This window comes from Rutidosis leptorrhynchoides, chromosome 4 (genome assembly GCF_046630445.1).
Source record: "Rutidosis leptorrhynchoides isolate AG116_Rl617_1_P2 chromosome 4, CSIRO_AGI_Rlap_v1, whole genome shotgun sequence".
Lineage (NCBI taxonomy): Eukaryota > Viridiplantae > Streptophyta > Magnoliopsida > Asterales > Asteraceae > Rutidosis > Rutidosis leptorrhynchoides.
The window spans coordinates 594,110,640-594,182,728 of record NC_092336.1 but is presented as its reverse complement, the minus strand read 5'-3'; the positions used below and the strand labels follow the sequence as shown (position 1 = coordinate 594,182,728).

Sequence of the window (72,089 nt, the reverse complement as noted above, 5' to 3'; positions counted from 1 at the left end):
CTCACCATTAACAACTCATTGCCAGTATTACATAAATTCAATAGAATATTCATAAGTTGACGGGTCAAAGTGGCTACTTCTACTATTTCTTATGATGCATTTTCTGAATGTAAAATTGAATCCAACATTTAAATCATACGGATCCTAATAGTACCAATGTAGTTGTAAGCAAATATGTAGTATGAATGGTCATCTACAGTAGCAATTTATTTAACCTGAGTAACATTTTTGTTAATTACAGGTACTGTTATTACTGTCTTAGGACACGGTGTGCTGCAACTCCATCATTCCGGTGCTCCCGGTGCAGCGAACCTGTCGTTGCAATGCAACGCTATGGTGGTTCAATCAACACCAAAAAGAACGAATAGTTTACTAGGAAATGAGATAAAAAATAGAGGTCAATAGATGGGCTTTATATGTTCAACTAACGAGGAAGGAATATTCATCTAACATATAAAGCGATTAGTTCTGCTTCGTGTACCTTAATCATTCTTACACAAGTGCTTATCAACTTTATTACCATATTTATATGTTTTCTGAAAGCTTTACGTCCTAAACTGTTGTATGATCAATTGGTTTTTGAGCTGGATGCAACTGCATGGACGATGGTCAGACAAATGTAAGACTGAGACGTGTAAATACACTAAACTTACGCATTAAAAGGTTATACTTTACATATAAATGATTCAACTATTTTATGTATAAAGATATAGATATTGAAATTTGATGGATTAAATATTACTGACCAAACGGCTTTTGAATTTGACCTAGCGGTATCGAGGAATCCCTATGACCTTGAGGTCATGGGTTTTAGTTACGTTTAGGACATTATATGTGTATAATTATGTAGGGTGCGTGAGTTTGACATTCTAAAAAAATATATTAATGTTTGGTTTAAATTGGCGTCTGATTTTAAAAAATATTATTATTGTTTGGTTTAAATTGGTATCTGATTTTATTTTACCGACAGCTTGGCGAACTTGAGTACTAAAACCTTTTTGAAAGGCTGGAAACTGTGGGAGTAAAAACTCGAAATAGGTTGCCAAAAAATGTTTCATGGTTCTAGTTGAGCTAAAAAAGGATTGTGAAATAATGGCTTTGATGATGATGATAAGCTCTATAAAGTTAATAAAAAAGTGTTTAGGCACTGTTGGAGTAATAGATTAGATTGGGGCCAAGTCGTTATTCATTTATTCTTATAGAAGATATAATGTCCTAATCGTCGCCTGTAATCTCATCGTTAGTTCATTACCAATAATACATCTGAAATTAACCTTTAAGCATCTTTCCACACTTGCACATGTTACATTTTATCTCCTTATGATCATTTGTACAGATTGTTACTTATATTTCTAGAGTTTGAACCAGCCAATCTTTATGACGTGAAGAATATTTGAGTAGAAACTCTCACGCTATCAATATCATTGTGTTACTGGTCCAGTGGTAAATTGGTAATGGCCCATACCTCTTTGTCACACAATGATATCTCCTTCATCTTAAAATCCACCAGCAGGGAGCAGGGGAAGACGGTTTTTGTAAGGATATTAGGACCCAAAACAACGCAAGTGATTCAACAAGATCACTCACCGATATTAATTTTACAAGATTACTAACCCACTTAATAAACGAAAGATTATAAATGCAAGAAATATAAATCGACACAAGAGATAACGTGGTTATATGCAATCGTTGTGATTGCTTTAGTCCACGGACCAACTAGAGAATGTATTTACTGAATATTTGTGGTGTGTTTACAATGAGTTACAAGAGGGTCTATTTATAGAATGATTTAAGGAGTAAGCTAAAAACAATTCCTTGAAGCTTCATGTGAGTTTCCTGACAGCTTCGTGGAAGCTACATGTGAATTTCCTCACAACTTCGTGGAAGCTACATGTGAGTTTCCTAACAACTTCGTAGAAGCTACATGTGAGTTTCCTAACAACTTCGTGGAAGCTTCGTGTGAGTTTCCTGGAATCTTCCCTCTAATTGTTTAAAGTTCTCCATATCTCCAACAATCTCCCACTTGAAGACTTTGAACAAACCCAACCTTCGTCAACCCAAAAAATATCAACGATCTAACCAAGAACGTTAAACCACCATTATACCGCCAAACTCCATTTGGGACACGCACACTCAACACATACTTCGGATGAGCAGACTTTCGATACAAGGTGTTCAACACTACTTGTTAGAATTGAAACATTAACTCTCTAATTCTCTAATTGGGGTCTTCTCTCATCAATTCATTAGAAGACCAATTGAGGTAATGCAAAACCTCAATTTCTCTGTCGTAACAACCTTAGTAAACATATCAGCAGGATTCTTCGTACCAAGGATTTTCTCCAATAATAAAGTACCATCATTTATATGTTGTCGAATAAAATGATACCTTATATTGATGTGTTTCGTACGACTATGAAACACCGGATTCTTCCCAAGATGTATTGCACTTTGATTATCACAATACAAGACGCAATAGTCTTGTCTTTTACCCAACTCACCTAAGAAGTTTTTCAACCAAACAAGCTCTTTAGAAGCTTCTGCAATAGCCATATATTCGGCTTCGGTGGTTGATAAAGCAACACTCTTTTGTAGTCGAGACATCCAACTAACCTCCGTCTTCCCTATTGTGAAAACATAACCCGTAGTGCTTTTCCCCGAATCATCACATCCACCCAAATTAGCATCCGCATAACCTCTAAGTATGACATTGCTTTTAGAGAAGCACAATCTCATATTAGAAGTACCTTTCAAATAACGAAGTAACCATTTAACCGCTTCCCAATGCTCTTTCCCCGGATTAGACATATAACGACTTACAACTACCACTGCGTGATCAATATCGGGTCTTGTACAAACCATGGCATACATAACACTACCCACGGCCGATGCATATGGAACCTTTTCCATCTCCATTTTGTCTTCTTCCGTTTTAGGTGATTGACTTTTCGATAGCTTTATCGTGCTACCCAAAGACATCGAACGAGCCTTTGAATTTTTCATGTTAAACCTCTCTACAACTTTCTCAATATATTTGGATTGAGACAAGTATAGAGTACCCTTCACACGATCACGCACAATACTCATGCCAAGTATTTGCCTAGCACCACCAAGATCTTTCATCTCGAACTCATGGAAAAGTAATCCTTTCAACTTGTTGATTTCGGACATGTTGGAACCTGCAAGTAACATGTCATCAACATACAACAATAAGATTATGTCAGAAGACTTGAATTTCTTCAAGTAGCAACAGTGATCCGCTTCACATCTTAAGAAACCAATCTTCTTCATAAACTCATCAAACTTCAAGTACCATTGCCGAGGTGCTTGCTTCAATCCATACAAACTTTTCTTTAGCTTACAAACCCACTTCTCTTTACCCTTTACCTCAAAGCCCTCGGGTTGCCTCATATAGATCTCTTCATCAAGGTTACCATGTAAGAATGCGGTCTTCACATCTAGTTACTCTAGATGTAAGTCCTCAGATGCAACCATAGAAATTACCAAACGAATAGTAGTCATCTTCACCACCGGTGAAAATATCTCTTGGTAGTCAACTCCTTTCTTTTGTTGAAAGCCTTTAACCACCAAACGAGCCTTGTACCTTTTCTTGCCATCCAACTCATTCTTGATTCGATACACCCATTTACTTTGCAATGCCCTTTTATCATGAGGTAACTTCACTAGTGACCAAGTTTTATTTTTCTCAAGTGACCCCATCTCTTCTTTCATGGCAAGCTCCCATTGTATGGATTCTTTTGTCTTCCTTGCCTCAAAGTAACTTTCGGGTTCACCATTCTCGGTATAGAGCAAGTAGTTTGATGTTGGAGAATACCTAGGATTAGGTTTGGGCACTCTAGTCGAGCGTCTTAGTGTAGGAGCAACCGAAATGGTTGGACCGGTTTCATTTGTGTCCTCCTCATCACTAGAACTCGCACTATGTTCGGAATCATCACCGCTTTTCGAATCATTTCCATCATTAGCATTTTCTGATGCCTCACCGTTAATTGGCAATTCATTGTTACCCGTTCTCCCACTAGAACCTGTAAGATCATCAATAGAAACATCGTCAAAAGTAACATGACCCGGTTTAGGACTCCCCGTTTCCGGTTTGCCATAAACCGAATCTTCATCAAAGGTAACATCACGAGAACGAATCACTTTTCTAGCCTCGTTATCCCAACAACGATAACCCATTTCATCCGACCCGTAACCTATGAAAGTACACTTCTTTGACTTAGCTTCAAGCTTGTCTCTATCCGCATCTTTGGTCTTCACATAAGCATTACACCCAAAGATCCTAAGGTGATCATAACTCACCTTCTTACCTTGCCATTCTTCCTCGGGAATTCAAAAACCCAACGGTGTTGAGGGTCCCCTATTTATCAAATAAGCCGCCGTATTTACCGCATCCGCCCAAAACATCTTAGGCAAACCGGCATGTAGTCTCATACTCTTAGCCCTTTCATTTAACGTACGATTCATACGTTCGGCGACCCCATTGTGTTGCGGTGTCTCCGGTACCGTTTTCAACATTCTAATACCAAACTTTGCACAATGGTCTTTAAACTCAAGACTACCATATTCCTCTCTATTATCCGACTTCAAACACTTAACTTTCAAATTAGTCTCATTTTCTACCATAGCTTTCCACTTCACAAATGTATTAAACACATCAGATTCAGCTTTAAGAAAATAAACCCATACCTTTCAAGTGGAGTCGTCAATGAAGGTGACATAATAGTGAGAACCTCCATGTGATTCTACATTGGTTGGACCAAACACATCCGTATGAACGAGCTCCAATTTCTCCAACTTAAGTGCATTCCCTGATTTCCCAAAAGTCACCTTCTTTTGCTTCCCATATACACATGGTTCGCAAAACCCAAGTTCTACCTTTTTCAAATCCGGAATTCTCCCACTCGAAACAAGCATCTTCATACCCTTCTCACTCATATGCCCGAGTCTTCGGTGCCATAGAGTTGATTCGGACTCAACATTAACTGTAGCAACCACCGTGTCTTCATCAAACACTTCAACCATATAAAGAGTTCCCCTTTTATGTCCACGAGCCACGACACAACTACCCTTAACCACCTTCCATTGGCGGTTTTCAAAAGTAACCGCGTTACCTTCATCATCTAATTGACCAACCGAAATAAGTTTCCTTTTTAATTTAGGAATGTACCTTACGTTTTTCAAGGTCCAATTAGAGCCAAGAGTAGTCTTCAATACAACATCTCCAATGCCCTCTATATTGAGTTGTTTGTCATCCGCCAATCTCACCTTGCCTTGATATAGACGAAAATTCTTCATCATGCTTTTGACATGAGTAACATGAAACGAAGCTCCCGAATCCAAAATCCAAGACTCCATAGAATTTTCAACACTACATAAAAATGCATCATCACTTTCTTCCTCGGTCAAGTTCACACCTTTCGCCGGACCATTTTTATAATTCCTTTGAAAGTGTCCTTTTTGATTGCAACCCCAACAAACAGCTTCACTTCTATCTTTCGATGGATACCTCTTCTTAGACTTCTTTCTACCCTTCTTCTCACCGCAATCAAATTTTCTACCACGGTTGTCGGTACTTAACAAAGAACCGGATGTCGATTCCCCCGAGTTTCTCCTATGTGGCGTCCCGACCAAATCGTCATTGACGGCGCCGACTACTTAGGTCCCGTTGCGTGGTCGTAGTCCCTATATGAGACTCGTTTGACCAAAATTATGTCGCTTTCATTTGAAAGGTACAAGACTTGCAAGTTTAGTTTACAAAACCGTTCGACAACAAGTCTAAGTTTACAAAAGTCATAAGGTATAAATGAAATAACTTGCGACATAATATAAGTTGAAAAACACAGTTGCTATAAATAGCGTAAGTATGTAAACAAAAGTTTGAATCCAAAAGTGCTATCCCTAGCGTATGTATGTATGCTTGACCCCAAGCAAGAAATCAGAGTGTATGCATGTATGCTCGACTCCAAGCAAGTATGAGTGTACGCGGAAGCATGTATCAATTAGCCAAGTATGAACCTGAGAAACATATAGAAAACTGTCAACGAAAAACGTTGGTGAAATCATAGGTGTTTGTAATAACCGTTGTTTTTGAACCACAAGATTTAGTATTCCCATAGTTGATTATCAAAATCGTTTGCATTCCAAAAGTATTGTTCGCGAGCACCCAATTATCAAGACTTAACGTTTCCTTCCATAGAACCCCATCACAATAGTGTTAGAACATACACTGTTTCCCGAAAATATATTTCATCCGTAGACGGTAGCGAACCGTCCGTAATGAGGGTTTGTCAAACCCGTATGGCCACACAATATAAGTTCTCGCTTACACCCTGCAAGTGTAACTAATGATAATCGAATTGAGGATTTTTGTTCTAACTCACTGTGGAATGTTTGTTTTCCTTGTACTTGTGTTCAAAGTATAAAAGTAAGTAGTACAAAATGTAACAAAGTATATGTTTCTCAGCCCACAATTTAAAGTATAAAAAGTTGTTGAAAAGGGTGGGACTATGATCTCACCTCGAGTGCACGAGTATAAAAGTACTTCATAAAGTAACGTATGCATGAAAGTTGCTTAGCCTTGACCTAAACAAGTAAGTTGTGTCAATTAACCGGTTACGACACAAAGTCGGGTGAAATGTGTTCAATTAGTCCTATGGCTCGTTACGACTCGATTAAGTATAGCATGTGAATCACGTTGTCAAGTTTCATACAAGAAACAAGTATAAAAGCATGTTAGAATGATTGTATAAAAGTTTGGTTAAGTTTGACTAAAAGTCAAACTTGGTCAAAGTCAACGAAAAAGTCAACACGTTCGGGTTCGGTCCCGAACTATTTTTCTGAGGTTTTTATTCATATATAAGCATATTAGAACAAGTTTCATGTGAATCGGAGGTCGGTAGCTAGTCAAACATTTCGCGTGAAATGTGACAAAGTGAGCAGAATCTGGCCAGGCGATTCTGCGCGCCGCGCGGGGATGTGGCGCGCCGCGCCACTACCTGGCCAGAGAATTCTGGTCAGTTTTTCCAAGTGTGCACGAACCAAAACCTTTTCCAACCCAATTCTTGACCCGCAAACACTTATAATGCCTATCATATATCGTCGAAAAGGTATTTTGACGAGGAATACAACTAACCATATATCATCAATCAAAAACATCATTTACAATAACCGAAAACTCGTCAATTGATCAAGAAAGGTTTATTTTCAAAGTTTCAAGTTCGTAAAACATATTTTATGATTCGGGAATCCAATTTACACATACGATATGCCGTTTTGAAGGTAATGAAGCATGTAATACAACCAAGCACTTATCAATAACATTAACAAGCATTCAACGCATCAAAATTTCGCTTTAAGGCTATCAAACCCTAACCAAAAGTTCACAAAATCAATAATCGCGTTTATGAAGTTTCTTTGATCAATCTATACATCAACATGAAGCTAATGATGCTAGTAACACTTTTAAAACATGAACTTTAACAATCTAACAACATTTAATCATCCAAAATCAAAGATTAAGCATACGATTTTCATTTTCAAGCTAGTCACACCAAAATCAACAAATCAAGCAAACAAATCATATATTCATGTTATACACGAGCCATAGACACTAACTAACACAATTTTCAAGTCAAAAACACGAATTTATAGAAATCTAGAGTTTTTAGAAAGTTACCCAAAATCAATGAAGTTAGTATCAAATCGTAGAGGATGATGAGAGGATCAAGAATATGTAGTCGGATTTGTTGTGAGCTTCCAAGATTGAATTTAGATGATGAATGAATGGAATGGGTTTGTGTGTGTGTTCTTGAGATGGAGAGAAAAGGGATGAGGGAGATGATGGAATGGATGAAATGGGTTGACTAGTTGACCTAGTCAACTAGTTTGCCCATTTGGCAACTCCGGTCCCTCGAGTTTCAAAGCGGGTGCGGGATTTAACCGATCGAATATTTTTAAAACGCAAGTTAACGAGAGATGTTATAATTAAATGACGGAATTATTATGAACGTTAGTCAACGGAAACTACGAATTTAAATAACGAAAGGTATTATTTAAAAGAAAAAGACGGTGTTAAAAATAAATTTAACGGAAAAAGGCGGGATGTTACATTACCTACACCTTAAAAGAAATTTCGTCCCGAAATTTAGTTGGAAGTAGTAGTCGTTGTTTCTTCCCCGAGATCTTGCGTTGTCGGTTCTACGAATAAGTGAAGGTACGTCCTTGAGTATTTCCACGAATTTTGACGGTCGGGATCATATGTTGTTTTAAGGTTTGGCTTCCATGATTCATGGTTTCAACCGGTCCTCCTAGGAAGTGAGGTTTATCGTCGATAGTAAGCTTATCGAAAAGGAATAACAAGTTCTTGTTTCGCAAAACACGTCTTTGAGTTGATACATCGAATGTAGGATAAACGGAGACCCAAAATGAGTCGGAAAAGTCTAAACGGCTAGCGACGGGTCCAAAACGCCCCAAGAATTTAAAGGATCAAAATATCGCGGATTTAGCTTCCTACGTTTCCCGAAACGGATTGCACCTTTCCAAGGCGCGACTCTTAACGTGACGCGGTTTCCCACATGGAACTCGAAAGGTTCACGTGTAACATCGGCATAGCTCCTGGTGATTACGAGTCGCGTTGGGTCTTGCTTGAATATGAATAAATTTTCTCGGTTGCTCTTGAATAACCTCGGTCCCGGTGAATTGGTCATCGTTTACTTGGTTCGACAAAAGGAGAATGACGTTTCCGGTCATATAAGGTTTCGAAGGCGTGGCGTCAATACTCGAATGAAATTTTTGTAGTAAGAGAGTTTGATTAAAGGCAAAGACGTTTCTCAAGAAAATTTGAAGTTGGTAATACAAATTCGTATTATGGTTTTCATGACTTAAATCGTATGTTTGTTCGGTCCGTCGGGTTGTGGATGGTACGCGGTACTCATGTCTAAACGCGGTCCCGAGGCTTTTTGTAAGGTACTCCAAAATCTAGAAGTGAAACGAGGATCTCAATCCGAAACGGGGTACATTTCCCTAAGGCATAGTGAACAAGTTTGCTAGGAATTGAAAACGTTAGCTAGGAAAAGTTTCTCAAGACATTCGCGTCGCGAAAGATTTATCAGTTTCCAAAAACGTTCGTCGGGGCAAGTTCTCATCGGTTTCTAAAAGAAAAACGTTCGTCGGAACTATTCACCCTCGAGGTGAATACTAGTATAACGTGGAGAGTCTCTTCCCCCATTGAGAGTTTAGAGTAAAGATTTCCTGAACCGGAAGTACGAGTGTGATGAGAGAGAAGTTTCCGCCTCGGTGCGAGCATAACGAGTAAATCGTAATTAGTCAATAAGACTGTGCGAGGACGAGATAGTATACACGTGTAACATACGGTTGAAGTCGAGAGGAATCGGTAATTCATTCGGAAGCATAAGTATAGTTCGACAAAAGTCGAAGGGGTGTCCCCGGTATGGTTGTTATCAATTTTCTCGGGGTTTTCGGATGTCCAAACATGAAAGGATGAAGTCATGTACATGGCACATGGTGGTGTTTAGGTTGATCGAGTCTAACCACCATCACGCGTCACTAGAACTTTGGTATGTCTTACCGTAATATAACTACGTTGATCGAGTGTAGTTATATTATGCTAACTCATACCTCCATTCCCACATCACTCCATAGATTCAAGTTCGTGTCATCGCGAAAATCTAGAATAAACAAAATGTAACGACGTCTCAAACGTGACTCGTATTAAATCGAAAGAATTGGTGCAACTCTGAAGATGCGTTCCCCCGCGGGAAGTGTATAAATGATTGTTAACGTCAAATCGGTTCGATTCAAACAATAATGTATTTAGGTATGAAAAGAGTAACGAGTCATGATAACGAGTAGCACGCAACCGTAGTGATAAATGTTGATGACGATACTCACCTAGAGTAGTGATGGTAGTAACACCAAAAAGTAGATAGTAAGAAGCACCAGTGGAAAACCGATAGTAAGTTGAAACGGTGGCAAATAACAATCCGGAAGACAGAGTTCCCGAACAAGTGTGACTAATGAAGTCGTCGTCATCCATACGTGTATGAATCATGAATTTACGTGTGTTACCAAAAAGTGGCGGAATACGAGTTCGTATGATGAAGGTTGGGTACCATTAAAAAAGTTTGCCTAAGAATGATTCAAGTATAATGCACAAGTAGTCAAGTAAGTGCTATCTATAGCAAATGTATGTCAGAATGCAATGGCTAACTATCCGGTTGTAGTCTAGACTCACTAATGCGTCCTAACGACTCTGTTAGACACACTAATGCACGTCCTAGTTCCCTACAACCAACGCTCTGATACCATCTGTGGCGTCCCGACCAAATCGTCATTGACGGCGCCGACTACTTAGGTCCCGTTGCGTGGTCGTAGTCCCTATATGAGACTCGTTTGACCAAAATTATGTCGCTTTCATTTGAAAGGTACAAGACTTGCAAGTTTAGTTTACAAAACCGTTCGACAACAAGTCTAAGTTTACAAAAGTCATAAGGTATAAATGAAATAACTTGCGACATAATATAAGTTGAAAAACACAGTTGCTATAAATAGCGTAAGTATGTAAACAAAAGTTTGAATCCAAAAGTGCTATCCCTAGCGTATGTATGTATGCTTGACCCCAAGCAAGAAATCAGAGTGTATGCATGTATGCTCGACTCCAAGCAAGTATGAGTGTACGCGGAAGCATGTATCAATTAGCCAAGTATGAACCTGAGAAACATATAGAAAACTGTCAACGAAAAACGTTGGTGAAATCATAGGTGTTTGTAATAACCGTTGTTTTTGAACCACAAGATTTAGTATTCCCATAGTTGATTATCAAAATCGTTTGCATTCCAAAAGTATTGTTCGCGAGCACCCAATTATCAAGACTTAACGTTTCCTTCCATAGAACCCCATCACAATAGTGTTAGAACATACACTGTTTCCCGAAAATATATTTCATCCGTAGACGGTAGCGAACCGTCCGTAATGAGGGTTTGTCAAACCCGTATGGCCACACAATATAAGTTCTCGCTTACACCCTGCAAGTGTAACTAATGATAATCGAATTGAGGATTTTTGTTCTAACTCGCTGTGGAATGTTTGTTTTCCTTGTACTTGTGTTCAAAGTATAAAAGTAAGTAGTACAAAATGTAACAAAGTATATGTTTCTCAGCCCACAATTTAAAGTATAAAAAGTTGTTGAAAAGGGTGGGACTATGATCTCACCTCGAGTGCACGAGTATAAAAGTACTTCACAAAGTAACGTATGCATGAAAGTTGCTTAGCCTTGACCTAAACAAGTAAGTTGTGTCAATTAACCGGTTACGACACAAAGTCGGGTGAAATGTGTTCAATTAGTCCTATGGCTCGTTACGACTCGATTAAGTATAGCATGTGAATCACGTTGTCAAGTTTCATACAAGAAACAAGTATAAAAGCATGTTAGAATGATTGTATAAAAGTTTGGTTAAGTTTGACTAAAAGTCAAACTTGGTCAAAGTCAACGAAAAAGTCAACACGTTCGGGTTCGGTCCCGAACTATTTTTCTGAGGTTTTTATTCATATATAAGCATATTAGAACAAGTTTCATGTGAATCGGAGGTCGGTAGCTAGTCAAACATTTCGCGTGAAATGTGACAAAGTGAGCAGAATCTGGCCAGGCGATTCTGCGCGCCGCGCGGGGATGTGGCGCGCCGCGCCACTACCTGGCCAGAGAATTCTGGTCAGTTTTTCCAAGTGTGCACGAACCAAAACCTTTTCCAACCCAATTCTTGACCCGCAAACACTTATAATGCCTATCATATATCGTCGAAAAGGTATTTTGACGAGGAATACAACTAACCATATATCATCAATCAAAAACATCATTTACAATAACCGAAAACTCGTCAATTGATCAAGAAAGGTTTATTTTCAAAGTTTCAAGTTCGTAAAACGTATTTTATGATTCGGGAATCCAATTTACACATACGATATGCCGTTTTGAAGGTAATGAAGCATGTAATACAACCAAGCACTTATCAATAACATTAACAAGCATTCAACGCATCAAAATTTCGCTTTAAGGCTATCAAACCCTAACCAAAAGTTCACAAAATCAATAATCGCGTTTATGAAGTTTCTTTGATCAATCTATACATCAACATGAAGCTAATGATGCTAGTAACACTTTTAAAACATGAACTTTAACAATCTAACAACATTTAATCATCCAAAATCAAAGATTAAGCATACGATTTTCATTTTCAAGCTAGTCACACCAAAATCAACAAATCAAGCAAACAAATCATATATTCATGTTATACACGAGCCATAGACACTAACTAACACAATTTTCAAGTCAAAAACACGAATTTATAGAAATCTAGAGTTTTTAGAAAGTTACCCAAAATCAATGAAGTTAGTATCAAATCGTAGAGGATGATGAGAGGATCAAGAATATGTAGTCGGATTTGTTGTGAGCTTCCAAGATTGAATTTAGATGATGAATGAATGGAATGGGTTTGTGTGTGTGTTCTTGAGATGGAGAGAAAAGGGATGAGGGAGATGATGGAATGGATGAAATGGGTTGACTAGTTGACCTAGTCAACTAGTTTGCCCATTTGGCAACTCCGGTCCCTCGAGTTTCAAAGCGGGTGCGGGATTTAACCGATCGAATATTTTTAAAACGCAAGTTAACGAGAGATGTTATAATTAAATGACGGAATTATTATGAACGTTAGTCAACGGAAACTACGAATTTAAATAACGAAAGGTATTATTTAAAAGAAAAAGACGGTGTTAAAAATAAATTTAACGGAAAAAGGCGGGATGTTACATCCTACGAGTATCTTCACCAAGAATCAAATCCCTTATTCCTTCAAACGCTAGCTTAGTAGTTCCCGTAGAGCTACTAACTGCAGTAACCGTACCCGACCAACTTTCCGGTAATGATGAAAGCAAGATTAATGCCTTTAACTCATCATCAAACACAATATCTACCGATGCTAACCTCGATATGATGTTGTTGAACTCGTTGATACGATCCGTTGCACTCGTACCTTCCTTCATCTTCGTATTGAACAACTGTCGCATGATAAAAACCTTATTAGAAGCGGTAGGTTTCTCATACATGTTAGAGAGTGCTTTCAAGCAAGCAAACGTCGTCTTCTCATTCACAAAGTTGTATGCAACGTTCTTAGCAAGTGAAAGACGAATCGCACCCAAAGCTTGACGATCCAAAAGCGTTCAATCGGCATCGCTCATGCTTTCGGGCTTGGTCTCTAACAGAGGTTGATGTAGCTTCTTTTGATACAAGTAATCTTCAATTTGTGTCTTCCAAAAGCCAAAGTCTCTCCCATCGAATCGGTCGATTCTAAACTTTCCGTCTTCCGCCATCGTACCCAAAGTCGAAACCTTGAGCTCTGATACCAGTTGTAAGGATATTAGGACCCAAAACAATGCAAGTGATTCAACAAGATCACTCACCGATAGTAATTCTACAAGATTACTAACCCACTTAATGAACGAAAGATTATAAATGCAAGAAATAAAAATCGACACAAGAGATAACGTGGTTATATGCAATCGTTGTGATTGCTTTAGTTCACGGACCAACTAGAGAATGTATTTACTGAATATTTGTGGTGTGTTTACAATAAGTTACAAGAGGGTCTATTTATAGAATGATTTAAGGAGTAAGCTAAAAACAATTCCTTGAAGCTTCATGTGAGTTTCCTGACAGCTTCGTGGAAGCTACATGTGAATTTCCTCACAACTTCGTGGAAGCTACATGTGAGTTTCCTAACAACTTCGTAGAAGCTACATGTGAGTTTCCTAACAACTTCGTGGAAGCTTCGTGTGAGTTTCCTGGAATCTTCCCTCTAATTGTTTAAAGTTCTCCATATCTCCAACAGTTTTACTGGCCATGTCCTCGGATTGGTCTAGGTTTTTTTCAGGGCAGCAGTTGGGGGTGTGCAACTGAGGGAGATGATCACATGGGTGGTTTAGTCCCCCTGGGTGATCCAAACCGATGTTAAAAAAAGAAAAAAAGGAAAAGAAACTCTCAGGCTTGTAGAATTCTGCAAGTCCAGTAGCTAAGTTATCGAGTTGTCTGCTCAAAATCTCTTATGCTTTCGAGTTGTTGTACATCAAAATGTGTAATATAATCAGCTTGTGCACGAATAGTAAAAATGAATAGATTTCTCCGTTAGGATGTCTGGGAGAGCGAGTATCTTTATTCAAATTTACACGGCCTAATAGGGTATCTCTCGTGACCGTTTTTTACTTTATTTACGTCATCACCTCAATATATGCCGCTAGTGAGGTTGAATTCGAGACTTTTTTTTTGAGAATATTAGAACTTTAATCACTAGAGTGAATGACTATTTTGGGATGGTTTATATGAATATTCATATTGTAAGTGGTAATGTAGTTAGCGTGATAATGATGTTGGTAATGATAATTATGATTACGACGATATGGTAGTTATGATTGTGATAGTGAGGTGCGTAATATGCATGTGCAGAAGGGTAGTATTTACTATTTAGGCCCAACCCCATTCTCAAACATATTATCATTTGAACTTTTCCTTTTGTCCGATTGTTAAGAAAAATGAATTGGTTGGTTGATCAATAATTATGTAAGAAGATTAAGTAATGTTTCATAAGACAATCTAACCATAAAAGGTCAGATTCAAAAATCCAACTCTACTTGGAATTTACAACTTTAAACACATTTTACCATTATATATTGGAACTTTGGAGGTAGGAATGACAATGAATCGGATATGGATCGAATGATGTCATATCTACATTCATATCCATTTAGTTTTTGCTCAATCATATTCATATCCATTTAATTTCACTTCATCCGTCTATATCCATATCCGATAAATTAAGCGGGTTAATGGATATCCATTGGATATCAAAGAAAATGTTAATCTAACGACGATTTTATCAATTTAATAGAGATTATAACAAATGTAAATATCTAATCTTCATGTTTTTGATTTGTTACACATGTTATGATTGTAATTTATCGTCGATTGTGAATTTAGTTGAGCAACATACGTTATAATATAAGTAAATATACGTTTAAATTAATCCAAATATGTAGCTTTGAATATTGTTAGTAACTTTTAAACTAATCCAAATACGTAATTTGTCGTCGATTATGACTATCATAAATGTGTAGATGTATATGCATATATTTTAGTACATCTATATGTATATATAGCGGGTGATAATAGATTTATCCGTGGATGATAAAATTGTCATCCATATCCGATTCACGAAATATTTAGATCATTTATATTTATACCCATATCTGTTAAACGTCCATTTACACTATCCATATTCATTATAAATGAATCGAATCGGATAGATGCCCAAAGATAGAACATCCATCGCCATTGAAGGTATGATCGTAAATAAATGGGAGGTGATACTCACACACTGTTTTTTGATCCATACACACTTTTTGTCATAAAACTTACAATTATATCCCTAAGTTTATCTAAGTTTTTGAGCCTACATTATTGTAAATAAGGGTATAATAGTAAGTTAGTGTGTATGGATCAAAAATGAGTGTCTGAGTATCACCTCTTTAAATATATAGCAACAATTACAAAATAAAATCTTAAAAAACAAAAAATGTAAGATAATAATGAAATGAAACTAGAAAAGTGTAATTATGAGTGGTGGTGTTAACTTCTGATACAGACCCGCACGTGTGTCCTATTGCTTTCCAGCTCTCCGTAAAGTCTCCTTCCTCTTGCGTTTGCTCAGGTTTTCCCCTTACATTATTACACTACAGTATCTTTTATCTTTTTAACTATTTCTTGTTAAATTTAAATTGATTGGAAAAAAAAAATAATTCACTTATAAAATATGCTTGTATAACACGAAAGTGATATTAATGAAGGTGAGAGACGGGATAGGTGAATATGATCCGAGTGCAAAACAAAAATAAAAATGAGTTTGTGTGTTTTTAAAAAAGAGCAAAATCTACCAACGAAGCATTGCTTCAATGGTACCGCGGTTACACTTGTGTACTAGCAGGGCTAGAGGTCTCGGGTTCGAGCCTCGTCACCCGCTCTATGAATTGAAATATATTCCTTGAAGGTGGCCCAAAGGGAAGGTTTTACCGACCCGCTCCGGGACTAAGATCCGGCCCGCCTGCCCCTCGGGATGGTTAAAGGGTCGGATCCTCAGAGTGTGGTTCGGGTTTCCTGCCCGAAAGCGCGCGTGTGTGTGTGCAAATGATGACTAGGCTTCGGTCCGGACTGATGCAAGCTTGCCTTTCAAAAAAAAAAAAAAAAAAAAAAAAAGAGCAAAATCTATGTTTTTCAGTTTAATTAAAATTCTTTGAAACCCAACGAATTATAAAATGTTAGGAGTAATTTTATTTTGGTGCGTAAATGTTAGTAGTAATTAACCTCGTTAGACTATTCCTAACCCTGACTGTGACGTCAGAGTCGGATTGCACATTTTTGGTGAAAAAATGAGTTTTTGGCTGTGACTGTATCTGACTCCCGTTAACCCAAAATGTCAAGTTTTTGTGTCAAATATTTGAAGGGTGAGGTGGTAAAACCTGATTGAAATTGGGTGGGAAAAAAATAAATTAAATAATAAATATAAATAGTGAACGGCTGTGATTGGCTAAAAACAATGTCAAATGGACATTCACTTTCGTCAAAATTTCAACATACGCCCCCGTCTGTCACTTTTTGACGCTGCATCACCGTTTCCAGCTCAGTTGACGGACTCAATTTAACGCCGTGATTGAACAAGCCTTATGAATACCATCTACGAATAATAAACCTAAAAGAAGTTTTGTTATATCTGATATCGAGTTTAGGAAACATTTTTCAAATTGAGTACTCGAATTGGTATATCATCATTTTTAGATTTCGCTGAATAAAAGTTAGTGATACACAATACCCTAGCTCTTCTAGTAATAAACCGTAAACATTTTTCAAAGTGAGTAATTGATATATCATCATTTTTAGATTTCGCTGAATAAAAGTTAGTGATACACAATACCGTAGCTCATCTAGTAATAAAACCATAAATTCGACTCCTTTACTATGAAAATCACATATGTTGTCGTATTTAGTTTGGTGGTAATTAAAAGTAAAAATTAGAAGGTTTTTCCTTATAAAATATTCATCTTATACAGGATTTGAACTCAAGACCTCTTGTAGGAAAACAGGGTCCCAACTATTGAAAACCTTTTTATTGTTAGTTTAGTGGTACGTACGGTCTCCGTCACATATTAATTGTCCTTAGACAAAAAATAAACATTTTAAAAAATGTAACTACTGTACTTTCTGTTTATTTTCAGTTTTACCTTTATTTTTTCTTTCTCTTTTAATTCCATCGACATACATTAAGGATATATATAACTTAAGCTTCTTATTCTTTTCTATTTATGGAAGTGGACACTTAATTTAGAACATCTCAAAATGAAATACCGGACTATAAATTAGGGACGGAAGGAGTAATTGATATCCTGATATCTTCACAAGAGATATTTGGTTTATACATCACTAGCATCAAATCTTTAAGTAATCACGGGTCAAAAACGGTTACGAGATAGTCTAATTAAGTTGCGTACATTCGTGTAACAATATGCGTTATCCTCGGATAGTCCATCCTCGGATAGTCCGAATAGACAAAAACTTATTTGTTTACTGTATCTTCACCTTTGCTATCAAAACTCCAGTTTTACGAATATAAATATAGTTTCTATATAGATCTTTTTTCTTTCCACTTTTTTAGTTGTATTATGTGTTTGTCTATTTTCGTTTCACACTAAATTCTATTAGCCAATAATTTTAAATAATTCATATTGGTTGGGTTCGACACATTATTTATTTTGATGTACAATTAAATTCAAATTTATATTAAAACCCCACCCAACTAAGGTCCAAATTTATTTCAGGTCGATCGTGAAACTATAAATTAAAGATTTAAAAATTTCAACTAAAAGGGAAGGACTTTGAGGCCGTCAAATTTTGGATGGCCCGCTCATTATCAGTGAGATTATTGATTGGTGCAAACGAAAAAAGAAAATGGCAATGCTTCTAAAAGTTGACTTTGAGAAGGCTTTTGACTCGATTAGTTGGGAATTCTTAGTCTCTATGTTATCTAATCTTGGTTTTGGGCGTAGATGGATTCTTTGGATTAAAGGATGTCTCAACTCGACTTTTGCTTCGGTTCTTGTCAATGGTAGTCCCACGGAGGAGTTTAAAATCGGACGCGGCCTTAGACAAGGAGACCCGTTGTCTCCCCTTCTTTTCATCATTTGCATGGAAGGATTACATGTTGCAATGTTGGATGCTATTGATCATGGCCTTTACAAAGGCCTTCGAGTTGGAAATGTTGCATCCTCCTGTCTAATGTCTCACAGTTTTTTTGCAGATGACGCTCTCTTCATTGGCGAATGGAGTGATATTAATATCAGGAATTTAATTGATATTCTGAAATGCTTTTACTTGGTTTCAGGTTTACAAATTAATGTTCATAAATCGAACATTCTTGGTATAGGTGTTCCTTCGAGTGAGCTCAATCGCGTAGCTAATGCTTTCGGTTGCAAACCTGCTTCCTTCCCATTTAGCTACTTGGGTATACCCATCGGTGCAAACATGAGATTGCTAGAAAATTGGAAGCCAATTGTCGACAAGGTAGATAAACGCCTCCGAACTTGGAAAGTTAAACTTCTTTCATTTGGTGGTCGATTAACTTTAATTAAATCGGTTCTCGGGGGGCTTGGTACGTATTTTTTCTCCATCTATAAAGTCCCTAAAGGTATTCTTAAACACCTAGAATCTTTACGGGCCAACTTTCTTTGGGGGAGTTCTAATGAGGATCGTAAGATTCATTGGATAAACTGGGATACCATACTTAAAAGAAAAGAAAAAGGTGGTCTTGGAGTAGTTAGCTTTGATTCTTTGAACAAAGCTCTTCTATATAAATGGCGATGGAGATACCTTACATGCCTTGATTGGCCTTGGGTTCGTGTTGTTAAAGTAATCCATGGTGATCAACCCGATGGTTTAAACCCTTGTGTTCATCGATTGACTAATGGGGCTTGGGCTAATATAAATCGTACGCTTTTGAAATTACATTCGGTTTTCCCCTCTGTTGAAAGCTGCCTACGCATCAAAATCGGAGATGGGTGCAAGACCTCTTTTTGGCACGATAAGTGGGCCATTGATACATCTCTAAAGGTGCGTTTCCCACGTCTATACGCTCTGGATCATAATAAATTTTGTTTCGTTGGTGATAGACGTTCTCTTGATAACTAGGAGTGGTGTTGGCGTCGTAATATTCGTTCAGGAACAGAAACTCAACAATTATTTGATATGCTTTCCGCGATTTCTCATGTTTACTTTTCTTCTTCGTCGGATTCGTGGGTTTCTAATCTCTCGGCAGATGGCTCCTTTTCGGTTAATAAATTTCGTCGTATAATTGATGTTGATCCTTCTGAATCGTGTCTGACAGTTTGGTGCAAAAACATTCCTCCAAAGGTGAATTTTTTTATTTGGCGAGCAGGTTTAAATAGGCTCCCAGATAAATGTAATCTTTTAAAAAAAGGGGTGGTTTTGCAAAACGTCTTGTGCTCCTCATGTTCTCTTGATGCTGAAGATCTTCAACATATCTTCTTTGAATGCGTAATTGCTTCTCAAGTGTGGACTTACATTGCTACTTGGATCGAAGTCTCTATTCCGAAATGGAATGCTCTTGATGATCTTTGGAACTGGATTAGAACCGCTCATCAGAAGCATACGGATCGCATCATCATCGAGGTTATTTGCTACGCCACGCTTTGGACCTTATGGCGTTTTAGAAACGGCTCTATTTTCGACCCCAATAAATTTAAAAAATGTCATATTATTGATTGTATCGTCCTTTCCTCTTTTGATTGGCTCTCGTCTCGTTATAAGAAAGCCAATCTTAATTGGAATACTTGGTTGCAAAATCCTCTTTTTTCTTTGTAATGTTCTAGCTTCTTGCTAGTTTTTAATATATTTTCAGCCGTTAAAAAAAAAAAAAAAAGGGAAGGACTTTGCATGCCCTTGTGTCTATGAGAAATGCAACTAACCCACTCCCTGACAATACACCTGTGAACAATTTGGACTGTTTTCTTAATATGGGAAACTTTGCCAATATGATGCTTCTAATACATAGTGGTTGAAAAACTCAAAAACGATATATCAGTAGACCGAATCCGAAAATTTAAATATCTAGAACTAGTTAGAAAAAAGGTTATTAGATCGTAACGAATAATATAGGCTAACTAAAAAAAGGTCCTTAGGTTCTAACGAATAATATAAATATTTTAAAAAAGACCCTTTAAACCTTGCTAGGATGCTAGTGGACTTTACTTTCTTCTTTTTCTAGTGTCTTTAATTGTTGTTTTGGGCCTATTGTGTTTCGCATTCGTTGCTTCAGTGGTGTTTCTCTAGATCGCATGTTTCTCAAATCTTCGATTATGTCTATATATATAGAAAAATTGAACCCCTAAAAATTCTGGGCCCCGATTGGTCGATCACCTTGTTCCCCCTCCGGGCCTTCCATGTATATCAGTGCAACTAAAAAAAAACTCATATTTTTCACTGACTATAGAGGTATAAGATTCTCCGCAAATTATACTTTCCAATATATATATATATATATATATATATATATAACGAATTTAAGGAGAAAATTTTAGACTAGAGAACCATGAGAACTCACGTTCACACAAAAAGGGGGAAAGACACACAATTTGGGCTGCACAAAATTGTTCTAACACACGCAAAATTGTTCTAATGCACCTTTTTTTTGTTCTAATTCATTTTTTTTCTTTTAAATTTAGCCTTATTCAGAGTTGAGAGTTTAGGGTTTAGAGTTAGCATTTAACACGGACGATTTAGAGTTTTATAGTATAAGGTTTTGGGTTTACGTATCTAAATCCGAAACACTAAATTCAAACCATATACTCTAAATTGGGCTAGATAAAAAAAAGAAATGAATTCAAACAAAAAAAAATGAGGATAATTTTGTGTCTGTTAGAACAATTTTATGTCTGTTAGAACATTTTGTGTTGTAGGACGAAATTGTTCTAACACTGCTTAAATTGTACGCTCTTCCCCTTTTTTTGTGTGAACGTCTAATTTGAACAAAAGAATGTGAATTAAGCACAAGTTTGTGTCTGTTAGAACAATTTTGTATATGATAGAACATTTTGTGTTGTAGAACGGAATTGTTTTAACACATGCCAAATTGTGTTCGTTTTCCCTTTTTGTGCGAACGTCGAGTTCTCATGGTTATTTTCTTAATTGAGTTCTCATGTGATCAACCACACACACACACACACAGATATATATATATATATATATATATATATATATATATATATATATATATATATATATATATATATATATATATATATATATATATATATATAATTGGACATTTATTTGAGACAATCAAATGTAATAACTTATAAATTTATAGTGGGAAAGAGGCCATAAGTACTAAATATAAGTTTTTAAACTAAATTTCTTTGGATTAGTATGTACATTATTTATCTTCTAAAAGATATCTTTAAAAATCAATGCAAACATAATTTGTACTACATTAATTTTAGAAAGGTAGTTATTATGAAGTAGTTACTAGGTGCATTGCCCCTGCGTTGCACGAAGAAGGTTACGGTTCGTGTTTTAGTGAGCTGCAAATTGAACAGAAGGGATGTTGAGGTGATTGGTAGAGTCATTGAAGTGTTTTGACAAAGTTAGAAGCTGTGGAACGAAACATAATGGCATGCTGAATAATGGACATAATAAAGAGGAACTTTTTCCACTCGTTAAATAATTGGAACTGTAGGATTCGAAATAGGTTTACCAAAAGTTAAGTAAGACTGTAACTTTGAACAAAACAACCAAGAACACATAAATGCAAAATAGTTGGTGCATAATATATATGGTTCAATTCTCGATATCTAGATAATTAAAAGTTTTATTGAAATCGGCCTGCTTCTCCGGTATAGCATCTTGGATAGCTTCTATTTTCAAATATTGTGCAGCCAAACTCGACAAAAGTGGAAATCCAGTATACAAAAAACAATCAGTATACAGTTACGTCATTATGTTACATCAAGTAAAGTATAAAGAAATAAGGACACCCATAATGCAACATTTGAATTCCCACTCCATACAACAAACTATACCAACAAATTCTACAATCCTTGTATCATTTAAAAACAAACTATTTCACATGATACTATTTCATCATCAATGAAGATGCCAAGACGCTCCATGTCGCCAAACTACTAATAACCATATGTAAAACTATTATTCCGTAGTAAATTAATGGACTTTATATTAATAGTAGATGATTAACCGTTACAATGAATTGATGATTAGGAAAACTTATGAGTTTTTAATATAAATGATAATATTAATAGCTTTATTGAAATTTCATATGTTTCCTTTAAATGATTGTCATAATTTTTTTTTACTCTAGTTATGATGGACCTTAAAACCCGATCATATATTTATTGTAGATATTTGTCCAAAACCAACTTATGAACATTGTACTAATAGTGGTAGATAAAACGCTACAATAAATTTCAAGTAACTGTTAATGGTGATAAAGACTTTTGAGTTTCTTATGAGTTTCTTGATATAAATGATAATAATAACATTAGCTTTGATGGTTTGAAGGATATGATGATAATAATAGTAGTTACGATCGTATGTTTGTTGTGAACATTTCAAATGTAATTCATGAATTAATGGTAGTGAAGATTCATTTTTTTCATTTAATTTATAACTTATTTTATTTTTTCACTTTACATTTATTCTATATGCAGTATCTAATCCTTTAGTTAGATCAGTTATTTGCAAAAAAAAAAAAAATAATAATAATAATAAATTGTCCAATACTTTAATAAAACTCAATCTAACTAAAATGTACAAAAAATATCTAAATGAAAGGTCAATAATTAAGGTAAGAAAACACTAAACACGACTTAGCAATAAAAAAACATGCAAAAAAAAAAAATGTACATTTATAAATGTTGATTCTGATCAAGAGTTACAAATATGAGAATACACATGCCAGTAACATCTTAGTGAAGTGATGAAAAAAATATCTCTAATGTGATTGTAATATATGAAAAACCCCATCGAAAATGTTTGATTCTCCATTTGAATATTAAAATTATAATTACAATACCAACAACAATACTTAATTCCAACAATATATAGTATGTGTGAGGTGAGATGTAAACATTGATTCTTCTATCCTAAAGTAAAAGAGAAGTCGTTCTTTCACCCACGGGTAAAGTAAATCTTTTCTCTACCCGCTCATAGAAAAAGTCATCACTTCCTCTATTTAAGGGCATAGAGACTGCTTCTAGACTTAAAATTATAATTACCGTTAAACTTTGCCATTGAATTTCATCACAATTGCCCATAATCATTCCATCAAAAAAGATAGTCACCTACAAAAAGATCATTGAAAAAATAATATAAACATATTATTTCTAGACTTAAAATTATAATTACCGTTAAACTTTGCCATTGAATTTCATCACAATTGCCCATAATCAATCCATCAAAAATGATAGTCACTTACAAAAAGATCATTGAAAAAATAATATAAACATATACGATTTATCTAAATAAAATAAAGTTACACATTAAAAAGAAATAACAATTTGATAAAGAGACTTAGGTATATTTTTTTTTAATATAATAGACTTTTATTTCATCTTGAAAATAAGATATCGGAGAGCGTGAATTAACAAACTAAATATTATTTAGAGAAACAAAATTAAAATTCACATGATACCCTACCTTATAACTGATAACTTTTTAGTGAAAATTGAGATGTATGAAGGATTCAAGATGTTTTTATACGGGTAGTGGAAAAGTAACTTACAAATTTTGAAATGGCAAAAACCCATTTAAACCATGAGATGATACGTATTCCATCTCACTTCAGCCTATTCTTTATTATAATTAATAAATTTCATAATCCTTTAATTATTTAGTAATTTAGTAATTATTACATTATAGATAAGGAAAAATAATTTTTTTTTTAACTTTGAAATCATTAAAATATAAGGTTTAAGTTGGCTCATTTATGGCAATGGAAGTCACTTTTATATTAGATATAGATATAGATTAGCAAAGTACAAGTAAATGTTGTATGTTTTGATATCTTAGATATAGCCCTTTAGGACTATGTTTATAAAACTCCATACATTTTATAAGGTTTCAAATAATAGACAAAAAAAAAAAAAAAAAAAAAAAAAAAAAAAAAAAAAAAAAAAAAAAAAAAACAGTGTTGAAAGACGATTATTATACAAATGAAATGCAGTAGGATCTTCATATTCATATTGACAAGGACAAAAACGGATGAATCCCATTTTTGAGTAATATCATATTCTACAAGAAACATATCATGTGGTGGGGGTGGGCCACATCGAGAAGAAACTAGTTTTAGGTTAATTTTAGATTAGTAAAAACTTAGTTTAAGTATTTCAAAAATTAATCACATTTTTATTCCTAGTATAAAAAATTCATATTAACATATTGGTTGAATGTTCTTTTGAAAGCAATGTCTCTATTTTCGAGCAAATAAAGAGATGATTTTTTTAAGCATGGATGGAAAACGATTTTTTTATCCGTGAAAGGAGAAATTACATCCCTTTATTAAAAGTATATGATATATGAAAGATTGTCTCATCTCCCTTATTTCTCAAGATCGTAAGATTAGATACTATTGTTGTTAATGGTGGTGTTACAGAAAACTCATATCTTTTTTGTGTATATCATTAAATCTATTTTAAATACTATATTAAGTAGCGTACAACTAAAAATGATAAAACTTTAAAACAAAAAACATACTGCAATAGAAATTTGAAAAAATTACGTTCATAGTACCTGTGGTTTGTCAAGTTTTTCACCTCGGCACCTAAACTTTATTTTTAACTTCGGTGATACCTCAAATATGTTGGATTAACGTAGATAGTACCTAAGACTAACTATGGTCAAGATTTAACAAGTTATCCTTCACATGTGCCATGCATGTGAGGGCACTTTTGTCCGTTGACATTATCTTATACTTTTGATGTAAAACTTCGGAATTAGATTAATAGTTACGTATAATGTTATACTTGAAATAACAAAATGACAAAACAATGTATAAATAAAAGATTTACTTTCATACTAAAATTCTACTGGTACCACTAACCGGTTATCTGTGACACCTCCAAATAGGGCCTGGGGTATTTGTGTCTAATTATATCAAATCACAGTTGTATAAACGAGAACGACTCTACATGAAACGTTTTGTTGAGTTTTGCAGCGGAAGATAAATATGTCTTTAATTGATATGATATGTAATGAAGACTCCAAGCATAGCAAGCAATCATCATCAAAGCAGTAGATATACAGCGGAAGTAATATTTAAGTACCTGAGAATAAACATGCTTAAAAAGTCAACACGAGGTTGAGTGAGTTCATAGGTTTGTCATAAATAATGATTTCAGTAATAGTGTTAGACCACGAGATTTAGTTTGTGAAGTAGATCTCGCAAGATCCAAAAGTTGATCTCCCGCAGGATCAAAAAGTTATGCCAGTGCGTGATATTTAGACTAAACGTTGTTTGCCCCGTGACAAGTTGTTCTGTCCTTGTCGTTTAATTTCATTATCAAGTAATACAAAGACTTAGTCAAATGTATCGGGGACGTTACTCCCGATAGGCCTATCCCCAATAATTAAGAATGCCGCAGCAATTAAAAATATCACTGTAGGGACTTAGTCGGACATAGCCGGGTATAGCATAGTTTAACAGTTGGTACTGATATTTAGACTAGACTTTCAAGTTTACCCCGTACAAGTTATCGTTTATACTTGTCGGTTGGGGACTTGCTGGTCATAGCCCAACATATCACAGTGTAATAGTTGGTACTGATATTTAGACTAGACTTTCAAGTTTGCCCCATAACAAGTTATCGTTTATACTTGTCGGTTGGGGACTTGCTGGTCATAGCCCAACATATCACAGTTTAATAGTTGATACGTGTAAAACAGTTATAAAAGTTGCGCATGTATTCTCAGCCCAAAAATGTAAAGAGTAAAAGGGATCATATGAAACTCACATTAAATAGCAGTTGAAGTATTCCATGCAAGAAGGAAAGTAAAGCAAGTAAGTGATCTGGATATCAACCTTGAGGTATAACGTTTGATTAGTTAATGTCTAACTTGACATAAAGTATGTTTATTAATATAGCAACTATATTGACAGTGACGGTTTTCGAGAAAAGTTCCTTGATAATGCTAAAAACGAACATATATTTCATAGCATTATTCCTCAAGAAAGACAAGCTTTTAGTTGCAATTGTTCTATTTACAAGAGATATTCGTTTAAATAATAAAAGGTGAAGACAAAAGGCAGATTCGACAAATTGAAGACAAAAAGGTCCAAAGAGCTAAAAAGTACAAGATACAATTAAAAAGGTTCAAAATATTGATGAGGAACGTCTCAAAATGACAAGAGTACAAGTTACAAGACGCAAAGTACGCGATTTAAAATAATACGCGAGGACGTCCGAAAATCCGGAACCGGGACCTGAGCCAAGAAGAAACGCCCGACGCAACGGACCAAAAATATCTAGTCTACTATGCACAAGAATATAATATAATATATATATAATTATATATAATTATATATTATATATATTATTATTATTATATTACGTCGGCAAGAAGAAAACAAATCCATTTGGCTGGATCCAGGGTGGCCATGCGACTCGTATGGCCAGAAGCACAAATCCATGCGAGTCGCATGGAGTGAGATTGCTGGTCAGGTCCTATATAAAGCCAGTTTTGTGCCGAGTTTTAATCATCTTTTTCTCTTCCTCTTCATACGTAAATATATTTATATTTATAATTTATATTTTAATTTTAATTATAATTCTAATAATAAGGGTATGTTAGCGAATGTTGTAAGGGTGTAAGTCGAAATTCTGTCCGTGTAACGCTACGCTATTTTTAATCATTGTAAGTTATGTTCAACCTTTTTATATTAATGTCTCGTAGCTAAGTTATTATTATGCTTATTTAAAACAAAGTAATCATGATGTTGGGCTAATTACTAAAATTGGGTAATTGGGCTTTGTACCATAATTGGGGTTTGGACAAAAGAACGACACTTGTGGAAACTAGACTATGGGCTATTAATGGGCTTTATATTTGTTTAATTAAATGAAAGTTTGTTAATGTTAATATAAAGATTTACAATTGGGCGTCCCTATAAATTACCATATACACTCGATCGGACACGATGGGCGGGGTATTTATATGTACGAATAATCGTTCATTTAACCGGACACGGGAATGGATTAATAGCCACTAGAATAATTAAAACAGGGGTGAAATTACATTCAAGGGTAATTGGTGTAATTGTTAACAAAGTGATAAAACCTTGGTTTACACGCAGTCGATAACCTGGTGTATTCATTAAACAAAGTATTAAAACCTTGTTACAATTCGAATCCCCAATTAGTTGGAATATTTAACTTCGGGTATAATAATAATTTGACAAGGACACTTGCAATTTATATTTATGACTGATGGACTGTTATGGACAAAAACCAGACGGACATATTGAATAATCCAGGACAAAGGACAATTAACCCATGGGCATAAAACTAAAATCAACACGTCAAACATCATGATTACGGAAGTTTAAATAAGCATAATTCTTTTATTTCATATTTAATTTCCTTTATTTTATATTTAATTGCACTTCTAATTATCGCACTTTTATTTATTGTTATTTAATCGCACTTTTAATTATCGTACTTTTTAATTATCGCAATTTTATTTTATCGCATTTTTATTATTCGCAATTTCATTATCGTTATTTACTTTACGCTTTAATTTAAGTCTTGTATTTATTTTATATTTTACATTAGGTTTTAACTGCGACTAAAGTTTTAAAATCGACAAACCGGTCATTAAACGGTAAAAACCCCCCTTTATAATAATAATATTACTTATATATATATTTGTATTTTTATAAAAGTAAACTAATATAGCGTTGAGCTTTGTTTAAAGATTTCCCTGTGGAACGAACCGGACTTACTAAAAACTACACTACTGTACGATTAGGTACACTGCCTATAAGTGTTGTAGCAAGGTTTAAGTATATCCATTCTATAAATAAATAAATATCTTGTGTAAAATTGTATCGTATTTAATAGTTTTTCCTAGTAAAATATAAACTATTTTATATACACCCCGCTGCACATCATTCCTATTTCTCAAATGTTTCTATTTTTGGAAACCTACTATTTATGAAAAACTTCCACTTATAGTAAGCTTCTAGTTTAAGAATGTTCGGGTTATAATTCTTAACAAAGATGTTGTACAATCTCGCCCAAACTTCGTCGCTAACATGCAAGTCACTCGAATGATCTATTGTTACCGAGCGGCCCAGGATCTCTTGACCAGAATCTAAGTCTTGGCATTCGAGATCCACAAGCGTCCCATAATGGTAACAAGGATCACCCTAGGCCACAAGTAGCGGTGATGTTTGTAGTCTTTGTACGCTATCTTTAATTATAACCTTCACGTTAGGTGCGTATATACATATATATTCATTAATTTGATTTTAATTATAACTCCTATATATTAATTCATAAAAATACTTTTATAATTTTTAGTAACATATATTACTAATTATAACATGTTATTTATTTTAATTTTAATTGCATATAATTTATAACATTATTTACATGTTTCGGTAAAAAATAATAAACCGAAATAAAAAGTAAAAAGTAAAAAGTAAGAAAAGAATACTTACTAGTAGTAATTCTTCAAAGAGAGAATGAGAGAAATTTTGGTGTGAGTTTGAATGAGAAATGAGGGGTATTTATACTTGAAAAAATTAGGTAAAAAGAATAAAATAATTAAAAGAAAAAGAAATATTTTAATTTTTAATGGGATTTTAAAATTCAAAAGTATTAAATGTTAGGCCATGGGATAATGCACAAAATAAAATAATAAAAGTAGTTTTCCATTATAATTTTTAATTAAAAAGTAATTTATTTATTTATTTATTTATTTTATTAAAAAAAATCATTTATTTTAAGGATTTTTTTTATATTTTTTTTTAAATAAACAAATTGATTTACTACTTTTCCAAGAATATTTGTCAATATTTTTTTATTCATAATAATAATACTGATAATAAAGATATTAATTATTGATATCTTGTTTAAAAAGGATATTAATAATAATAATATTAATATATCAAATTAATGCGTAATTATTTACAAATAATTGTTCGTGATTCGTCGGAATTAGTCGAGGCTAAATGAAATCATTTAAATATTTTTGTTTAAATTTTACCGGAAATTTACGGGTTGTCACAGTATCCCCCTGTTAATAGAAATTTCGTCCCGAAATTTAGTTGTTGTCATCAGTCGGCGTTGTTTGTAAACAGGTGAGGATATTTTCATTTTATTTGGTCTTCACGTTCCCAGGTATGCTCGGGGCCTTTCGTGAATTCCAACTAATAGGATATTGTTGTGTTTCTAGCGTTTAAATCTTACGATCCATAAATTTTACGAAGTGCATTTTATTATTAATGCGGAGGTTATCTAAAGGATTTAACAAGAGTGTCATTGATTAGGTTTTACTCAGAAAGAGATGATGACGTTATACAAGCATTTCAATATATACATGAAATGTGTGATGAATAATAGTGAGCTTATTTAAACCTTGAGCGTTTATGCCACAATATTAGGGTAGACAAAATAGAGAGGAGTTCATGAAAATCATAATCATGAAATTTGATAGAGATCGTCATTCTTTACAACAAGAATGATGAATATGAGTTGAAAAATAGAGTTTTATCGACATTAAATAATATGGTTAAAACGATTCGATTATAGAAAGAGTATAAATGAAACTATCACAAAAGAGTGAAATGAGGAAATTAAATGTTCACCTTAACTTTTGATATGGTTAAAGTTGATTTCCGGAATTCAAGGGATTTAAAAAAATCTTCATAATCTTTATAAGATTTGATTCTCCGGTAATTAAGAAAATTAGGATTTTCTTTAATTAAATGCGGTGAATTGTCTCGATCGCTGTGTCTAGAATTTCACTATAAATTAGCTTCTTCCGTTTCATTATCTTCACCACTTCTATACTTTCTTCCTCAATTCATACTTCCAACAGATTTTTAATATGCTCAATCCAGTTCTTGTTCTTGACCTTATATTGGTTATCGCCACAATCTTCCTTCTTTTCCAACTCCCACCAGAGGAGTGTGTTTACTTCTATTATGCTCTAGGATTTATCGTGTTTTTAGTTCTCCCGTGTCTTTATATTGCTATACGCATTGATATACACGGTTTGTAATTTCAGTATTGTTATCAGACTTTATATTTTCCCTTATTTGTCGAAGCTCTTTGCCTTTTTATTCTCCTCTCGACTCTAAGTAAAGCGAGTAATGGTCTAGAATTTGTAGGAATGAAGTTTCGAATGAACATAATGTTCTAAGCAGGAAGGAACGTAATGTCATGATTTGATTTGTTATATTACAAGAATTACTGAGGATAGAACTATCAAGAATATATGTTCTTGATATGTTCAGAGATTAAGTAAAATGTAAGAGTCGTGTAACATGGCAAATGATGATTAATAAGTCTATGAATCATCATCTTCCATTAAAAATTTAGCATGACTTACTGTAATATAATCACGTTGGCCTGACGTCATTATATTATACTAACTCATGCTTCAATTCCCAACACTTCTTCAAAACATTAATAATTTAAACTTGAATTTTACATAATATAGAAACTAAAACAGTTTCCTTTATTATGTAACAAAGATATCGCAAAGAGATAATTTATTGCGGACAAGAATAGTTATGAAGATATCTTCAGAAACATCGAGGATATTTATGACGAAAGATATGACGATATCTTAGAATTTTCTAAGATCAAATGATAATGAGGAAAGTTCTTCTGTAAGGATTTAAGATAAGTAAGGAGCAGGGTAATTGCTAATGATTTCAGCAGATACTGAATCATCTAGATTCTTTGAATACAGGTTTAGTCCTTGAGATTTGTCCACAGCTTCCTTCATGTTTTGCTCAATCCGTCTTTCAATACCAGATTTTCTTTTGAGCATTTCCAACACACAATTCTTTATTATCAAGCTTCTGGTCATTAAGACCATCTACGGCCTTTGCTGCTTCATCAGCATTATTAGGGTTAACGAATCCGAATCGTTGATTATAGTTCTAAGGTGTTTTCAAGAATTTTGAAGAATGTGCAATGTAACATATTAATGTGAGATATAAATATTTCTCGGGTATTACCTACCCGTTAAAATATTTTCACCATCAACATTTTGTACAACAGAATATTTAATTACAATCCTTATGATAATATACGTACATATATATTTTCCTTCAGATGTAATCATGGATTTAATGAGTTAATATAATATTAAACTCATTTGATTTGAGGTTGGAACAAGAATAAATAATCTCCAAAAACTTTTAGAAACTACATATTCTCTGCAGAGTATTTCTTCAATGTAGTTATGAATCAATACTTCTTCGTTTATTGTTACTGGTATTCCTTGGTATCTATGGTGCGTATGATGTTGATGCTCGTGGCATAGACTGTGATGTTGAGGCTTGTGATGCGGATGTTGTTGTTGATGAAGCTGATGGTGCTGATGCTGTTGCTGATACTGATGCAACTACTGGTGCTTATAATGTTTGCTGTGTTGATGATGTTGGCGGTACTGTTGAGGCTGTTGCTGATTCTGGTAGGGCCGTCGGTGCTGGTGATGTTGACGATACTGCTGGTGGTGTTGCGGTTGCTGTTGGTATTGCTTGTGGTGTTGGTGATGTTGGTGATGTTGGTGGTACTGATGGTTCTGGTTATGTTGCTGGTGTTGCTTGTGGTATTTGGGTAGTAGGTGTGAGCCTAGCTTCCAAATCGTGCACTGTTTCCTCCAGGGTTTCTACTTTACGTTCGAGTCTATGGATTTGTTCTACCCATTCCTCCGTAAGGTTTGTCAATTCTTGATATTTAGTTCGAAGTCTTCTAACTTCTTCTAATAACCCTATCTGGTTAGAATTCGGGAGTAGAGGACGAATAATGTCTTGGGCTACATCGAGTCGACCTTCGAGGCGGAAAATCCTTGCGAAAAGATTGTAAACAGTATTGCGAACAGGTTCGCCGGTAAGCGGATCGAGTACTCCGACGTTTGGTGGTAAGTTTGGCTCGTAATAAGGAGTACCTTCTTCATTTCTCCATAGGGTGAGTATTTCGCGAACCCATCCCCATTTTCTGAAGAAATCACGGTAATTGATCGGTGGGTGTGTTCCCGTCACGCTACCTTCGGAGCTAGAGGAACTTGAGGAATCAGGTGAGAAATCCATTTTATGTGTTTGGAATAGGGTTTGATATGAAATGGGTGTTGAATATTGAATGATATATTCGTCTCCTTGAATACGTATATATAGCAAAAGATTTTCGTGATTTACGGAGGAAATTTAGGAAAAGTTTTAGACAAAGTCTATTGAGATAGATATGATAAGATATGATAAGATATACTCCACGTATGCAATAATGGCAGTATGACGTGTTGAGATTATAAAATGATAAGTATGTAATCTAATAATCTTTCGATTAAAGACTTTCAATTCGTATACTGTGATAACCCAATGACATTTTCTGGTTCGCAAACCGATGCATAAAGGTATAAGGCATAAAGGTACGTGATATAACAGGGAGTTATATACGTTTGAGTATGAATAATAACAATTATAGGAGTTTCAAAAATCATGGATAATATTTCATGTAATACATATGTAATACACAAAACCATGATAGATGACATAGGAATGTCAAGAATTTCAGAAATCATGGTGTCGCATTTAAATGCGATGGCGTAATTAGATAATACTTAGGAAAGTGAGCAGAGTTCTTACGTTGGCTTGACATTCTAAGATAAGTAAAGTTTCTAAAGCATAGTGTAGCATTTAACAGTTAAAGGCAACAAGTAAAGGCACTACGGTCAAGGAAAGTTGTAGTCCTACATTGCTAAGGTACCTAATTGTATAAGGCACACATAAAATGCAATCCTGGTTCTCTACAACAACCTGCTCTGATACCAATCTGTGACACCCCCAAATAGGGCCTGGGGTATTTGTGTCTAATTATATCAAATCACAGTTGTATAAACGAGAACGACTCTACATGAGACGTTTTGTTGAGTTTTGCAGCGGAAGATAAATATGTCTTTAATTGATCTGATATGTAATGAAGACTCCAAGCATAGCAAGCAATCATCATCAAAGCAGTAGATATACAGCGGAAGTAATATTTAAGTACCTGAAAATAAACATGCTTAAAAAGTCAACACGAGGTTGAGTGAGTTCATAGGTTTGTCATAAATAATGATTTCAGTAATAGTGTTAGACCACAAGATTTAGTTTGTGAAGTAGATCTTGCAAGATCCAAAAGTTGATCTCCCGCAGGATCAAAAAGTTATGCCAGTGCGTGATATTTAGATTAAACGTTGTTTGCCCCGTGACAAGTTGTTCTGTCCTTGTCGTTTAATTTCATTATCAAGTAATACAAAGACTTAGTCAAATGTATCAGGGATGTTACTCCCGATAGGCCTATCCCCAATAATTAAGAATGCCGCATCAATTAAAAATATCACTGTAGGGACTTAGTCGGACATAGCCGGGTATAGCATAGTTTAACAGTTGGTACTGATATTTAGGCTAGACTTTCAAGTTTACCCCGTACAAGTTATCGTTTATACTTGTTGGTTGGGGACTTCCTGGTCATAGCCCAACATATCACAGTGTAATAGTTAATACTGATATTTAGACTAGACTTTCAAGTTTGCCCCGTAACAAGTTATCGTTTATACTTGTCGGTTGGGGACTTGCTGGTCATAGCCCAACATATCACAGTTTAATAGTTGATACGTGTAAAACAGTTATAAAAGTTGCGCATGTATTCTCAGCCCAAAAATGTAAAGAGTAAAAGGGATCATATGAAACTCACATTAAATAGCAGTTGAAGTATTTCATGCAAGAAGGAAAGTAAAGCAAGTAAGTGATCTGGATATCAACCTTGAGGTATAACGTTTGATTAGTTAATGTCTAACTTGACATAAAGTATGTTTATTAATATAGCAACTATATTGACAGAGACGGTTTTCGAGAAAAGTTCCTATTTCTCAAAAGTTTCTATTTTTGGAAACCTACTATTTATGAAAAACTTCCACTTATAGTAAGCTTCTAGTTTAAGAATGTTCGGGTTATAATTCTTAACAAAGATGTTGTACAATCTCGCCCAAACTTTGTCGCTAACATGCAAGTCACTCGAATGATCTATTGTTACCGAGCGGCCCAGGATCTCTTGACCAGAATCTAAGTCTTGGCATTCGAGATCTACAAGCGTCCCTTAATGGTAACAAGGATCACCCTAGGCCACAAGTAGCGGTGATGTTTGTAGTCTTTGTACGCTATCTTTAATTATAACCTTCACTTTAGGTGCGTATATACATATATATTCATTAATTTGATTTTAATTATAACTCCTATATATTAATTCATAAAAATACTTTTATAATTTTTAGTAACATATATTACTAATTATAACATGTTATTTATTTTAATTTTAATTGCATATAATTTATAACATTATTTACATGTTTAGGTAAAAAATAATAAACCGAAATAAATAGTAAAAAGTAAAAAGTAAAAAGTAAAAAGTAAGAAAAGAATACTTACTAGTAGTAATTCTTCAAAGAGAGAATGAGAGAAATTTTGGTGTGAGTTTGAATGAGAAATGAGGGGTATTTATACTTGAAAAAATTAGGTAAAAAGAATAAAATAATCAAAAGAAAAAGAAATATTTTAATTTTTAATGGGATTTTAAAATTCAAAAGTATTAAATGTTAGGTCATGGGATAATGTACAAAATAAAATAATAAAAGTAGTTTTCCATTATAATTTTTAATTAAAAAGTAATTTATTTATTTATTTATTTATTTTATTAAAAAAAATCATTTATTTTAAGGATTTTTTTTATATATTTTTTTTAAAATAAACAAATTGATTTACTACTTTTCCAAGAATATTTGTCAATATTTTTTTTTTCATAATAACAATACTGATAATAAAGATATTAATTATTGATATCTTGTTTAAAAAGGATATTAATAATAATAATATTAATATATCAAATTAATGCGTAATTATTTACAAATAATTGTTCATGATTCTTCGGAATTAGTCGAGGTTAAATGAAATCATTTAAATATTTTTGTTTAAATTTTGCCGAAAATTTACGGGTTATCACAGTATCCCCCTGTTAATAGAAATTTCGTCCCGAAATTTAGTTGTTGTCATCAGTCGGCGTTGTTTGTAAACAGGTGAGTATATTTTCGTTTTATTTGGTCTTCACGTTCCCAGGTATGCTCGGGGCCTTTCGTGAATTCCAACTAATAGGATATTGTTGTGTTTCTAGCGTTTAAATCTTACGATCCATAAATTCTACGAAGTGCATTTTATTATTAATGCGGAGGTTATCTAAAGGATTTAACAAGAGTGTCATTGATTAGGTTTTCCTCAGAAAGAGATGATGACGTTATACAAGCATTTCAATATATACATGAAATGTGTGATGAATAATAGTGAGCTTATTTAAACCTTGAGCGTTTATGCCACAATATTAGGGTAGACAAAATAGAGAGGAGTTCATGAAAATCATAATCATGAAATTTGATAGAGATCGTCATTCTTTACAACAAGAATGATGAATATGAGTTGAAAAATAGAGTTTTATCGACATTAAATAATATGGTTAAAACGATTCGATTATAGAAAGAGTATAAATGAAACTATCACAAAAGAGTGAAATGAGGAAATTAAATGTTCATGTTAACTTTTGATATGGTTAAAGTCGATTTCCGGAATTCAAGGGATTTAAAGAAATCTTCATAATCTTTATAAGATTTGATTCTCCGGTAATTAAGAAAATTAGGATTTTCTTTAATTAAATGCGGTGAATTGTCTCGATCGCTGTGTCTAGAATTTCACTATAAATTAGCTTCTTCCGTTTCATTATCTTCACCACTTCTATACTTTCTTCCTCAATTCATACTTCCAACAGATTTTTAATATGCTCAATCCAGTTCTTGTTCTTGACCTTATATTGGTTATCGCCACAATCTTCCTTCTTTTCCAACTCCCACCAGAGGAGTGTGTTTACTTCTATTATGCTCTAGGATTTATCGTGTTTTTAGTTCTCCCGTGTCTTTATATTGCTATACGCATTGATATACACGGTTTGTAATTTCAGTATTGTTATCAGACTTTATATTTTCCCTTATTTGTCGAAGCTCTTTGCCTTTTTATTCTCCTCTCGACTCTAAGTAAAGCGAGTAATGGTCTAGAATTTGTAGGTATGAAGTTTCAAATGAACATAATGTTCTAAGCAGGAAGGAACGTAATGTCATGATTTGATTTGTTATATTACAAGAATTACTGGGGATAGAACTATCAAGAATATATGTTCTTGATATGTTCAGAGATTAAGTAAAATGTAAGAGTCGTGTAACATGGCAAATGATGATTAATAAGTCTATGAATCATCATCTTCCATTAAAAATTTAGCATGACTTACTGTATTATAATCACGTTGGCCTGACCTCATTATATTATACTAACTCATGCTTCAATTCCCAACACTTCTTCAAAACATTAATAATTTAAACTTGAATTTTACATAATATAGAAACTAAAACAGTTTTCTTTATTATGTAACAAAGATATCGCAAAGAGATAATTTATTGCGGACAAGAATAGTTATGAAGATATCTTCAGAAACATCGAGGATATTTATGACGAAAGATATGATGATATCTTAGAATTTTCTAAGATCAAATGATAATGAGGAAAGTTCTTCTGTAAGGATTTAAGATAAGTAAGGAGCAGGGTAATTGCTAATGATTTCAGCAGATACTGAATCATCTAGATTCTTTGAATACAGGTTTAGTCCTTGAGATTTGTCCACAGCTTCCTTCATGTTTTGCTCAATCCGTCTTTCAATACCAGATTTTCTTTTAAGCATTTCCAATGCACAATTCTTTATTATCAAGCTTCTGGTCATTAAGACCATCTACGGCCTTTGCTGCTTCATCAGCATTATTAGGGTTAACGAATCTGAATCGTTGATTATAGTTCTAAGGTGTTTTCAAGAATTTTAAAAAATGTGCAATGTAACATATTAATGTGAGATATAAATATTTCTCGGGTATTACTGATAATGCTAAAAACGAACATATATTTCATAGCATTATTCCTCAAGAAAGACAAGCTTTTAGTTGCAATTGTTCTATTTACAAGTGATATTCGTTTAAATAATAAAAGGTGAAGACAAAAGACAGATTCGACGAATTGAGGATGCAAACGATCAAAAAGCTCAAAAGTACAAAAGACAATCAAAGAGGTTCCAATTATTGATAAGAAACGTCTCGAAATTACAAAAGTACAAGATTCAAAACGCAAAGTATAAGATATTAAATTGTACGCAAGGACGTTCGAAAATCCGGAACCGGGACATGAGTCAACTCTCAACGCTCGACGCAATGGACTAAAAATTACGAATCAACTATGCACATAAATATAATATAATATTTAAATAATTCTTATAATTATTTATATATTATATAATATATTATAAACCGTCGGCAAGAAAGGCTCCAAACTTGTGTGAGCTGTAAAAGCAAACTCCGCGAGTTGCGGAGTTTGCAGTGCAAAAATTACGCGAGCCGCGGAGCCCCAAAATTAGAAACTGCCTATAAAGCTCGCGCATTCTGATCATGAAAATACATAAAATATATATCCATCTCTCTATCTATATACGTAATATTTATATTTATAATTTATATTTTAATTTTAATTTTAATTTTAAATCCTAATAATAAGGGTATGTTAGCAAATGTTGTAAGGGTGTAAGTCGAAATTCTGTCCGTGTAACGCTACGCTATTTTTAATCATTGTAAGTTATGTTCAACCTTTTTAATTTAATGTCTCGTAGCTAAGTTATTATTATGCTTATTTAATCCGAAGTAATCATGATGTTGGGCTAATTACTAAAATTGGGTAATTGGGCTTTGTACCATAATTGGGGTTTGGACAAAAGAACGACACTTGTGGAAATTAGACTATGGGCTATTAATGGGCTTTATATTTGTTTAACTAAATGATAGTTTATTAATGTTAATTTAAAGATTTACAATTGGACGTCCCTATAAATTACCATATACACTCAATCGGACACGATGGGCGGGGTATTTATATGTACGAATAATCGTTCATTTAACCGGACATGGGAATGGATTAATAGCCACTAGAATAATTAAAACAGGGGTGAAATTATGTACAAGGACACTTGGTATAATTGATAACAAAATATTAAAACCTTGGGTTACACTCAGTCGACATCCTGGTGTAATTATTAAACAAAGTATTAAAATCTTGTTACAGTTTAAGTCCCCAATTAGTTGGAATATTTAACTTCGGGTATAAGGATAATTTGACGAGGACACTTGCACCTTATATTTATGACTGATGGACTGTTATGGACAAAAACCAGACGGACATATTAAATAATCCAGGACAAAGGACAATTAACCCATGGGCATAAAATTAAAATCAACACGTCAAACATCATGATTACGGAAGTTTAAATAAGCATAATTCTTTTATTTCATATTTTATTTCCTTTATTTTATATTTAATTGCACTTCTAATTATAACACTTTTATTTATTGTTATTATATTTAATTGCACTTTTAATTATCGTACTTTTTAATTATCGCAAGTTTATTTTATCGCACTTTTATTATTCGCAATTTCATTATCGTTATTTACTTTACGCTTTAAATTAAGTCTTGTATTTATTTATTATTTTACATTTGGTTTTAACTGCGACTAAAGTTTTAAAATCGACAAACCGGTCATTAAACGATAAAAACCCCCTTTTATAATAATAATATTACTTATATATATATTTGTATTTTTATAAAAGTAAACTAATATAGCGTTAAGCTTTGTTTAAAGATTTTCCCTGTGGAACGAACCGGACTTACTAAAAACTACACTACTGTACGATTAGGTACACTGCCTATAAGTGTTGTAGCAAGGTTTAAGTATATCCATTCTCTAAATAAATAAATATCTTGTGTAAAATTGTATCGTATTTAATAGTATTTTCTTGTAAAAATTAATAGTATTTTATACCCCTTAGCTTTAAACATCAAGTATTTTTGGCGCCGCTGCCGGGGATTTATCTAGCTTAAAAGCCGGAAGCGCAACGCTAATATAAAAAAAAGATTTTTATTTTTAGTTTACTTTTATAAAAATACGTTTTTGTAAAAAAAATACGTTTTTAAATATTCAAAAATATAAAAAGAAAAACAAAAATATAAGTATTTTTAAGATTTTGTTAAATATTTAAGTTTTATAAAGTTTCTTTATTTTTATTTTATAAAAATATAAGTTTTATTTAAGTATTTTGTTTTTATTTAAAACATAAAAAAAACCGAAAAAAATATATATATAAATCTAGTTTTAAGATTTTTATTTATAAAATTATAAAGTAGTTCTATTTTTATTTTAGTTTTTAAAATATATAAGTTTTTATTATATAAATATTTTAGATTTTAAAACAGAAAATATAAAACAGAAAATATAAAATAAAAAAAAAATAAAAAAGAAAAACGCGTCGAATTTCAAAACTGTACCTGAGTTGAATTTTGAAACCCCGCGACTCGCGGAGTTTGAAGCATAGAATACCACGACTCGCGGAGCAGACCTGACACGGGTACACAGGAACCCTAATTCGCATTAATTACGGGTTTTATTAATTTTAATTAATTTTAAACCCTAATTAGTTTATTTATATTATATTGTTTAGTTTAGTTTTTATTTATTTGTTTTATTTAGTTAAATTAGTTTAATTAAAATATAAAATTAATAGTTTTATAAAATAAATAATATAAAAATAATATTTTTATAAAAATTGTAATTTTTACAACTTTTTGTATATTTTTATATTTTGTCTTTTTTTAATTGTTTTAGCGTAATATTTGTATTTTTCGCTAGTTTTTAGTTTTAAACTCAGTTTTTGCCATAGTTATTTTTACTTCTAGATTTTTAGGCTTTGCCGTAGAATTCCTTAAGTGCTTTTTCTTTAGACTAAGATTTAGGTACTTTAGAATTTTGCGACGCCTTTTTAAGTTTTAGTTTCTTTTTAAGTTATTTCCATTTGGGATTTAGTTTTTCCTGTAAGCTTTAATATTTTTAGACGACTTTTACCTATGTATCAATTATCATTCCAATTAGTAATCTCAATTTGCGATTATAATTTTAAGTTAGTTGTAGTAATAAGGTTAGGTTAGTCAAGTGTTTTTAAGTGTTATAAGTTTCTTTTATTTTTCCGTCACCTTTTATTTTTCAACCATTTTTCTTTTTCGACCTTTTTCGACGAACTCTTTTTCTTTCTTATTTCTCGCTATTCTAGTTTTAGGACATAGATTTTTATTCTACTTCTTATCTAAATTTCTTAAAATTACGAAAATTTATTTTAAGTGGTTAAATTGATAGACATCAAAATTTTCTGGTTCGTAGTAATAGTTGGATTTGTACGTGGACCGGGTTATTGGAGCCAAACAGCCCTCAATTATATTGAGACCAAACGAATCCTGCCCCTCTGCTGCATCTTTTGGCTATTCGAAACGTGGGAAAAATCAGAAAAGTCTATTAATTGGATAACTTATTATAATTTTATCTTTCCTTTTAAAAATTAATAGGATATTCAGTGAATGCACCGAGCAAGACGTTCACCACCTTTTGTACGTTCACCACCTGTAACTAGATCAAGACATTTAGCAAATATTACTGCCGTTGATTTTTCTTTAGAATCGTCATCCAGTCGACCAAGTACTCCAGTTCAAATTTCCGATAATCCATTTTTTGAACCCGACCTCACAATTGAGAATCCGGAGAATATTCAGGGACGATTCATAGATCCTGAACCACTAAATTTTCATCCGGAACCACCAATCATTCAAACAGAGATTGTTGAGGAACGAACCATTAAATCAGAATCTTCTAGTGATTTCGATTCAACAAATTCAATTATGGAAGTAACAGAACCATTAAGTATGGAAGACCGAATGAGAGCTAAACGCACTGGACAAGGTCACGCAATTACTCATCCAGACATTAATGCGCCAGATTATGAAATCAAAGGACAAATTCTACACATGGTGACTAATCAATGCCAATTTAGTGGTGCGCCAAAGGAAGATCCAAATGAACATCTTCGTACCTTTAACAGGATCTGCACACTATTTAAAATTCGAGAAGTAGAGGATGAACAGATATATCTCATGTTATTTCCCTGGACTTTAAAGGGAGAAGGCAAAGATTGGTTGGAATCGTTACCTGAAGGGGCGATTGATACATGGGACGTTTTAGTTGAAAAATTTCTTAAACAATTCTTTCCTGCATCTAAAGCCGTAAGACTTCAAGGAGAAATTGTTACATTCACACAGAAGCCGAATGAAACTCTATATGAGGCGTGGACAAGATTTGGAAAGTTATTAAGAGGATGTCCGCAACATGGTTTAGACACCTGTCAAATAGTACAAATATTCTACCAAGGATGCGACATCACTACAAGGAAAGACATAGATATAGCAGCTGGTGGTTCTATTATGAAGAAAACCGAAACTGATGCTTACAAAATTATTGATAACACTGCTTCCCACTCACATGAGTGGCACCAAGAAAAAGATATCGTTAGATCATCTAAAGCAGCTAGAGCCGATTCTAGCCATGACTTAGATTCCATTTCCGCAAAGATAGATGCTGTCGAGAGACGAATGGAAAAGATGACTAAAGATATTCACTCAATACGAATTAGTTGTGAGCAGTGTGGAGGACCACATTTGACAAAAGATTGTCTCAGTATTGAACTAACAATGGAATAAAGAGAGAACATTTCATACATAAACCAAAGGCCTGGAAATAATTATCAGAATAATTATCAACCACCAAGACCTATTTACAATCAAAACCAGAATTATAACAGAAATATTTCATACAACAACCAACAAGGTCCTAGCAATCAACAAGTATCCAACAATACTTACAATCAGCAAAGACCTAATTTTCAAAACAAACCACCACAACAAACCGATGATAAAAAGCCGAATTTAGAAGATATGATGACGAAGCTAGTTGAAACTCAAACGCAGTTTTTCACATCTCAGAAACAAACTAATGAACAAAATGCTCAAGCATTTAGAAATCAACAAGCTTCTATTCAAAATCTGGAACAAGAAGTAAGTAACCTAGCAAGGTTAATAGGTGAAAGAAAACCGGGAAGTCTACCTAGTGATACAAATGCTAACCCCCGGAATGAAACAGCTAAAGCCATTACCACAAGAAGTGGTACAACACTTAAACCACCTGAAATACCTGTAACTTCTGATGAAGCTATTCCTACTCCACAAGAACCACAACCTGATCAAGATAAGGAAAAAGAACCGATAGTTGAGAAGGTTAATAAAGATAACAAAGTTAAGGATAAACCTTATGTTAAACCATACCAACCACCACTTCCTTACCCGAGTAAAATGAAGAAAGAGAAACTTGAAGCCGAGCAATCCAAATTCTTGGATATGTTTAAACAGATAAATGTAAATCTTCCTTTCATTGATGTGATTTCAGGAATGCCTAGATATGCTAAATTCTTGAAAGATCTAATCTCAAATAGAAAGAAAATGGAAGAACTCTCGGCTGTTACCATGAATGCTAATTGTTCAGCAGTGCTGTTGAATAAGATACCAGAAAAACTATCTGATCCAGGAAGTTTCACAATTCCATATTTTCTGGGTAGTCTTAGTTCAATAAAAGCATTAGCAGACTTAGGTGCTAGTATAAATTTAATGCCGTATTCACTATACGCTAAACTAGACCTTGGAGAATTGAAACCAACCAAAATAAGCATACAACTATGAGACGACCCGACCCAATCCATAGGGGACGAAATCATCAACATCTGGTCCCATTGCGATGATCGACTCCAAGTAATGTCCTTAACACGAGCAAATGCACAGCGGAAGACTTAATTCGTACCTGAGAATAACATGCTTTAAAATGTCAACATAAAGTTGGTGAGATATATAGGTTTGTTGCTAGCAGCGTTATAACTATGGACCACAAGATTTCATATATAAAAATATAATACACTCGCAAGTGTATAAAATCATTCTGCTTATGTTGAGGCCTCAGTAATCAACCTTACCAATAATATAATAAGTCATCTTCGCAGATATAGATATGTACACTCGCAAGTGTATAAATAATCCTCGAAGTACTAAACATCCGCCCACTAGTTCTTATGTCTAGTGCAGCCTACTGGATGGGGGTGTCAAACCCGATAGATCTATCTTTAGGATTCGCGCTTACATGCTATTATAACATATAACTAAATTACCTAGCACATCAATCCGCAGAATATCATTTTTAATCACTTGTGTCCATAACGTAAATCATTTATAAAAACAGCGCATGTATTCTCAGCCCAAAAATATTTAAAGTTCAAAAAGGGACTATATACTCACCATACTGTATTTTGTAGTAAAAATACATATAACACCATTAAACACGAATAAGGTTGGCCTCGGATTCACGAACCTATATCATTTATATATATATTAACACGTATAATTGTAATCGAATAATTTATATATATAATTATTAGTGATATCCTTTTATAACTGGTATATTTTATTAAATTATTTTCACTTTATATATTTTAAATAAAAAAAAAATTAATATAGTTATATTATATCTATTAAACATATTTTTATATAGTATTATTTGTTTTAAAGTAGTTGTTATAATAATACTAAAATAATAATGATAATAATAATGATAATAATAATAATAATAATAATAATAATAATAATCAAAATAATCAAGTAATAAATGGATACCTTTAAGAATAAGCCTCACAAAAAAAAATAAAGACCCCTGCCGGGTCTTGAACCCGTGACCTCCTACTTATCAAACAACAACACTAACCATCCTTCTGTTTCCATTTTTCTGTTTGGTTCTACTCATTTAATTTAATAAACTCGTTTTGCTTCTGTTACTAAACCCAAGTAGAACCCAGCAACATATCTTGGCCCAACAATTAGTAATAAAAGGTGACGGCCCAACAGATTAATACGCAGCCCAACTTGGTAACAAAATATTCAGCCCAGCAGCTTTCCATTAATTTTAAAAAAAACATGCAGCTGTCTAGATTCGATCCCTGTACCTCTCGCTACCTGACAACTCTCCTTAACCACTCTTCTACCAAATCTTTTCGGTTTTATTACACAATACATATATATACAACACGTACGTATCTGTTTCCCTTCAACTCTCCTAATCCCGTCCAGGCCACCTATCTCGGTCCAAGTAGCTTTTCAATATACACGGTTTAGAATACTTAGGGGCCCACAAGTTGATTTCTTTTACACCTTTGATGGATGTAGGGTTAAAGGAATAAATAAAAAAAACATAGTGGCAGACACTTCGTTCCATTCCCTATTATTATTATTCTATTTTTTTTTTATACATACATGTCTCAAACAGCAACACACTCTTCTCTTGTTTAAATGTGTTGAATAAAAGAAAAGTAACTGTGAAAAGTTATAGCAAACACACAGTTCCATGGGTCTAAAAACGAGCTTCAGGTACAAAGAAATGGGTGCAGTAGCGGTATGCGACGAACAATAAAAATAGAAGTGACAGAAGTAAAATTTAATGGGTTTCGGTCCTTGATTTATTTATTTTGGATGCATAGGTGACTCATGATGGAGATGAGATATGGCGTATGGTGGTGTTTGACGGCAGTAAAACGCAGCAGGAAGTAGCATAGGTTCTCGTTGATGATGGGTTTTGTTGTGCAAGTAGGAGCAGAACGATGGATATATAGTAGTTATAGTATTCGAGTAAAAATATTAACATTTGCAGGTTCTTGATGGTGTTGGGTGTTCGTGGTGATGAAGGTGGCGGTATGGGTGATGGGTTCAAAGTGATGGTGGTCTTCGGAGTGGTGGTGAAAGAGAGATAGAGGTAATAAGGACGGTGGTTGTCATAGGTGGTGGTTCATGCTTGCCGAGTGGTGTTGGAGTTGGAGGTGGCGGTTGAGGTTTGGTAAAGGTAACTCGATGGTAATGGTGATATTGAGTCTATTCGAAAACTTCATCCACAGTAACAATATAGAAGCTCGCGTGTTGGTAGTGAGTTCACGATGAAGGGGAAAAGAAAATGAGAGATGATATTGTAAGTCTGTGAATGGTGTTGTGATAAATGATTAACAACTGGATTGAGTTAAAAAGCCTATTAGTCGACAGCTGGAATCAATTAGCAGACAAGAACAAGAAATAAATTTGTATCGATCTGTATTTGGATTTGTAATGAGATTCTGAAATTAACAACTGATATAGATGTCCTAACAAATTGAAGATAAAATCCAAAATTTAATACAGTGGAGTTATGATAAATTCATATGTTTAAATGATTTTATAAATAATTAATATTAAAAGATAGATAAAAAAAACAAATATATTAATAATAATACTTTTATAAAAAAAAAATTAATAAAAATAGTAAGTAATATATTTATTAATATTATGTATAATAATTGTTTTAATGCAAATAATGATATTAATAATAATATTAATACTAAAATATTAATTATAGAAATAATTAGTCAAAATAACACTAATAATAAGAATAATAACAAAATAATGATATTTATTAATAATAATAATATTAACAGCATTAATGATAATAACAATAAGTTGCATCTAATTAAAATAACAATATTTATAAGAATTTTGTTAATCTTATTCATAATAATATTGATTTCAATAATTCTATAACTAAATGTATCATATTTTATATAATAACATTAACGATACAAATATTATGATAATAATATTAACCTAGCAATTAATATTTCAGCTTGTAATTACATATAATATATTACATATTATTAATTATGTAATGTTCATATATTATATTCACAATATTCATAGTATATTTATTATGTACAAAAATCATATATATATATATATATATATATATATATATATATATATATATATATATATATATATATATATATATATATATATATATATATATATATATATATGTATATATGTATATATACACATTCTTATTTATTTACACTTAATTGTTCGTGAATCGTCAGGCATGGTCAAAAGGTATCTAATTATCCGAATATAGATTTCAACTTTTCTAGACTCAACATTACAGATTTTGCTTATCGTGTCGGAGACATATAAAGGTTAAGGTTTAAATTTGGTCGGAAATTTCCGGGTCGTTACAAACTAGCCGATAGATCAATAAAATATCCTAGAGGGATAATGGAGAACATGCTAGTTAAAGTTGGTACTTTAGTATTTCCAGTAGATTTTGTTGTTCTGGACATGGAAGAAGATTCTCAAGTTCCTCTCATATTAGGAAGACCATTCTTAAACACGGCTAAAGCAATGATAGATGTGTTCGGTAAGAAATTGACCCTAAGTATAGAGGATGAGAGTGTTACCTTTTCAGTTGATAGAGTAATGCAACAACCACAATCTGCAGATGATACATGTTATTATATTCAAACTATAGATGCACATGCAGAATTATTAGAAGAATTTCCAGAATTACAAGGAACAGGAGAATGTTCTTTAGGAGAAGGTAATGAACCAATTGATGAAGCTGAAATGTTAGCTACACTTATAGCTAATGGATATGAACCAACAACAGAAGAAATTCAAATGCTAAAAGAAGAAGACAGATATCGATACAAATCATCGATAGAAGAACCTCTGAAACTAGAGTTAAAGCCACTTCCAAACCATTTGGAATACGCTTATTTACATGGTGAATCTGAATTACCTGTAATAATATCGTCTTCTCTTACTGAAAATGAGAAAGCACAACTCATTTCTGTGTTGAAAGCTCATAAACCAGCCATTGCATGGAAGATTCATGATATTAAAGGAATAAGTCCTTCGTATTGCACACATAAAATCCTTATGGAAGAAGGTCATAAAACGTATGTGCAACGCCAACGAAGACTAAATCCTAATATGCAAGATGTAGTTAAGAAAGAGATTATTAAACTGCTAGATGCAGGTCTAATTTATCCAATTTCTGATAGTCCATGGGTAAGCCCAGTTCAATGCGTGCCTAAGAAGGGTGGCATGACTGTCATTACAAATGAGAAAAATGAGCTTATTCCTACTAGGACTGTAACAGGATGGCGTGTGTGTATTGATTATAGAAAATTAAATGACGCCACCAGAAAAGATCACTTTCCCTTACCTTTCATAGATCAAATGTTGGAAAGATTAGCCGGAAATAGTTACTATTGTTTTCTAGATGGATTTTCCAGATATTTTCAAATTCCAATAGCACCAGAGGACCAAGAGAAAACCACATTCACGTGCCCTTATGGTACTTTTGGTTACAAACGCATGCCATTTGGACTTTGCAACGCCCCTGCAACCTTTCAAAGGTGTATGATGGCGATTTTTCATGACAAGATAGAAGAATGCATGGAAGTTTTCATGGATGACTTTTCAGTCTTCGGTGATACATTTGAAACATGTCTAGCTAATCTGGAACGAATACTTATTAGATGCGAACAATCAAATCTAGTACTTAATTGGGAGAAATGCCATTTCATGGTTAAAGAAGGCGTCGTTCTTGGACATAAAATTTCAAAAGAAGGAATTGAAGTGGATAGAGCTAAAGTAGATGTAATTGCTAAACTTCCACATCCCACCAATGTTAGAGGAGTTAGGAGTTTTCTAGGGTATGCCGGTTTTTACCGACGTTTCATAAAAGATTTTTCTAAAATTGCCACTCCTATGAATAAACTCCTAGAAAAAGATGCTCCATTCATCTTTTCAGATGAATGTATCAAATCTTTTAATATTCTTAAAGAGAAACTCACTAATGCGCCGATCATGATAACACCAAATTGGAATCTACCATTTGAACTAATGTGCGATGCAAGTGATTTTGCAATGGGAGCCGTTTTAGGACAAAGGATTGAAAAACGATTTCAACCTATATATTATGCTAGTAAGACGTTACAAGGAGCACAAACGAACTATACAACTACTGAAAAAGAACTCCTTGCTATTATATTTGCTTTTGACAAATTTCGATCATATCTCGTTCTAGCAAAAACGGTGGTCTATACCGACCATTCTGCTCTTAGATACCTATTTTCAAAACAAGATGCTAAACCAAGATTAATCCGTTGGATCTTACTCTTACAAGAGTTTGATATTGAAATTCGAGATAAAAGAGGAGCAGAAAATCTCGCCGCTGATCATCTTTCTCGTCTTGAAAATCCCGAATTAGAAGTTCTAAATGAATCGGCCATACAAGATAACTTTCCTGATGAATATCTATTGAAGATAGATTATAAAGAAATTCCATGGTTTGCAGACTATGCAAACTACTTAGTTTGTGGATTCCTTGAAAAAGGATTATCGTACCAAAAACGAAAAAAATTCTTCAGTGATATAAAACACTATTTCTGGGAAGATCCACATCTGTTTAAAAGTTGTCCCGATGGAATAATACGCCGATGTGTATTTGGAAATGAAGCTAGTAAAATTTTAAACCATTGTCACACAGGACCAATAGGAGGGCATTATGGGCCTCAACTAACAGCAAGAAAAGTTTATGATGCTGGATTCTATTGGCCTACAATTTACAAAGACTCACACCTTCTTTGCAAATCCTGTGATGCTTGTCAAAGGGCCGGAAAAATAAGTCAACGTGATGAAATGCTACAAAATGTCATACAAGTATGTGAAGTATTTGACATTTGGGGTATTGACTTTATGGGTCCATTTCCAAAATCTCATAATAATCTATATATACTCGTAGCCATTGATTATGTATCTAAATGGGCGGAAGCACAAGCTCTCCCAACTAATGATGCACGAGTTGTAGTCAACTTTTTAAAACGTCTTTTTGCAAGGTTTGGAACACCGAAAGCTTTAATAAGTGATCGGGGTACTCATTTCTGTAATAATCAACTTGAGAAAGTTCTTAAAAGATATGGAGTAACTCATAAAATCTCCACCGCATATCATCCACAAACAAGTGGACAAGTTGAAAATACCAACCGAGCTTTAAAATGTATTCTAGAAAAAACCGTATGATCAAATCCGAAGGAATGGTCCATTAAATTGGAGGATGCACTCTGGGCTTTTAGAACAGCCTACAAAACTCCAATTGGAACCACACCTTTTAGACTTGTTTATGGAAAAGTATGTCATCTTCCAGTAGAAATTAAACACAAAGCATTTTGGGCTTTGAAGACATGTAATCTTGATTTACATGAAGCTGGACGTCTACGATTAAGTCAACTAAACGAATTAGAAGAATTAAGACATGAAGCATACGATAATTCGTTAATCTATAAGGAAAGAACGAAGAAATGGCATGATAAAAGAATCAGAAGTTTAAAAGAATTTAAAGAAGGAGACAGAGTTCTTCTTTTCAATTCACGATTCAAGCTATTTCCTGGAAAATTGAAATCAAGATGGTCTGGACCATTCATAGTCAAAAGAGTTTTCCCATACGGAACGATAGAATTAATAAATTCAAATGGGATTGAATTTAAAGTTAATGGTCACAGAGTTAAACATTACATACATGGTCCGATGGAAGAAGACAATGAAGTTAATCACAATTTCGATACCACAGCTAACTAAGTATAGGGGGTTTATGTATTTCTGTTAGAGTTAGATTGTCTGTTTTCGTGTAGTTCTCGAAAATGGAACCCGAATGGTCTTTCCCTAGCAGACCCTAAAGAACTAGTCTTCTCCCCCCATTCTGAATTTTTATTTTTTTTAGGAAATGAAGACTGCCTGTGAACTAAACCATGGTCTAATGCTACACGCTTTGATCACTAAACGTAATAATGACACACTTCTGATTGAAATAGTATCAGTAATCAGAGAAAGAATGGACGGAGTTAGAAAAGAATCCAGATGCGAAGATAATAAGTTACAATTTGGTAAAGGAAAATCAAAATCTGCAGCGAAAAGAAGAGCACGACACCTAGAAAGATGTCACAAATGCGGAAAATGGTCACATGGAGGTAAATGTTCAAATAATCAAACCTATTCAAACACCGAATTTGTTACTTTATGCAGAGACGGACCGTTCATATGTTTAGAAGAAAAGACACTGAATGCTCGAGGTTACGCCTAAGTAGCCATGGAAAACCAATTAAACCGACTATCTTATGAATGAGATAGATCATATAACTAAGAATACTATCTCACAGGTAAGTCTGTACAGTTTTTATTTTTTATTTTTATTTTTAACCTTTTGATAATAAACGCTAATTTGTTCGCTATAAAGTATTAAATTGGTATTGAATAAAATTAGGTTTGGCGACCGAAATTATTGATATCATTCAAAAATTTATTACATTACTGCGAAATTTAACGTTTATTCTTAAGGTATAAATATCTTTAATCAATCAATCCAAAATATTTCAAAAATTCGTCATGAGTTAAATTAGGTCTTGGAACCGAAATTACTTTACCAAAAAGAGGGGCGCATATTTTTGATAATATTTGATTGATTAAAGTGGGATAAAAAGCCAAAAAGATTTTTAATTTTATTTTTACCATGTTTTTAAAATTAATATATAAATCTTAAATTAATATTGTAAACTTTGTAAAAACAATATATTTAAAATTGTAAATATTTGAAAAATTAATATAAGTTTGGTGTGAATTTATAATATGAATTTTTAAATTAAGTTTGGTGTGAATTTTTAATTTTTAAAATATGAATTTTTAATTTTATGCATTTCAAATTTTAAGTTTGGTGTGAATTTTTAATATTAATTTTGAATTTTATATTTAAATTGTGTGAATTTAAAAACAAAAAAAATTACTTTATCTCATTAAGTTAAAAATATGATTTTTAAAATTCGTCGTAAGTTGAAGACTAGGTCGTTGAACCGAAATTGCTTTACCCGAGGGAGGGACGAGAACTTTTATTATCATTATTTTTAATCTTATTGAATTAAAGTATGCCAAAAACATTAAAAAACCCAAAAATCTTAGCTTTTAAAACAATCGCTACAAAAAAGACAAATTTTAAAATTTTGTCGAAGGACGGACTAGGACATCGATCCGAAACGACCTCGTCCTAAATAACAAGGGAAACAAAATTTTAAAATTAATTACTTAATTGTTTTAATTAGTATAAGATGTAAAAAAAAAAAAAATACAAACTCCGCGACTCGCGGAGTTTGAAGGGTAAAAACCCCGCGACTCGCGGAGGGACCAAAACTCAGAAAAAAATAAAAACGCAAAAACTGATCAGTTGCACACCACAAAAACAAATACTGCGAAAACACAGCCGAAAAACCCCGAAAAACACCCCCAAATTCACAATTTTTGACCGTTAATCATCAAATCTTTTACTAAAATCATGTTGAGAAGGATGCTATCAAGGAATTACTCAAGAAAAACGGTAAATTTCTACACCTAAACACCATTTAATCCGAAAATTAGTGTTCTTGAGCAATTTTTTCCCCAATTTGATTTTGATGCTTTTTAGTGTAATTATGCTTAAATTGTTTATGTATTATGCTTGTATAACCTAGATTGATGCTATTTAACATGATTAGAAGCCTTAAACTTCAAATTTTGAGTAATCTAGGGTTTGTGTTCTTGAGCAAATTTGGGGCTTTTTGATATAAACAGGTTATGGCCGATTTTTGTCATGAATTGTTGCTAAATTAAGTAGTGTAACATGTTTAGGTAGTTAAATAATCCAAACTTTGAGCCTAAACATGATTTTGAGAATTAAAGTGGACTTTTTCAAGTCTAAAAATTCATGAACTTGATTTTTGAGAGATAATGCCATTTGAAACTTGTTTAATTGCTAGTGATGATTATTTTGACATGTTATTTGAGTTGAATGCTTATGAACTTGGCGAACATTTTCGTATATGCTTATTTGAAAAAGTGTAGATTTGATGAAAATATGAAAATGAGCTTAAGTTTAATATAAATTGATCATGTCATTGTAATTATTTTGATTGATGATTTTGCTGACACTAATGCATATTTGGATGCACAAAAACTGTGTTTGATGTGTTTTGCAGACTGAAAGGGGTGAATCTTCATCCCAAGCTTGCAATGCTCCTGCCGAGAATGCGGAACAACAGGAGGTGAATAACTACTACAAACAAGATATACCTCATCCAGTCATGACATTTTCTGATATGCACTTGAAAGATTTGCACCCGAACCTGAGATTTGACAGACTTTGGATAGATTATCCAAAATACCAAAGGGGTTTGCATACTCTTCATTCTAAAGTTGTTGAGGTACCTAGGGTCATAGAATGGGGACCATTAGAAGCTGTAGAATTGGCTGGGCCAATTAGGGAATTACTTGCACAGAGGTATGGTAATTCTACTTTTAATGACTGGGTACGTTTATTCACCATGCGTAGACCTGTATATAAAGTATGGTGTGAAGAATTGTTGTGTAGTATAGAATTAAATGATCGGGTAGCTAGTTTAACCGATCGATCTTTTATTAGATTTTTGTTAGGAGGTTCGATGCGCCACATGTCTTTACTAGACATGGCTCAGGCTTTACGTATATATATGCCTGAGGATTTAGCATCTGCCGATTGTAGAGGGTTGATACTAAATTGTAGAAAGATAGATGAAAATTTTGATACACATGGTGTATGGAGTCAAATGACAAGCCATCACCGATTCAAAGGGGAAAATTACTCTTATTTGGATATAGATAGAGCTGAATTAAGAGTAATTCATAGGTTTTTAGCTAATTCGATTACACAAAGAGGTAAGAACAAGGAAAAGGTAAATGAACAGGATTTGTTTTACCATATGTGTATTCGAGACCCACAAAGCGCTGTAAGTATACCTTATTATGTGGGTTATTATTTATCAGCTATGGTTAGGGGGATGAGACCGCATAGCATAATAGGAGGTGATATATTTATTACTTTGATTGCTGAATATCTCGGTGTGGATATAAGTCGGGGGGATTATTAGTCGAAGAACCAGAACCCCGCGATACAATAGGTTTAAATGTATACCATGGTGCGAAAGTTTTGAAGAGGCGAAATAACGCCGCAGTACAATACCATGGTAGACATCCACAGGTTGAGAGAAACCAACATCAAGGTAATGTAGGAGGGGGAAATGAAATGCAAGAAATGCAAAGGTTTATAGCTTCACAGGAGTACGAAAATGCTAGACAGAGAGCATTTGAAGATTGGCAAGTTCATCAAAACCAAATCATAGCTTATTGCCAACATATAGGTAGAAACTATATTCCTACTCCAAAGCCCATATTCCCTCCCTGGTCTATAGAGATTCAACCACCGTATCCTACGTATAACCCAGCCGAAGCATTTTATAGCACCTATGGTTATGCATGGAACCCCTACTGGTATCAGTATCATCCCTAGTCTACTTAGTTTTATTTATTTTGTAATTTGTAATGTTGATACGTTTAATACTTATGTTAATATTGTAATAGTTTTTATAATTTTCTAACTTTTATTCTTAGATTTTAATAATTTTTGAATGTGGGGTAATATACCAAACTTCAAAAATATGTAGATATGTTTGCAGTTTATCTTATGCACACAACAGGGTAAAACAACGCATTTTCAAAGACTGGCATTAAGTTCAGCAAAAGCAACTAATTTTGACGACAAGATGCAAAATATATGTGAAATAACAAGACGGAATGAACAAATGATGTGCACCATTTATCATTCAGCAAACAAACACAAATATGTTTGGAAACTTTGGTAAAATTTAATCATTTTCACACAAATAACCCTCAATAATTTAAATTGTTACTGATTTCTTGCAAATGAGGGCATTGCAAGATCTTAAGTGTGGGAAGGGGTTAAATTCTTTCGGATTTTAAAATTTTTACTTTATACACTTGGTTACCATTAGAAATACTAGTAAAGTAGTAGTTGTATTAGAATCTAGTGCTCTCTGATAATAAAGAACAGCCCTAGTCTTATATACTGACTACCCAATTCTAGTAAAAATTTTCAAAATTTTTAATTAAATGAACTCAAAATCATGTTTATACATATTTATGAACGATAAAACTAGGTTTTAACACCGAAAATATTGTTACCTCGGAAATGACATAAATTGATAAACAAACCAAAATGTTAAAATTCATTTAAAATGGAATAGAGGACAATAAAAAGGAAAATAAAAGCCAAGTGTGGGAAAATTCTCCAAGTTATTCAAAACATATGTCAGATATTTTTGTACAAATAACTGAAAATACTTTTGCTTTGGACTAAACTAAATTTTTTTTTACCTGATTTACTGTAAGAAAGATGGATCTACACGATGAATCAATTCCATCACTAAAAGGAAGTAAAGTCTTACAAAAAAGAAACGTGCTTCTTGATTTAGGTCAGGAAGTTGTCGTCCAGACCAGCTGTAGGTTGACGAAAAATCTAGAAAAGTCATCACTAAAATCAGCAGGAAATCCACGGACCTCAGCATTAAACAGGGTCGCCAAGTGGTCAGATTTATCCTAACCATGAGAAGGATTTATCTCGTACAATGGGGGGCACCATGCAAATTAGCTGGATAAGACTAATGAATCAGATTCCCAGAAAGGATAATCTCCTTAAAAGATCAAAAATTAGCTTTTAAGCCTGATATTACTCAATCCTTGAGATTGACCTTAAAGATTGAGAATTACAAACTCATGGAATTCAATGATATCTAAACTCGAGCCTGAACGAGAAAATATTTTGATCAAAATTACAAACCGATTTGTTTTCTAAAAACCCATTTTAAATGCGTTCATTACCATTGAACGTAAAATCCTAGGAATTCACCTGGAATTCATTAGGTCACCTGAACCAAATCGGGTATCAACTGTAAGAACGGTGGTTGCATAGCATGGTCAAGGACAGGACCTTGTGCCAGACCGAAAAATCATAAGAGTGAGCTTTACTATTGCTCCTACCAAGGATAGTAATTGCGTCCGACACGTTATAGACCATAATTAAAAGCATGTCAGGGGACATTGCCTTAACAGTTGCTTGTTCAACGCTTTCCTTTACAACCGGACGGTAGTTTACCGAAAGGTAATATACGGGACAAGTAAACTGGACGTGTTGCTTTCCAAATACAAGGTTAGCAAGTGGGTGACACAAAACCATAAGTTTTGAGCTAAAATTTTCAAATCTGAAACCCACCAAACCCACAAAAATATTTTTGAAAACACCGGTGAAGGGTTATTCCGGAAAACTTATCTAGGGTAAAAACTAGATTTAATTTTCAAAAGATCAAATGTTTTCATAAAGATCCAATTTCCTTAATGGATCTAAATTTTTATAGTCATGTGGGACTGTAAACCATATCGTTACTACCATTGTTTATACCGCCGTATAGAAATCACTGATGTACAAAGTGTGAATAATAAAGAAGTGATTCTAGTATTTCAAGACGATATTGCTTGAGGACAAGCAACACTCAAGTGTGGGAATATTTGATAATGCTAAAAACGAACATATATTTCATAGCATTATTCCTCAAGAAAGACAAGCTTTTAGTTGCAATTGTTCTATTTACAAGTGATATTCGTTTAAATAATAAAAGGTGAAGACAAAAGACAGATTCGACGAATTGAAGACGCAAACGATCAAAAAGCTCAAAAGTACAAAAGACAATCAAAAAGGTTCCAATTATTGATAAGAAACGTCTCGAAATTACAAGAGTACAAGATTCAAAACGCAAAGTACAAGATATTAAATTGTACGCAAGGACGTTCGAAAATCCGGAACCGGGACATGAGTCAACTCTCAACGCTCGACGCAATGGACTAAAAATTACGAGTCAACTATGCACATAAATATAATATAATATTTAAATAATTCTTATAATTATTTATATATTATATAATATATTATAAACCGTCGGCAAGAAAGGCTCCAAACTTGTGTGAGCTGTAAAAGCAAACTCCGCGAGTTGCGGAGTTTGCAGTGCAAAAATTACGCGAGTCGCGGAGCCCCAAAATTAGAAACTGCCTATAAAGCTCATGCATTCTGATCGTGAAAATACATAAAATATATATCCATCTCTCTATCTATATACGTAATATTTATATTTATAATTTATATTTTAATTTTAATTTTAATTTTAAATCCTAATAATAAGGGTATGTTAGCAAATGTTGTAAGGGTGTAAGTCGAAATTCTGTCCGTGTAACGCTACGCTATTTTTAATCATTGTAAGTTATGTTCAACCTTTTTAATTTAATGTCTCGTAGCTAAGTTATTATTATGCTTATTTAATCCGAAGTAATCATGATGTTGGGCTAATTACTAAAATTGGGTAATTGGGCTTTGTACCATAATTGGGGTTTGGACAAAAGAACGACACTTGTGGAAATTAGACTATGGGCTATTAATGGGCTTTATATTTGTTTAACTAAATGATAGTTTGTTAATGTTAATGTAAAGATTTACAATTGGACGTCCCTATAAATTACCATATACGCTCAATCGGACACGATGGGCGGGGTATTTATATGTACGAATAATCGTTCATTTAACCGGACACGGGAATGGATTAATAGCCACTAGAATAATTAAAACAGGGGTGAAATTATGTACAAGGACACTTGGTATAATTGATAACAAAATATTAAAACCTTGGGTTACACTCAGTCGACATCCTGGTGTAATTATTAAACAAAGTATTAAAATCTTGTTACAGTTTAAGTCCCCAATTAGTTGGAATATTTAACTTCGGGTATAAGGATAATTTGACGAGGACACTCGCACCTTATATTTATGACTGATGGACTGTTATGGACAAAAACCAGACGGACATATTAAATAATCCAGGACAAAGGATAATTAACCCATGGGCATAAAATTAAAATCAACACGTCAAACATCATGATTACGGAAGTTTAAATAAGCATAATTCTTTTATTTCATATTTTATTTTCTTTATTTTATATTTAATTGCACTTCTAATTATAGCACTTTTATTTATTGTTATTATATTTAATTGCACTTTTAATTATCGTACTTTTTAATTATCGTAAGTTTATTTTATCGCACTTTTATTATTCGCAATTTCATTATCGTTATTTACTTTACGCTTTAAATTAAGTCTTGTATTTATTTATTATTTTACATTTGGTTTTAACTGCGACTAAAGTTTTAAAATCGACAAACCGGTCATTAAACGGTAAAACCCCCCCTTTATAATAATAATATTACTTATATATATATTTGTATTTTTATAAAAGTAAACTAATATAGCGTTAAGCTTTGTTTAAAGATTTTCCCTGTGGAACGAACCGGACTTACTAAAAACTACACTACTGTACGATTAGGTACACTGCCTATAAGTGTTGTAGCAAGGTTTAAGTATATCCATTCTCTAAATAAATAAATATCTTGTGTAAAATTGTATCGTATTTAATAGTATTTTCTTGTAAAAATTAATAGTATTTTATACCCCTTAGCTTTAAACATCAATTACCTACCCGTTAAAATATTTTCACCATCAACAGTTTGTACAACAGAATATTTAATTACAATCTTTATGATAATATACGTACATATATATTTTTCTTCAGATGTAATCATGGATTTAATGAGTTAATATAATATTAAACTCATTTGATTTGAGGTTGGAACAAGAATAAATAATCTCCAAAAACTTTTAGAAACTACATATTCTCTGCAGAGTATTTCTTCAATGTAGTTATGAATCAATACTTCTTCGTTTGTTGTTACTGGTATTCCTTGGTATCTATGGTGCGTATGATGTTGATGCTCGTGGCATAGACTGTGATGTTGAGGCTTGTAATGCGGATGTTGTTGTTGATGAAGCTGATGGTGCTGATGCTGTTGCTAATACTGATGCAACTACTAGTGCTTATAATGCTTGCTGTGTTGATGATATTGGCGGTACTGTTGAGGCTGTTGCTGATTCTGGTAGTGCCGTCGGTGCTGGTGATGTTGACGATACTGCTGGTGGTGTTGCGGTTGCTGTTGGTATTGCTTGTGGTGTTGGTGATGTTGGTGATGTTGGTGGTACTGATGGTTCTAGTTATGTTGCTGGTGTTGCTTGTGGTATTTGGGTAGTAGGTGTGAGCCTAGCTTCCAAATCGTGCACTGTTTCCTCCAGGGTTTCTACTTTACGCTCGAGTCTATGGATTTGTTCTACCCATTCCTCCGTAAGGTTTGTCAATTCTTGATATTTAGTTCGAAGTCTTCTAACTTCTTCTAATAACCCTATCTGGTTAAAATTCGGGAGTAGAGGACGAATACTGTCTTGGGCTACATCGAGTTGACCTTCGAGGTGGAAAATCCTTGCGAAAAGAATGTAAACAGTATTGCGAACAGGTTCGCCGGTAAGCGGATCGAGTACTCTGACGTTTGGTGGTAAGTTTGGCTCGTGATAAGGAGTACCTTCTTCATTTCTCCATAGGGTGAGTATTTTGCGAACCCATCCCCATTTTCTGAAGAAATCACGGTAATTGATCGGTGGGTGTGTACCCGTCACGCTACCTTCGGAGCTAGAGGAACTTGAGGAATCAGGTGAGAAATCCATTTTATGTGTTTGGAATAGGGTTTGATATGAAATGGGTGTTGAATATTGAATGATATATTCGTCTCCTTGAATACGTATATATAGCAAAAGATTTCCGTGATTTATGGAGGAAATTTAGGAAAAGTTTTAGACAAAGTCTATTGAGATAGATATGATAAGATATGATAAGATATACTCCACGTATGCAATAATGGCAGTATGACGTGTCGAGATTATAAAATGATAAATATGTAATCTAATAATCTTTCGATTAAAGACTTTCAATTCGTATACTGTGATAACCCAATGACATTTTCCGGTTCGCAAACTGATGCATAAAGGTATAAGGCATATAGGTACGTGATATAACAGGGAGTTATATACGTTTGAGTATGAATAGTAACAATTATAGGAGTTTCAAAAATCATGGATAATATTTTATGTAATACATATGTAATACACAAAACCATGATAGATGACATAGGAATGTCAAGAATTTCAGAAATCATGGTGTCGCATTTAAATGCGGTGGCATAATTGGATAATACTTAGGAAAGTGAGCAGAGTTCTTACGTTGGCTCGGCATTCTAAGATAAGTAAAGTTTCTAAAGCATAGTGTAGCATTTAACAGTTAAAGGCAACAAGTAAAAGCACTACGGTCAAGGAAAGTTGTAGTCCTACATTGCTAAGGTACCTAATTGTATAAGGCACACATAAAATGCAATCCTGGTTCTCTACAACAACCTGCTCTGATACCAATCTGTGACACCCCCAAATAGGGCCTGGGGTATTTGTGTCTAATTATATCAAATCACAGTTGTATAAACAAGAACGACTCTACATGAGACGTTTTGTTGAGTTTTGCAGCGGAAGATAAATATGTCTTTAATTGATATGATATGTAATGAAGACTCCAAGCATAGCAAGCAATCATCATCAAAGCAGTAGATATACAGCGGAAGTAATATTTAAGTACCTGAGAATAAACATGCTTAAAAAGTCAACACGAGGTTGAGTGAGTTCATAGGTTTGTCATAAATAATGATTTCAGTAATAGTGTTAGACCACAAGATTTAGTTTGTGAAGTAGATCTCGCAAGATCCAAAAGTTGATCTCCCGCATGATCAAAAAGTTATGCCAGTGCGTGATATTTAGACTAAACGTTGTTTGCCCCGTGTCAAGTTGTTCTGTCCTTGTCGTTTAATTTCATTATCAAGTAATACAAAGACTTAGTCAAATGTATCGGGGACGTTACTCCCGATAGGCCTATCCCCAATAATTAAGAATGCCGCAGCAATTAAAAATATCACTGTAGGGACTTAGTCGGACATAGTCGGGTATAGCATAGTTTAACAGTTGGTACTGATATTTAGACTAGACTTTCAAGTTTACCCCGTACAAGTTATCGGACATAGTCGGGTATAGCATAGTTTATCGTTTATACTTGTCGGTTGGGGACTTGCTGGTCATAGCCCAACATATCACAGTGTAATAGTTGGTACTGATATTTAGACTAGACTTTCAAGTTTGCCCCGTAACAAGTTATCGTTTATACTTGTCGGTTGGGGACTTGCTGGTCATAGCCCAACATATCACAGTTTAATAGTTGATACATGTAAAACAGTTATAAAAGTTGCGCATGTATTCTCAGCCCAAAAATGTAAAGAGTAAAAGGGATCATATGAAACTCACATTAAATAGCAGTTGAAGTATTCCATGCAAGAAGGAAAGTAAAGCAAGTAAGTGATCTGGATATCAACCTTGAGGTATAATGTTTGATTAGTTAATGTCTAACTTGACATAAAGTATGTTTATTAATATAGCAACTATATTGACAGTGACGGTTTTCGAGAAAAGTTCCTATTTCTCAAAAGTTTCTATTTTTGGAAACCCACTATTTATGAAAAACTTCCACTTATAGTAAGCTTCTAGTTTAAGAATGTTCGGGTTATAATTCTTAACAAAGATGTTGTACAATCTCGCCCAAACTTCGTCGCTAACATGCAAGTCACTCGAATGATCTATTGTTACCGAGCGGCCCAGGATCTCTTGACCAGAATCTAAGTCTCGGCATTCGAGATCCACAAGTGTCCCATAATGGTAACAAGGATCACCCTAGGCCACAAGTAGCGGTGACGTTTGTAGTCTTTGTACGCTATCTTTAATTATAACCTTCACGTTAGGTGCGTATATACATATATATTCATTAATTTGATTTTAATTATAACTCCTATATATTAATTCATAAAAATACTTTTATAATTTTTAGTAACATATATTAGTAATTATAACATGTTATTTATTTTAATTTTAATTGCATATAATTTATAACATTATTTACATGTTTCGGTAAAAAATAATAAACTGAAATAAATAGTAAAAAGTAAAAAGTAAAAAGTAAAAAGTAAGAAAAGAATACTTACTAGTAGTAATTCTTCAAAGAGAGAATGAGAGAAATTTTGGTGTGAGTTTGAATGAGAAATGTGGGGTATTTATACTTGAAAAAATTAGATAAAAAGAATAAAATAATTAAAAAAAAAGAAATATTTTAATTTTTAATGGGATTTTAAAATTCAAAAGTATTAAATGTTAGGTCATGGGATAATGCACAAAATAAAATAATAAAAGTAGTTTTCCATTATAATTTTTAATTAAAAAGTAATTTATTTATTTATTTATTTATTTTATTAAAAAAAATCATTTATTTTAAGGATTATTTAAATATTTTTTTTAAATAAACAAATTGATTTACTACTTTTCCAAGAATATTTGTCAATATTTTTTTTATTCATAATAACAATACTGATAATAAAGATATTAATTATTGATATCTTGTTTAAAAAGGATATTAATAATAATAATATTAATATATCAAATTAATGCGTAATTATTTACAAATAATTGTTCGTGATTCGTCGGAATTAGTCGAGGTTAAATGAAATCATTTAAATATTTTTGTTTAAATTTTGCCGGAAATTTACGGGTTGTCACATTATCCCTCATATTATACTTATATTTACACCTACTTATATTTACTCTTCGATTGAAGATAGTAGCCGTTGATCTTCCTTCTTATGATTTTGATTTCCCTCCACTTTTAGGACTTCTTCCCCTATCCCCTCCCCTACATCACATAAAGCGTAACATCAAATCCAATGTGTCAGTCCCACATGTTCCCTACTACCTAACCTCCACGTGTATTACACCAGAGTTTTTCTTTTTCTTTTCTTTATTCCTTGGTAACACACAATGAAACGACACGTGTCCCAATGACTTCCAAAAATGCCTTACAAACACAAAAATACAGATCTGAATCATACTTCAGCTCTCTCCTCCAATCCTATACCCTCTATTATTAAAATTCCGGTCATCGCAATACCTGACTACCGATTTCATCAACACCAAACCTTAATTTGAAATCGCCATCAAATTACCAACAAAATGGTACACGTTGATCTTATTTTACCCTAATATCATCGGATTTCAGAAACGAATCGCCGGAACCGGGTTTACACGCTCCGATGCAGTTTCAATTAGATTGTTCATCATTGTTGTTGCGCAGGTCTACACAATCAAATCGCCGGTAATTTGATAGGTTGTAATTAACTTTATGTTGGTTAGATTTCTGTTTCATGATTAGGTTTGTTCATCATTTTTGTTGTGCACATCTACACAATTTTGTCCAGGGTAATTTAATGGTCCATATTAACGTTATGTTCGTTCACTTTTTGATTTATATTTAGGATTAATTTTTCTTGCTTAGTGGAATGATTAATTTTAGTTTTTTGATTTTTCTTCTTTTTAATACCAATTCTTCTAATTTATATGACGATTATAACAAAATCATTATTGTAGATTTTTTAGTTCTTTGGATAAAAGATGTCATACCAACAACAATATAGATAGTCCATTCATTATTAAAAGATCATATGTGATTCACTGATCATAAACCACATAACAGTTGAAACAGATATGTTTTTTTTATCACATTATATCAGTGATGTAAAGATGAATTAGTTTTATTAAGAATAGTTCTTTCACCATTTATATTGTTGTATTGTAAACTGATATTTTTTTTTTTTTGTTTGTTTGTAGTTTTAGCTAATTTTGTGTCAAGATAAAGAGGAAATATTATTTTCCTTATGTTGTGAGCTATTTTTTTATGTTTCTGTTGCAGATTGAAAAAAGCTCATATCTCTTTGTTATGCAACTTTAACACTTATATGGCATGATAGTGTCATACATATGTATGGTTCTTTTATTATAAGCTCAATGAATCCATGAAAAATCTTTTATATTCTATCATCAAGGCAAATTGGGCGGGTCTTCGCCATAGTTTCTATTCTTTTTTATTTATTCGTCTTTATCATTTTTAGTGTGTCCAGATTTTTCTATAACAGGTTCTATGCTGCATTCACCACTTCAATAATGTCCTTTATAGTCGTTTGCAGTGAAAACTAATCCGTCTTTATGGACGATTCTTATGTTTTTTTAGTAGACGGGTTGTAGTGAAAACTAATCCGTCTTATGTTTTTCTCTCTTTATTTACTGCTTCTATTACATTAAAGCATTGTTAAGTACTCATGTATGCCAGTTTTTAGTAGTAAATGTATAAATATTTAGAAAAAGTGGTTAGTAAAATAGAAGGATAATTGTTAGTGATAAACTAGGACATTCTTGTATCATGATGATCTATTTTAAATAGTCAAATGTTTTGCAATGCGAAAATTATATTTTATATTTACTAATATTAAGGATTAAGTATATCCAAATGAATTTCCATTTACACTGAGACCTTATTTCAGGTCTTGGGGCAGATGTAACCTCAATGTGAGTTATTCCATGTCACATGTACTCTGTGTCACTCTATTCGTTAGTGAATATTTCGGATCTGATTACAGTTTGTTTTTGTCCCTGCAGCACACACCTCTTGAAAAGCTAGATAAAAAGTATTTTGCAAAAGGTGCGCAAAACCTCAACAGAACGGTTCGGTTGCTACTGCACATCAAGATGAGGATTTGAAAGAAATTGCTCTCATGGAGGCCAAATTAGAGAAGCTTTGTGAGCTGTTGTCAGATGTAAGCTTGCTCTCATAGTGGTGTCCGGTCAGATCATAGGACAACTTAGACTGTCTTTACACCCTTCTTTTGATATTACTTTGTTTATCATTAGTTTGTTGATTTTTGATGCAATTGATATGCTCATCTAAGATTAGTTATATAGTCCAGATACATGAGTATGACTAATATGCTTGCTTTTTAATACTAAAATATGAAGCTATTGTTATAAACTTATGTCGGTAGCATTGCAAATGTGATATTTAATTAATTATGTCAATTTTTAATTGGGTATTGAATTATTTGTTGATATTTGATGTTATTGTGATTGTCAAGTTGATGTACTCTTTTGAGTGTGTGAGACGGTTTGGTTACACTTTTTTCTTTGGCATACTTTGTTTGTGGTATAATTCATCTGATTATACACTTGGTTTTGCTTGCAGCTCAAAGACAAGTGGGTTAAGCCACACTGAAGACTTGAAGCTCAAGATCTTCAGACTGGTAATGTAACTCTATATATTTGCAGCATTGAATTTGTTTGGGTGGTGGATCAGGTCACCTAACGGGAAACCTAATAAATTTGATGTTAGTTTGTATGATTGTTACTTAAGGGCTAAAATAATGATGGATGAACAACATGTCGACACGTATGGTATTCTTATGTGAATTCAAAGTTTAGTATCACTCTTTAGAAAAAGTTCTTTTTGTCAACGTAGAAATTCTAAAGTCATAGTGTATGGTTATAAAAAGTTCTTTTGGATATATTGATATGGTAAACATGTCTTAAATTACAGAAGCCGAATAGAGGCAATTTGAGGTAGTAAAGTGTATTTGTAACTATATGGACCCTGACTTTTTACATCAAACTTTACATGGCATGATAGTTGGAAATTGAAGTATTTACATGTATTTGTAAATCTATGAAGCCAAAGGGATTGAATTGTTTTAATCATATTTTCGTTAATATATCAGGTGGTTCTTTTATCTATCTGAAATTCGAAAACGTGTTTTAGTTATTACTCCTATGGTTATAATTTATCTTATTTTCTATATATACATATACAATATATATAATTATAAATCACTGAACAGATGTGTGGTATTTTAAAGTGTTTATTTCTTACAGGCGGATATTACTTTTGAAGTTCAGTGGAACTGGGCTTGGTACCGACACTTATGTTGTAAACCATATCATACTTTGTACAACACACATGCTTGTTAGACTACTAAAGTATTTCGTCATTCAATTGGTATCAACAACAAATAATGTTGTACAAATAGAAACGATTAAGAAAATTATTTTTTAGAGTTGTCGTGCAACGCACGGGCTCTTAAATTTATTATATTTAATGTAGTTTAACTTATATTTTTTTTCATTTTCTGAGTTAGTAATTAGAACCTGTTTAATGCAGATTGTATTTCCTTCTGAACGTCTTGGCATGCTGGCTTTCAGGATCGCTCTAGAAAGCATCTTTAACAAGTAACCTCAGGACTATTTATGTTTATTGTCTAGACTAGAGGTGTCAATTTTGACCCATTTACATATATATGTTTTTGAACAATTCCATATTTTGTGTTTGACTTTGAAGTGACATAACATTATTACATTTACAGTTTGTTTGATTAAGAGTCTCGTGCAACGCACGGGCTCTTAAAGACTAGTTTGGGTAATAAAAGCCATAAGATTGGGATTCAGATTGGTTAATGGGTGGGTTAATTGACTTAATTCCAAAGTTCCCAATAAATTAGTACTTCGTTAAATAAATATCCCAAATGAATTGGTCTGCTTTTGATGTGAATGATTAACGATTAATTGGAAATAAAATATTTACTGTATAATATAATTCATAGAGTACTCTGATCTGATTTTGTACTTTGTTAAAAACAATCATACGAGGGTATTTTAGGAAGTTGAATAAAATGTTAGTGGATTTATAAAAAATGAATTTGGAAATATTAACTCCCATAAATAATGTAAACGGACAAAAGTGCCCTCACATGCAAGACACATGTGAGGGATAACCTGTTAAATCTTGACCATAGTTAGTCTTAAGGAACATATTTGAGGTACCACCGAAGTTAAAAACAAAGTTTAGGTGCTGTGGTGAAAAACTTGACAAACCACAGGAACTATAGACGTAATTTTTTTTCACACTTTTAAAAAGTATAAAAAACTCAACTTTCGTTTTTCTGTTATTCATTAACAATCATACTTTTGATATTTCCAAGTATTTTTTTTATAGATCCACCTAAATTTATTAAAATATTTTTAAATGATGTTTTACACACAAGTTTTATGTGTAAATTTATTTGAGAGTATTTTTGAAATAGAATCAAATAGTATTGAATCTATAAAAATAATGAATATAGAAAACTCCATTCTATGGTTTTCAACGATTTTATTTTTACAAATAGAGGAAAATAGGAAATAATTCCGTTTTTAAGCTAGAATGACGAAACGTTATTCAAAAATGTCACTAAGACCGTATATAACCCGACGTCAAATTTCTCCCGTCATCCCACTTGGCAACAGCTTTGACGCCCTTGACGCCCCTAACGCGGCGTCAAAATTTGACGCCCGGGGCGTTAGTCGAGAATTTGACTGGTGTGTCAAATGTGTGTCAGCCAATCAGATTTTTTCAAATATTTTTATATATTATTAATTAATATATTTTATACCCAATTACCAATAATATTTTACCACATCACCTATTCACAAATTTAACCCTTAAATTTGACACTCCCCTTTATTTAACTTCATCTTTTGACCGTACCACATCACCAAAAAGTACATCACTTGACTTTAATGTCACCGCCACGGTTGGAAACAGTCTAACCTTTTGTAGTACCGTACTTATTATAAAGACCTTTCAATTCATATTTATAAACTTTTTATAAAAAGTTTGAGAAAATAAGAAATTAATGTTTTTTAAACAAAATTCACCCTTCTAATTTCATTTCCATACCCTTGGACCCAAACTAAATCTTTTTTTAATGAAAAAAACGAATATTCCTACACATACAAAATCATTTTTTAAAATAAAACGCTTTGAATAACGAATGCAAACGGAAAAGGGGAAAATGATGAAGATCGCGCCTAGAAAGCAACCAACTAAACAAAAAAAACTATCTACAAGCGAATACCCCTAACATCCCGATATAAAATTTTTCAAACATATTAACCAAGCAAGAAACCGAATAATAGACGAAAATACAACGAACGAAACCAACTGAAGAAAAATAAAAAAAAGGGACCATAACAATCAACATCGAGACCGGTCCTTTTCAATAAAACCCAAACTTTATCTAGTTGGACATAAAAACAGGGTCTTTAAAAACCCAATTACTACACCATTACATAAAGAGAGAACCCACACATATTTTGTTGTGGGTGAGACAGAAATAACATTACCATTGAGGATTTAAAATGGGGGAGCAAATGAATCATCAAACACAACTCTCAACAACAAAGAAAGGTGGTTTAAGAACAATGCCTTTCATCATAGGTATGTAACATATACAGTATGTAACTTTCTTGAACATAAAGTTTTAATTTTTTCTAACTTTTAGAATCAATTTCTCATTTTTACAACATGGGTTTCTTGAATCTCGAGTCTTACTAGCTAGTTGATCTTACATGGTTTTTTGAATCTTGAAACAAATTGCAGCAAATGAGGCATTTGAGAAGGTGGCAAGCTATGGTTTGATGCCAAATATGATAGTCTATTTGATGAAGGATTACAATATTGGTGTATCTAAAGGCACAAACATACTCTTTCTGTGGACAGCAGCTTCAAACTTTGCACCAGTTTTAGGGGCATTTTTCTCTGATTCATATTTGGGTCGCTTCCTCACCATTGGTTTGGGTTCTCTTTTTTCTCTTCTGGTAATATATAACTACCTTTTTTTACTAGACTATTTTACCTTCGTATCTTATTTAATTATAACATAATGATTAGATCAACTGTGTATTTTTCCATACTGGTGTTGTATGTTTTGAGTTATGTGCGGTTCAGTTATAGATAGTTTATAGATAGTTTGTAGTTTTCTAGGTTCAAAACTTTTGAGTTTGTGTTTGTATTTCCAGGTTGTTAGACATTTTTTTTGAAAACGTATTTATTTCTATATGAGTTTTCGTTATTTTTGAAAAAAATGGTAATTCTTTTGCTTCAGAAAGAGTGCTAAACAATGGCACCAAACTGGCCAAGCACATCATAATATTTTCGTGTCACTGTTTTGATGTAACAAAACTTGAAAAAGGGTTGCTTTAGTAAATAGTCATTCTATACTTTTATCACATATATAGAGAAACTACATGAAAAAGTGAAAATATACATACCAAATTTGGTAGATGATTGGGGGAGTTTTACTATTCACTTTTTTTCGAAAAGCATAAATTAAAATTTAAGTGATCCAAAAGATTGCAAGTATTACAATTACAATTGATGTTTGGAATCGTTAGTAATAGCGGATCAGCATGCCGCGGTGAATATGTACCCGGGCCCTGACTCTTACTAGTCTACTTGAGAATTTGAGATGATCCTACGATCAACTTGATACATATATACATACAATAATTGAAGCAACGTACTAAACTAACATGTGAAACTATCCATTAGAACAAACATAGTACACAAACCACAAAACTTTTTATTTTTGCTATTTTCCGTATCAAGTACTAGTATTTATTTTATGCCTTAAGTTATGGAAACGTTGTTTGGATTGTTAATGTTCACTTGCAAATTTGGTCCTTTGAGTAAAATTATTTATTTGGTACACTTTATAATTACAGGGGATGTTGTTACTATGGTTAACAACAATGGTTCCACAACTAAAGCCACCTCCTTGCAACCAATTAGCCGAACCCTGCAAACCACCGACACAGTCTCAATTTGCTTTCTTGATTTTGGGCTTCATTTTCATTTCTTTGGGAGCTGGAGGTGTTAGACCATGTTCATTAGCATTTGGTGCAGAACAAATTGACAAAAGAAACAATCCAAACAATGAGAGGGCATTAGAATGCTTTTTTGGTTGGTATTATGCTGCTAGTGCGATTGCATTGCTTGTTGCGTTTACCGGCATTGTTTACATACAAGATCATGTTGGATGGAAGGTCGGTTTTGGTGTTCCGGTGATCCTCATTTTCTTAGCGGTCGTTTTGTTCTTTGTAGCTTCTTCTCTATACATTAAGACTAAAGTTAAAAAGAGCATATTTACAAGCTTCTTACAAGTGATTGTTGTTGCTTATAAGAACCGTAAGGTGGTCGTGGGACCTACAAACCGGTGGCATCATCTTCGTAAAGATTCAAACGCCATGCCCACCAAGAGACTCGGGTATTTTGAGTAGCAGAACTTGAAACTTTTTTTAACTGCCAAAACGTATAACATGAACTATGACTGTATATTTTAATATTTTTTTTGTTTTTGTTTTTGTTTTTGTTTATTTGTGATTGCTGAGAGGTTAATTGTTTCCTAGGTTTTTAAATAAAGCTTGCATAATTCAGAATCCGAAAGATGTAACCCCAGATGGTATAGCTACAAATCCATGGTGTCTATGTACGATCGAGCAAGTTGAAGAGCTAAAATCACTCATTCGCGTTCTACCATTGTGGTCATCAGGGCTCATGATGTCGATAAACGTAAGTCAATCATCTTTTCCGGTTCTCCAAGCGAATACCATGGATCGACGTCTAGGATCATCAACCTTTCAAATTCCAGCTGGATCGTTCGCTTTTTTCACCATCGCGATGATCGCAATTTGGGTTCTTTTATACGACCGCTTGATTATCCCATTTGCATCAAAAATTTTAAACAAACAAGTTCATCTTGGAGTTAAATTAAGAATGGGCATTGGTCTTGTTCTTTCAACATTGGCCATGGTAGTATCTGCAAGTGTTGAACATGTTCGACGAAAAAAAGCAATTGAACAAGGACTTGTAAACGATCCAAAAAGCGTCATAAATATGTCAGCAATGTGGCTTATTCCACAATATTGCTTACATGGATTAGCAGAGGCGTTTAATGCAATCGGACAAAACGAGTTTTATTACTCAGAGTTCCCTAAAAGTATGTCAAGTATTGCAGCTTCACTTTTCTTGCTTGGTATGGCTGTGGCTAATTTGTTGGCTAGTTTAATACTAACCATGGTTGAAAAGTTAACTAGAGGTAACTCCAAAGAAGGATGGATTACTACCAACATTAACCAAGGACGTTACGATTGTTACTATTGGATTCTTGCGCTAATGAGTTTCGTGAACCTGTTCTACTTTGTTGCTTGTAGTTGGGCTTACAGTCCTCGTGCAGACGAAAAGGTAAAAGGCGAGCGTAGCGAGGACCCCGAATGAAGATTAATGAAAAATTAGTTTGTTTGTAATCTACTTTAGAAAATTAAAACTGTGCAAATATTAGATGTATGTTGGATGAGCTTTTTTATTGTTGGAAGTCAATTATTATATGGTGTAGCTAATACATGCTATTTGTGAGTTTGTGACTCATCGCCATGCAAATTGTTGTGCAAAGGATATGTTAATTGCTTAAATGTGATAGTTTGAGTATTAACAGTTACATTTATAACTTTTAGTATTTATTTATTTATTAATTTTTTTTTTTTTTAAATGTTTTGGGGGCATCTGCCCCTGATTATATATCTCTATTGTTACTTTAATAATATGTCATAAATATGTATGAACAACCAACAAACCTGCAAACGGAAGAAATGAACATATTTAAAACTACGATTCATCATATATAACACAAGCTAATCGTCAAAACAAGTTCATAGTTCTGTAATCTTTTAAAGACTAGTACCACAAAATCCCAAATTACGAACCAAGCAAACAGACTATAAATAAAAGACTAGTTATGAGATCCTGAACATTTGAAATGAACTATATCTGAACAACTAAACTTTAACATCTTCTTAATCTCTCATTAACTCTTTGTTGTCATCATGGAAGCTCAGCTGGATTCATATTAAATCTACATTTTTTTAGCGTTAAAATGGCAAGCCAAGAGGATCACAGCCTCAATTTCAAAATCTTCATTTGGTGTAACTGTAACTTCTGTTCTGTTATGTTTCTGGTAGCAGGGTAACTGACAATGATTAAAATCTTATCAACATCTAACAATCAAATGAACTCCGTAATTGGTAACCATTGTTCCGAAACTGGTTGTTAACAAAAGTGTTCTTAAAACTTTAGTATAATAAATAAAAAAAATGAACTTTCTCCCCAATATAAATAGGAATTTGCAAACGACAACAATCCTAACGTTACCGTGCATAAAAGAGTTGTACATGGTTATAGTGGCGGTTATTGAATTGTAAATATTACAGGGTTAAGTATCTGAATATAATCAAATTTCAGCTAGAAATTGATTCTATGAATGCGACTTTAAAGGTTTCAATTGTACGTATCAAACATTCAAAAGTAAAATATACATGTACATGGGCGGATGTATAGCTTTAGGACTCGTAGCACGGGCTAACAATGAATTACGCAATGTAGTGGAATTTTTTTTGAGCTTTTAACTAGTGACACCATTGGATGATGTAAATTTTTTTGAGTAACAACCAGGGTAGTCTCATCAATTTGAAGGCCCTATTCGAATCATAAAAATTAGCCCATTTGACATTTTCAATACATGAAAAAAGATAATACTACTGAAAGTTAAGATTACAAACACAATTCTCAAAACAAATGTAACAAATTGCTTTATTCTCAAATAGTTGTCATTTCATTATAATTAAATTATTTTTTAAATAAAACTACTCTCCTAACAATTACTAAGATCGTAAAATATAAAGTAGCTAATTACAATTTAAAATCTTAGTTTCAATAATATGAATGTATGCATTACAATTTTTTAAAATTTTGGGCCCCTCAAAATTTCGGGGTCCTGGACGATTGTACACTTTGCACATGTATTGAAGACACACTACTACACAAAAGAGTATACAAACTCCTTTTCAAAACCGGTTTTGTAGATAAGAGATAAAAACTGTTTAGAAAGGGTATTGAAACCGGTTTTTAGTAACACGGAAATGGGAGACCGGTTTTTACAAAAAACCGGTTCCGAAAGGGTATTTTCCAAACCGGTTTTTTATAAAAAAACATGTCTCAACTTTGCAAACCCGTTTAATTTTTAAAACCGGTCTACTTTTAA

At 33.3% G+C, this 72,089-nt stretch overlaps 3 protein-coding genes and 1 long non-coding RNA gene across 4 annotated transcripts in view; all 4 read left to right on the top strand.

Moving 5' to 3' along the window:
* Window positions 1-685, top strand: part of LOC139845631 (peroxisome biogenesis protein 2) — a 5,187-nt gene extending 4,502 nt beyond the window's left edge. The window contains exon 8 of the mRNA XM_071835895.1: window positions 242-685. Coding sequence (XP_071691996.1) covers window positions 242-368 — 127 coding nt within the window. The 3' untranslated portion in view covers window positions 369-685. The remainder of the gene's footprint in view (window positions 1-241) is intronic.
* Window positions 686-18,079: 17,394 nt separating this feature from the next.
* On the top strand, window positions 18,080-62,122 carry LOC139842929 (uncharacterized). The gene is made up of 5 exons (XM_071833028.1): window positions 18,080-19,237; window positions 19,316-19,850; window positions 31,763-31,885; window positions 58,167-58,294; window positions 61,919-62,122. The coding sequence occupies exons 1-5, from the start codon at window positions 18,080-18,082 to the stop codon at window positions 62,120-62,122; spliced, it is 2,148 nt and encodes a 715-aa protein (XP_071689129.1).
* A 60-nt stretch (window positions 62,123-62,182) lies between these two features.
* On the top strand, window positions 62,183-65,584 carry LOC139845630 (uncharacterized). The gene is made up of 3 exons (XR_011758409.1): window positions 62,183-62,452; window positions 63,790-63,947; window positions 64,370-65,584. It is a non-coding gene; the product is annotated as an uncharacterized lncRNA (long non-coding RNA).
* A 1,712-nt stretch (window positions 65,585-67,296) lies between these two features.
* LOC139842928 (protein NRT1/ PTR FAMILY 1.2-like) lies at window positions 67,297-70,270 on the top strand. The gene is made up of 4 exons (XM_071833027.1): window positions 67,297-67,432; window positions 67,595-67,812; window positions 68,719-69,260; window positions 69,403-70,270. The coding sequence occupies exons 1-4, from the start codon at window positions 67,354-67,356 to the stop codon at window positions 70,268-70,270; spliced, it is 1,707 nt and encodes a 568-aa protein (XP_071689128.1). The 5' UTR covers window positions 67,297-67,353.
* Window positions 70,271-72,089: the final 1,819 nt, after the last annotated feature.

Excerpts from the sequence above, each read along its gene's own strand:
- LOC139842928 (XM_071833027.1), top strand. The coding sequence starts at position 67,354 with ATGGGGGAGCAAATGAATCATCAAACACAACTCTCAACAACAAAGAAA. Across the intron at positions 67,813-68,718 it reads GTTCTCTTTTTTCTCTTCTG|GGGATGTTGTTACTATGGTT; the intron begins GTAATATATAAC and ends TTATAATTACAG. Across the intron at positions 69,261-69,402 it reads ATGCCCACCAAGAGACTCGG|GTTTTTAAATAAAGCTTGCA; the intron begins GTATTTTGAGTA and ends ATTGTTTCCTAG.
- LOC139842929 (XM_071833028.1), top strand. The coding sequence starts at position 18,080 with ATGGCAATGCTTCTAAAAGTTGACTTTGAGAAGGCTTTTGACTCGATT. Across the intron at positions 19,851-31,762 it reads CACGCTTTGGACCTTATGGC|CTGATGGTGCTGATGCTGTT; the intron begins GTTTTAGAAACG and ends TTGTTGATGAAG. Across the intron at positions 58,295-61,918 it reads GTGCCGTCGGTGCTGGTGAT|ATAGTAGCCGTTGATCTTCC; the intron begins GTTGACGATACT and ends CTTCGATTGAAG.